The sequence below is a fragment of the Abramis brama genome (assembly GCF_963993115.1).
Source record: "Abramis brama genome assembly, chromosome: 1".
Lineage (NCBI taxonomy): Eukaryota > Metazoa > Chordata > Actinopteri > Cypriniformes > Leuciscidae > Abramis > Abramis brama.
This window is the reverse complement of record NC_139963.1, coordinates 28950915-29010549: the sequence shown is the minus strand read 5'-3', so window position 1 is coordinate 29010549 and position 59635 is coordinate 28950915. Positions and strand designations below refer to the sequence as shown.

At 37.1% G+C, this 59635-nt stretch overlaps 2 protein-coding genes across 8 annotated transcripts in view; both read left to right on the top strand.

Moving 5' to 3' along the window:
• Window positions 1–24527, top strand: part of syt3 (synaptotagmin III) — a 37108-nt gene extending 12581 nt beyond the window's left edge. For both annotated transcript variants that reach the window (XM_084117190.1, XM_084117189.1), the window contains exons 4-13: window positions 4424–4828; window positions 4974–5082; window positions 6274–6456; window positions 10058–10184; window positions 10501–10719; window positions 14164–14284; window positions 15206–15377; window positions 20673–20802; window positions 22395–22485; window positions 23722–24527. In XM_084117190.1, the coding sequence (XP_083973316.1) occupies window positions 4424–4828; window positions 4974–5082; window positions 6274–6456; window positions 10058–10184; window positions 10501–10719; window positions 14164–14284; window positions 15206–15377; window positions 20673–20802; window positions 22395–22481 (1553 nt within the window). In that variant the 3' untranslated portion in view covers window positions 22482–22485; window positions 23722–24527. The remainder of the gene's footprint in view (window positions 1–4423; window positions 4829–4973; window positions 5083–6273; window positions 6457–10057; window positions 10185–10500; window positions 10720–14163; window positions 14285–15205; window positions 15378–20672; window positions 20803–22394; window positions 22486–23721) is intronic.
• A 12129-nt stretch (window positions 24528–36656) lies between these two features.
• med25 (mediator complex subunit 25) lies at window positions 36657–56554 on the top strand. Of its 6 annotated transcripts, none has more exons than XM_084088111.1 (20): window positions 36657–36841; window positions 37323–37463; window positions 37538–37583; window positions 37672–37796; window positions 37954–38052; window positions 38278–38398; window positions 38674–38833; window positions 39453–39586; window positions 40204–40279; window positions 40388–40635; window positions 40732–40818; window positions 44696–44778; window positions 44869–44926; window positions 46837–46944; window positions 47567–47740; window positions 51785–51874; window positions 52056–52127; window positions 53608–53763; window positions 55772–55880; window positions 56042–56554. In XM_084088111.1, exons 2-20 carry the CDS (start codon window positions 37339–37341, stop codon window positions 56146–56148), a joined length of 2178 nt encoding a protein of 725 aa, XP_083944237.1. In that variant the 5' UTR covers window positions 36657–36841; window positions 37323–37338; the 3' UTR covers window positions 56149–56554. The 6 variants fall into 6 exon arrangements, with proteins under 6 accessions (XP_083944237.1, XP_083944236.1, XP_083944235.1 ...); XM_084088110.1 differs by having other exon boundaries at window positions 44693–44778; window positions 55775–55880; XM_084088109.1 differs by having other exon boundaries at window positions 44693–44778.
• The last annotated feature ends 3081 nt before the right edge of the window (window positions 56555–59635 follow it).

Below are 59635 nucleotides of genomic sequence, written 5' to 3'. Positions count from 1 at the left end.
TTCCTCACCTTCCACGTGTGGAGTGAATGCGTTATCTTGACCAGTCAGCCGATGTGTCTGCTTCAACATGTACACTAATCTGTTAGCTCCTTCTTAGCCCCTCCCTCTTTCCTCTGATTTGTCCTAGTTTTCTTTTCTTTTCATTCTCCCTCTCTGTCGGCTCCCTGCTGGAAAATCCACTTTAAGCTGGCAGCTTTGTTTTGGAACATGTTAGCTAGTTTCTTTGCTGGTCATTTGCTGGTCCAAGCTGTTCATTACCAGTTTAAAAGTGCTCATGTTTGGTTTGGGAACATGATTGCTAGTCAACCAGCTGATGACCAACTCATCGGTTAGTGACCCTATTTTTCAGCTGGTGGACCACAGTAAAACAAAATTTATGGACCACCCAACACTCCAGGTCTGGGGAAAAACAACAGCTACCTACATTTTTAAGTAGTATATGAATTATTCTCAGTTTATAGCCATGAAACTCGAGGCTGCCTTGAATAGCCTCTCTTTTAGCAATCCATAACTTTTTTCATTGTTCATATTTCATTAAAATGAGCTTCTTGTTGTCAGTGAACCTGAATACTGTGAAATGAACAATTACGTACACTGGTGTATAACAGCAGGCAGTTGTTATTGAAGTGAGACAACAGAAACGCTATCACTATATTAACATAATTAATGAATAGTTATTGTTATTATTATGAGTTGATTAATTAAATGTTGGTGAATTTAGTCTTTTATAATTATTTGAATATATTTGTAATAATCATAATTATAATTTATAATGTAATCTATTAATTTATTATTGTTTTATACATTTATTAAGCTCTTTTTTATCCTTTTTTATACACACAAGTACAGGTCGATCAGCAATCGAGAACAACCGCTTCACCACCTTTCTTCATTTTTTTTCCGCTTTATATTTTTTCATGCCTTCTCTTTCCATTTCCATCCTTCCTCCATTCATATCTCTGATCTCCTTTCCTGTCCCAGTCTCTTCCGTTTTCTCCTGCTATTTACGTTTTTCTCACTCTCTCTGTCTGCGTCTTGTTCTTCAAGCTGACAGATCAGTCCCTTCTCTCCTCCCTCTGTATCTCTCTCTGATCATATCTTTGAACAAGTAGTGATTAATGACATACAGAGACTGATGAATTATTCACCAAAGAGAGACAGAAAGTACAGAGAAAGGAAGAAGGAAAACAGCAAGAGGGAGGATAAGAAGGGTGGAAGGAGGGGGAGAGGGAAAGGATGAGGAGGAGGGCATAGGAGATGCAAGGGAGACAAATGATGAAGGTGGTGTGCGATGAGGATGGAAAGCATGATGTCTCTCCTGTAACGTACCAGAAGAGGTTGTGTGTGTGTGTGCAGTCATGCCAAGGTTTGGCAATTTCTGAAATGTACAAGGTGAAACAGAAAAAAACCCTGTTTTTAACCTTAGGTTTCTGTCTAAGCCATGGGTTAAGTTACTCAGCTAATAATTTAGATCTGGATTTGTGTATACAGAGACATGTTACCACAATAATAATGTATGTGTATTTATTAACATGATGAAACCCAAAGGTGAATTTAAGGAGGTAAAATTATATAACTAAATAATTATATTTTTAGATAATTTTATATATTACTATATATATAGTAATTGTATATTATATGTGTGTGAAAATATAAAATGTTCAATTTGAATAGAGAGAGAGAGAGAGGGAGATAAAGAATAATTCAATATATTGAAATGTAGTTTTACTGAATGAATATAATATAATTTATTAAAACAATAACTTTTTATGTATTACTAAATTAATATATATACTGCTCTCATTTTATGAACCATGGACGAAGAAATCTCAAAATATTCAAAATTGGCCAGAGGCTTTCAAAACAACATGATCCAGACCTGCCTGTTTTGTAATGTTGGATTTCTGAAATTCCTCTCTGTTATGACTGTTTGCATTCCAATGAATTCCTCTTCCTTTCATCCCAGTTTAAATTTCATTCCAACGTCCTGTGAGACGTGACCAATTCAATTAAAATTCCAAATTATAAATTGAAACGGAGCCGATTCTGAATTTTGCCCAACCCAGGCTCTTTCTTTGGAGATCTGCGATCATCGAGGAAAAGAGTGGTTGGGAGAAGAAACAAAGATGGAACAAAAACTGAGATAGACGGCATGACGGAAGATAAAATGAAGGGAGAGCGGATAGTCATACGATATAGCCTCCTTGCATAATAGAAATTACAGAGTAGCTCAAGGTAGAGCCACCCTTGGGGGTTTTAGAGCTGGTGGGTGTTGTGTCTGAGGAAGTGATGTGCGAGCAGGGTAAACTGAGGAACATTGTGGGTGTGAGATCTGAATAGAGCTCTCGAGAGTCAGACTGACAGACAGGACCTTTGTTTTTCTTGATTGGCAGGCACTTGTTTGTCCCTGCTTGTTGGAGAGGAGCGGTTCTCTTCACTCTGTTGTTGAAACCGAGTTGCCAAAGTCAACGTTTTTCAAGTGACTCACTCATGCACACTCATAGAAATTGTTATTAAAGGCTGCGTGATTGAAAGCTCACACTTGGTGAGAGACAGAGTCATAAGGCTTAATCACAGTTTAGAGGACATCTTTGTGGAAATTGTCATTGGCATAGACACTTTTTCTGCTTGGAAATAAATCCATAGTTTTCTTGGCTTTGTATTCAGATAAGGGCTTGAGAATGTTAGGAGAGCCGGTGGTAATTTACAGGCACAATGCGCCATCTCCTTTCCTTTTTCTCCTTCTGATCCTCTCTCTCTCTCTTTCTCTCTCTCTGCACTTCCCTCGGTTTCTCCCAGTCATTCCCCAAGCGCAGCATCTGTCTGCCAACGCTGCCTCATTTGCACATTTTTCTTTTCAAATATCTCTGTGTTCATCATCCTAGGTTATGCAATCAAGTTTGTTACCTAGGGTTGGGAACTGAGAACTGAGTTTCATTTGAAAAAAATACTGTAACCAAATGAATTCCATGATGTTCGTTTCCATTAACAGCACTTCTGCATTCAACTAAAACATTTAAATATTTCAGTGATGCTTTGGTTGAACAATATATAAAAGCGCCAATATATAACAGCTTTTGACAGCACCTCACATCACGAGCTCAGCATCTTGTTCGTCTGCTCACCGGAACACGCACAGCAGCGGAGAGGCGCGTTCACAATAGCAGCCTGTGATTTGGTCCGTGGAAGAGCTGAAGAGGTGCTTTTCTATGGCGAGCAACTTCTATGTTGGGCTTGTTCCAACGATGACAAGTCAACGGTCTGAAGAAGAACGATTCAGTGTAATTTCCGTTCGATGCCGCTTTATAAAGACAGATTGCTAACCGTTATTCACGCACTTGAACGCCGTTGCAACGGATGTTTTTTTTTTCTTCTTTTTTTTCTGCTGATCACAACCCCCCAGGACATTCAGACCGAATCACAGAAGATATAGGCTATGTAATTCTTTTAATATCTAGACCACTACTATTATTGATTGCTATCAGGATATGAAGAGAGTTTCCACCAGTAGGCCTATAACAAAAAGTCTGGTTTAAAAAAAAAAAAAGAAAACCTACCCTAACTTACCTTTAAGACAAAATATATGGACTAATATTGCAGGTTTTCTAATATGGCACTCAATACCTAAAAGAAGTTCTGTCATTGTTTTGGGTTCCCAGTAAGGTAGGGTTTTGACAGCAGGAGCAGGGTAGAATTAACTCACAAAACCTGTTGTTTGTAATGAACTGGTAAAAAAGAGTGAGTTGTCAGTTTGAATCAGTCTAATGACTCACTCACTCACTCACTGAATCTATCCTTGAACCACAACTCGAAATGAACCAAAAATGCTGACTATGCTGTGTGTACTTAAGGCTTGTGATACTTAAATCAGTATTTTATATGGCTGTTTTTTTAAATGACAATATTCAATTTTGAAATGGTATATTAATATTAATATAAATATTTTAATTTTACAAACTACATTAAAGGAAATGTTTCTGTTTTTTTCTGATTTAAATAGTTTTGTGTTGTTATTATGCATTTATACTTGTTTAAAATGTTGTTGTTGTTTTTATGTTAAACTGTTTGTGCTGCCATCTGGACCAGGACTTTCTTAATTAAAACAAATTAAAATGTTACCAAATATGTTTTAGTTAGGTTATCAGTTTTTTGTTTTTTTTTAGATGAATTTTGGTTGAATAACAGTGTTTTTATTTTTATTATGATTATTCGTATTATTATTTAGTATATGTATTTAGTATCTAGGTAGGACCAATTATTCTAGGTCTAAAATAACCATTAGTGGATTTGTTAAGGAACCGGAAGCGTTCAGTGGAATTGAACCAGAATCATTACATTTCTTATGATTTTTGTTACCTCTCAAGGTTGTAATAAATCATACTCTCTCTCTCTCTCTCTCTCTCTCTCTCTCTCTCTGTTTCAGAGATCTCTGTGAGTCTGCTCTCCGTCATTGTAACGTTCTGTGGCATTGTGCTGCTCTCTGTCTCTCTCTTCGTCTCCTGGAAGCTTTGCTGGTTGCCGTGGAGAGATAAGGAAGGCGGGGGTCTGAGCTTAACATCGGGGCTCCTGCCCGGCGGTGCCAGTTTGGGCGGGGTCGGAGGTGGAGGGGGCTCCTCGCTCCTTCCTCCCCTGTTGCAGAGGAAGGATACTCACTCCTCTTCCTCGCTGTATCCCTCACTCTCCCAGCATGGTCAGCATCACCCCCATTTCTCCGACCCGATGGGGGTGGAGGGCGGAGGGGGGCTGGTAGTGGGGGGTGTGGTTGGGGGTCCGCAGGAGATGCAGGAGCATTCCTACCTAGACATGGACTCTTATCCCAACAATGCTGGTGAGCAGAACTCTGCATTGTATCAAACTCAGAAGCACTACTTTACTCTTTGTGAGGCAAAGAGACAATGATCATTGTTAATCATCCTCCATTCTCTTAACTACACTCCTTTAATCTTTTCTATGGCTTATGGTTTCTCTTCCAGCAACCCTTAAGTTGAGCCAGACATCTCCCGAGTTGCCCCCAGCAACAGAAGGAGGCTCAGCTGCGAAAGACCTGCCCAATGCCCACTACCAGCAGCAGGTCACCACCAGGTCAGTGACCTTCTCTTGTTGTTCCTGTCTCTCTCTCTGTGTGTGTTGCAGGATGATGGAATGGGTGTGTAGTAGTTTGTGTCTTGCAGAATGTGTGTTTTTGCCTACTGAAAAATCTTACATACGCTACTGTTGAGATTTATAAAAATAAATTAAAAAAAAAAATATATATATATATATATATATATATATATATATTGTGTAATATCATGAAATATAATTACCAAAATAACTGTTTTCTTTATATTGTATTATACATTTTAAAGTGTAATTTATTCCTGTGATGGCAAAGCTGAATTTTCAGCATCATTACTCCAGTCTTCAGTCACTTGATCCTTCAGAAATCATTCTAATATGATGATTTGGTGCTCAGGAAACATTTCTGATTAATTTTAATGTTGAAAACAGTTGTGCTGCTTTTTTCAGGATTCTTTGGTGAATAGAAAGTTCGAAAGAACATCATTTATTTCAAATATAAATCTTTACTGTACTATACTGGGCACTTTTGATCAATTTAATGCGTCCTTGCAGAATAAAGTATTGATTAAAAAGAAAAAAAAGAAAAAAGCGCTCCAAGCGTTTGACCAGAAGTGTTTATTACTTTTTATAACAGTATATCTGCACATGTCATTACTTCAAGGACATCCTGGGGTCAAATGTCTTTAAATACCTTACTGAATCACATGAAAACATGATCACACATAAAGAAAGAAAGAAATTAATTATATTATTGCATATATTATATACTGCGTAAGAAAATATGTCAAAATGTTATGAAAAAAGTTATTAAATACAGGCTTTATTTTCTTTCTTTATATTCTCATTATATCAATACAATATTTTTTGTAGTGCTTTACAGTAAAAATAACTGTAATCATGAACAGTGTGTTCATTTAAAATGAATAATAAAATCATGCAAAACAACAAATACTGTGATAAATAAATACTTTACATATATGTGCATTCAATTTTTTCTCTACTTTTCCCCCCTCATTTGCATTAGTAGAATTTTAAAAAAAGAAAAGAATCTGCAGTGCAGAAAGCCAAAATGTTCAAATAGGCTTCCTTTTTTAAGGAATATATAATTTCCTCTTTTTATTTTTATTTTGGGGTGAAATATCCAGTGTGGTGGGATTTTGTCTATACATGTGCATGTGTGAGTTTGTTGTTCACCCTCTGGTCTCTCTCTAGGCCTAAGCCCATGACTCACCAGCTCTCCAGCCCTGATTTCCATGGTGAGGAGAAGAGTGAGCAGCTGACCAGCATTGGGCAGATCAAACCAGAACTGTACCGGCTGCGCCAGGGAGACCAGGGCGATGGCAAACAAGGCGACAACTGCGGCAAAATCAGCTTCCTTCTGCGCTACGCCTTCAAGTGAGTCTGCTCGGATCCATCCCAGCACGGCCAAGTGTCTCGTATGGAACTGTCACACAATGTGGATCCATGCTTCTAAATACATCAGTGGTTTATAAATAGATCTCATCGGCAGGGCTTACAATTGAAAAGGCGAGCTGGAGAAAGAAGCAGGGGAGTTGCAGTCAGCACAATGAGTTATAGTCAGGCCCGCTGTGGGCAGCCCGTGCACGTCAGACAGGGTCCTTTATTTTGCCGTCATGCAGAGGGACATTAGAATGGTGGAAAGTGCTGATGTTTGAGAAATGAAGGAATGAGAGGCTGTTTCACTCATGAATTATATATGACCAGCCACTTTAAACAGCACAGCCTGTCAACACATAATAACACAACACTGTGTTTCAGCCAGAATTACAGAGGAGGCTGAGAGAGAGAGAGAGAGAGAGAGAGAGAGAGAGAGAGAGAGAGAGAGAGAGATGAAGATGGGTGAGTGGAGATTGATATCTCGCTCCTTGCACATAGGGAGTAGTTCAAATAAATGATTTGACACTTCTGTTCCTGTTCATCACATTATCGGTCTATTATATTCTTCTGTGAGTTCTAAGGTGAGTATGTCACTATTGTGTGTGCGCAGGAGATGGAAAGCTTTTAAATTAAAGGGATAGTTCACCCTCAAATGAAAATTCTATCATCATTTCCTGATGTAGTTCCAAACCTTAAATTACTGGCTTTCTTTTGTGGAACAAATAAGCTGTTCTTTTCCATAAAGTGAACAGCCATGGCCACCCTTCACATTCATTGGATGGAAAAGACAGATATTCTGCTTAACATCTTTTGTGTTCCACAGAAGAAAGAGTTCGGCTAATATTATTTTTTGCTGTGATATCGAAATTGGTTTTGAGAATTGTGATATTTCAACTGAATCAAAAATGTTGGTATTGTAATATAATTTTAACAAAAATAACTATCATTATTGTGAAATAAAATGACTTATATTTTGATATAACATTGTGGTCAATTTGCCCACCCATATTGTGAGTAAATTAATAGAATTTCTATTCCTTTTAAAGCAAATGCTACCGGACATATTTCTAAGCATTTTCGTGAGAGCTAGTGGCCAAGATTGTTTCTCATCTCCGTGTGTTTAATTGACATCATCACACCTCCTGCTATGCTGTTGCGTTTGCAATACATCAATGCGAATATGTCACGGCTACAAGCATTTTGGGAATAGCGGGCAGGTTGACACTGTCAGTCAGAGTCGCATCCGGTGGGACGCAGCTTTCTATCAGCACAGCAGCAGGCCGATAACACATGCGGCGCAGAGGGAATAGCAGCTATTTCCAACCCATTGTCTACCAAGGTTTGAGCTGGATGTTGGTTTATTATTATTTTAATTTATCCATCTATTTGTCAGATTCCAGCTGAGTGCTGATCATTGTGTTTTCCACACATGCGCATTCAGGTGCATGTGTAAATGCATGACTTTTGTTTTGTGTTCTTGTTTTGGTTCGCAGTGATTTTGTAAAGGGAGGGAGGGGGTGGTTGAATGAGCCTGTCACTGAATAATGAAAAGCCATTGTGCGTTGCAATACTCAACTGGTGAGGGTGGGATTCTTTAAATGCTCGCTCTAATGTGGGCAAGACAGAGCCTGTCATTTTCAATTATAGCCCTGAGTGCTGCTGATAGCACTGTACATGTCTAAAGACCAGTCTGATTTAAAGTGTGCTGTTGTGCTGCATGCCACTTTCCGTGAGATTCATTTCTAATTCCGCCAAACTGATATAATGTGTATTAGACTGGACAGCTCAAAATGCATCTGGGAATGTTTTTTCTAACTTGAAATGTCAACAAATATCTTATTTTGCAATCTAATGTGATTTTACTATTAGCAAGAACATCTTAAGGGCAGCTCACGCTGACAGCATTTAATCGGAGGAAATTTCAGAGTTTTTGTGCCATTGGTTGCTAGTAGGTGGTCCTACTCAGCCTCTACCTAATTAATTCAGGGGATGAAGCACTGTTTGCACTTCCATTGGTGGTTGTGCTGCTCATGGTATCTGAATCATGGTTAAAATACTGCAAGTACGTTAATCTACAAAACGTATATTGTCATTTTAACACTCCTGTCCATCATTTGATTATTACTTGATGAATTTTGTTTACCACCTCCTTTCAGTGGGTATTAATAGCATGATGTTAATTATGCTAACCAAGGCTGCATTTATTTGATCAAATATACAGTATAAACAGTAATATTATTACAATTTAAAATATTTTAATATATTTTAAAATGTATTTTAGCAAAGCTGAATTTTCAGCATCATTACTCCAGTCTTCAGTGTCACATGAACCGTCAGAAATCAATCATCATTTATGAAGACCTACTTTGATGAACATCAAACAACAACTAACCTATTGCAGTAGTGATGATATATATTTAGTAATTTCACAAGAGTCCCTGCAACTGTTTTTATTTTTAAATTTACTTTTCTTTTTTTTTACTAAATTTTTTTTCCAAATGTTTTAGGCTGCAATATATATATATAAAAGCTGAATTTTCAGCATCATTACTCCAGTCTTAAGTGTCACATGATCTGTCAGAAATCATTCTAATATGCAGATTTATTGCTCAAGAAATATTTGAGCATTTATTTAAAGTCGAAATATCTTTGCTCACATTGGTGGAAATTGTCGACTGTCTTTGAAAATGAATGACTCTTCAAATCGCTGTCAGTGTAAACAGCACTTTAATCCTTGTCTTGATACGTTTCTACAATATAAGATGATTAAATTTGTCACTTACAAATTGGATGATAATATTGCATGAATAATGTATTTATTTTCATCCTGATTTGTTGAGATTTGTACCATGTCATGTCATTCTTTGTGAGCAACATGTCAGTCATTCTAAGGCCGTATTGGATTTCTGCTGGTGTTCTTCCTCCCCCAGTGTTGCTGATTTGTTTAAGTGTCTTAATGAAAGGGTGACGCATTTGTTAACGCTGAGAGACACATTCTAACAAGGCCTGATTAGAAGTTCCCCTGCCTCTCTTATTTACATCTGCGCAAACACTGGGTCAGCCTCTTGCTTAAGAAGTTCATGGTCGTACTATGCTTGGCACCAGACCGCTGCAGTCTAGCCTTGAAATGACCTATGATTTTCTTCGTAATAAGCTCTGGATTATTAATAAAGTCCGGTGTTGGAGGCCACAGTCATTGCATTACACATTAAATATTCATGTCTTTATATTCACATTAGGGATGTATTATCTCATATATTCACGTTCATACAAGATCCTTTTAGCTTGCACAGCACAAGTACGGCTCCATCCATCTGTCAATTATTTCCAAGTTGTTGAGCTGAGTTGTACCATTGGCACCTCCTCTTTTTTCCCTGTTTTCCTGAACCTTGGTGACAGCCATTGAGCTTTAGTGAACTCAGTGCAGCAATGCTCTCCTGATACTGGCCTTGATGTCAGCTTATTTCAGCATAAACCAACTCTCTTGTCTTTGCCGGTTAGATGACGCTGAAATGAACTTACGCCCAGGCTAGCGAGCGCAGACAGTTCCAGATAGTTCAAAGTGAATTATGGTGACGATGACATGTCTTTCTTACAGCACGGAGCAGCTGGTGGTTAAGATACTGAAAGCCCTGGACCTTCCGGCGAAGGATGCCAATGGTTTCTCCGATCCTTATGTCAAGATCTACTTACTGCCTGATAGGAAGAAGAAATTTCAGACCAAGGTATCTTTTTTTATCCTAGCAAGGCAGCAGTCAGCTCGCTGCTTTAACAATAATCCACTGTTCAGATGGCAGACCCTCTTAGGACTCATTAAGATTTGCGTTTCTCAGCCTGCCTGTGGATTTTTTTCCCAATGCCCTAGTTCATCTAAAAATACATCTATATCAGCCGTTGCATTTTGAATTAACTTTATGCATTTGCAGTTTTGATCTCCTGTTCGCTCCTTTCACTCACTTTTCCCTCTCAGCTCCTCCGCTTATCTAATTTCCTTCACTTTCTCTCATTTCCTCTCTGTCTCTCCGTGGCTTTGGTTCGCAGGTGCACAGAAAAACTCTCAACCCGATCTTTAATGAGACGTTCCAGTTCGGCGTGCCCCTGGCTGAGCTGCACTCGCGCAAGCTCCACTTTTCCGTCTACGACTTCGACCGTTTCTCCAGACATGACCTCATAGGTCAAGTGGTGGTGGATAACCTGCTGGACTTCAGCGAGGGAACCGGGGAAAAGCCTATTTGGAGAGACATCGTGGAAGGAACCGCGGTGAGACAGTGACACAGACACACATTAAAGGTTCATTAGACCTTAAACACAAAGGAATTCAGTGAGAAGGAGTGGTTGATAGCATTGAGTACGGTATTTGCACATGTTGTCTGTGTTGTTTTAGCACTCGATTTGCTGAAAGGTTTATGCAAATTAGGTAACGCCACAAACACACCAAAAAAAGAACGGTTCTGAGTGCTAGGTTGTGAAGAATGCAACAGACTACAACTACCAGATTTTTTAATATCATGATCTGGCGTACTATGCTGAGACTGTACAGCAAGGCTATTCAACTTCGCTCCTGGAGAGCCGCTGTCCTCTTATGAAACACACCTGCGTGTGATTTTGAAGAAATCCTTTACCAAAAAATTCACTCAACCTGTATGGTTTGCTTTCTTCTGCGGAAGGAAAACTGCAAAAAAAAAGAAGAAAAAAAAAGATGATGTGACCATTGACTTCCATTGTATGGATAAAAATCTTTTATGTTCCATAGAAGACATACAGGTTTGGGTTTTGATTATTGTTGGAGCTAAACCCTGAAGGAAATTGGACATCCAGGACCTGAGTTGAATAGCCATGATGGATAGCATTTTTTTTTTTTGTCATTAGTTGCCATACACAGTGGCAGGGAGACAGGAAGTCAAACAGGATGACCTGGGCCAGACTCGAATCCGGGTCTTCTGTGAGCTCCACAGCTCAATATGTAAAAGCACTCGCACTGAACACATTAGCCCCACACCAACACCTGAATTGGAAATGTTGGAAGTGCACTTGACTACACCAAACTTCTGGATATGTGCCAAGATATAACACTCTTCTCTTTCACTTGATCATTATTTTACTGCTGTCATCAATAAAAAGATCCACAAATGTCTCTTTTGAGCAAAATCTACCTTCCCTGCGTGGTACATGCGCAATGTTAATTATGACAGACAAATAGCAATCTCAAGTCCAATAGTATTATTTAATATAGCTGAATCAAAGTAAATGCATTAATTTATACCAACAAACCTAATTTTTAAGGAACGATTCAGGTAGAAATAACTATAAAAGGTAACAATTACAGGTTACCACATTTTACACTAGAAGTGAGGCGTATTTTTCCTGGGAAAAAAATTAAATATAGCACTATATTTATGCCTTTAGTGTCTATTAAACTGTACTGCCAGTGGTATTTTGTTTAGAGGCAAGATTTTGCACCTAAACACTCTTTAGCAAATTTCACCCAATAAATTATGCTTGGTTTCATTTTGAGGAACCTTAGCCAAGTCAGATATGATGATAATTATGGTATCTTTCATGGTATTTGCGTATCTCTCTTAAGCAGAGTTAAAAAGCTCATTTTATATTCATGAGACGTTTTTGAAATTGAAAATCATGCATGATTACATGCTAAGTCGATGATGATGTGTCCTTGGGGATGTTGGTAGGAGAGGTGTGAGGAGATCTGGTGATGCATGTACTCGCCCTTCCAGGGAAAATTGCATGAAATTAGTGAAGGTCAACTCTGCAAAGGAGTTTTTGTCAAGAGCACTTCTGAAATTGCCACAGCATCTTAATGGAGCGGTTTTTAGAAACATTTTTATCATGATCCTAGAATATTGTTATTTTAAAAGTTATTTGTACCTTTGGAGAACAGAGGGAATTAATCAAAACGAACACAAGCTGTAGTGCGTTTAAATAAGGAAGATGAAATTTTCCACAGCATGACTAGGTCAAATGAAGGAAAGAAGATAAATTTGGCACCATCTACTTTGTCTGACAAGACAAATTTAAAAATGGTTCAGTGATTCATGCTGGATTTGAGTGTGTTCCTGACATTTGTGTGTCTGACATGTGAATGGATTTCAATGAAATGTTCAGCCGCTCGGCCATTAACCGATTTACCTACTCAGCTGGTAAAAAAAAAATCACTTGAGGTATAATTTATTTTTCGAGGTGCTGGTGTATAGCAGAAAAATCTCACATCACGTACAGTAGCATTCACATCACGTGTACAGACTCAGACCCGAAGCTGGGAGCTTCTATAGGTCTTGGAGAGATGTACCTCAGATGCTTGACGTTTTTGATGGAATATTGCGGCTCTTTTTGTTTACCTCTGCTGCCCTTGTTCCTTTTTCATCATAGCTGATGATTAATTCTGTCTGGCAGAACAAGAACTTGAGAGAAAGATGAAAGTCTCAACAAAGCGTATAAGGGGGAAAACAAACCTAGCATCCAACACATGCTTTAGCTAGGAGAATCTGTCTGACATTCTTTAAACGCATGCAAGTGATGGCGTGATAAATCTAAATAGATTTTCAATCTGAATTAAACAGTATGCTTTGTAAAATCAAGGAACAGCATAATGCTTTTTTGCAGTGTGGTAAAGTTGTAAAATTCAGACAATAATTTTGCAAAAACTGTGTATACAGTAATGTACTTGCACTACAATTCAAAGATTTGGGGTCAGTAAGTTTTTTTTAACTTTACTTTGCAAAGATACATTGAGTTGAGGAATAGAAAGTACAAAACAACTGTTTTGTAACATTATAAATGTCTTAACTGTCACTTTTGCTAAAATAATCCAGAGAAATACTGAGCAGCACAACTGTTTTCTACATTGATAATATTAATAATAAGCATCTCTTGAGCAGCAAATCATCAAATTAGAATGATTTCTGAATGATCATGTGACACTGAAGATTGGAGTGATGATGCTGAAAATTCAGCTTTGCCAACACAGGAATACATTACATTTTAAAATATATTAAAATCTTTTTACTTTTAAATCTTAATAATATCTTACAATATCACTGTTTTAATGTGTTTTTGATCAAGTAAATGCAGCCTTGGTGAGCATAAGATACTTCTTTTTTTAAAAGCATTACAAATCTTACCAATCCCAAACTTTTGAACTTGTTTGTACACAGTTTCTCTGCTGTAGTATTGCTTTCTAAAAGTTACAGGGTTTAATGGATTTGCATAGCATAACAGGAGTTGAGCAGCAGGTTTGCATTAAAATCGATGAACGTGTGATCAGGTCATAAGCCTCATGGCTGTACTCCTAAAAGAGTGTGTTTTTCATGTTTTTCATGGTGCATTGCCATGGACTTCCATTGTAAGTGCATTGCTGTAAACAAATTTTCATCTTATTTGTGCAAATTCAAGGACGAGCTATCTGTGGTAATCAAAGCAGGCCATAGATGCCGTCTATAGAGCTTCATTTCAATTGAACCTGAAGTTTGATTTAATATTAAAAGCCACAGACATTCCTTCAGTTTATCCTTTCGGTTAAAGGGACAAATTAATTATTGAAGCATTTCAAGGATTTAAAGTTTAATCATTAAAATGTTTCCATGAATTGCATTATTATTATTATTTGCATTACTTTCAGCATTTGCATTACTCTCAGTAACTTCAAATTGAACATTGGACCTTTCCATATGTTTGTTATGTCTGCAGGAGAAAGCTGACCTGGGCGAGCTGAACTTCTCACTGTGTTACCTGCCAACAGCTGGCCGACTGACCGTCACCATCATTAAGGCCACCAATCTGAAAGCTATGGACCTCACTGGCTTCTCAGGTGCCTGGGCCGCTCGTTGTCCCCAGCCATTCCTCTAATTCCCTCATAATTAACAGCGATACCTCATTAGTGCCTCAGACATTGCTAACATTGAGACGTGATGAAACTGCTGCTCATTAATAACCTTGATGTAACACGTCCAGCATGTGAATAATGAAATAACATTAAAGGTCATAAAAGCATCAGTTCTGAAGTTGTGAATATCAAATAGCACCTCTAAAAAGTTGAATGTCAAAAAAACGCCTCATAAAGGCATCAACATTGCAGTCGTAAGGACAAGAGACATCTGTAATTAGTGTTGGCTAATTTAATTATCACAGCAAGGCTTAAAGTAATGTAATAAAGATTTATCTCATAGGACATGACGGTGAATTATAAAAAAGTAACATTCGGTACAGGCATCATTACGCCAATGCTAATGTTTCGTTATTGCTACGAGTATTGCTATGAGTCCACTTGTGTAAATACTTTGATTTCTCCAGTGTAATAGATACTATCGTTCCTAAGATTTTGTATAAAAGAAATTAATACAATGATGCATTAAATTGATCCAAAGTGAGAGTAAAGCCATTTATAATTTTAATTATATTTGAAATTAATGCTGTTTTTTGTACTTTCTATTAATCAAGGAATCCTGAATTGTTTTTTTTAATTATCACAGCAAGGCTTAAAGTAATGTAATAAAGATTTCTCTCATAGGACATGACGGTGAATTATAAAAAAGTAACATTCGGTAAAGGCATCATTACGCCAATGCTAATGTTTCGTTATTGCTAGCACAATAGTTGATCGATGATAAAAAAATCGATGTTATATCGTTATTAGCATAAATTTTAATGTTGTCGAAACATTATGTGCTGCTGTTGCTATTTCTTTGACAAATTGTCTCTCTCCTTTACTCTTGTGTTCTTGCTCTCTCAGATCCATACGTAAAGGCATCTCTGGTTTGTGAAGGTCGAAGGCTGAAAAAAAGGAAGACGTCCATAAAGAAGAATACTCTCAATCCTACATATAATGAGGCTCTGGTCTTTGATATCCCCAACGAGAACATCGAGAATGTGTCGCTCATCATTGCTGTCATGGACTATGACTGGTAAGATCATGACTGCCTTTTTCGTGCTGTGATGGGATCTGAGACTCATGCTGCAACATGTCAAGCTCCGTGCTGTGATATGAGGCTTGACAGGAAGTGCCCACTTGTAACTTTAGGCATGCTTACAGGCTGTGTCTCACAGAATTCATTGAATGGATGAAGCCTTTATAAGAGGTCAGAGGGAGAACTTTAAATTAGATCTCCACTTGTGGAGTGCACTTGTGTAAATACTTTAATTTCTCCAGTGTGATAGATACTAACGTTCCTAAGATTTTTTTTTTTATAAAAGAAATTAATACAATGATGCATTAAATTGATCCAAAGTGAGAGTAAAGCTATTTATAATTTTAATTCTATTTGAAATGAATGCTGTTTTCTGTACTTTCTATTAATCAAGGAATCCTGAAAAAAATGCATCATGGTTTCTACAAAAAACATTTCAACATTTTGGAACAGTAGTATGTGTGTGTGTGTGTGTGTGTGTGTGCATATATATATATATATATATATATATATATATATATATATACAGTGCAATGCATAAGTGAATACACCCATGCTAAAGTTGACTAAAAAGAGGAATAAAAAATCATATTTTGGAAATTGAACTTAATGCCTTAATTTAAAAAATTAGGAAAAATTCAACCTTTAAGGACACCAATTTTCTTTGTGAATGAATAATGTATCGTAAATAAATAAATGTTCTTCCTTAAAATACATGGTGCATAAGTCTGGACACCCCTATGTTAAATTCCCATAGAGGCAGGCAGATTTTTATTTTTAAGTATTTTTTTATATATATTTTTTAGGATACTATGCATCCTGATAAAGTTCCCTTGGCCTTTGGAATTAAAATAGCCCCACATCATCACATAGCCTTCACCATACCTAGAGATTGGCATGATTTTATTTCAGTTAGCCTAAAAGCTAGTTTGATTTGCATTGAGAGATGATCTTATGGAAAGTACCCCATGCCAATCTCTAGGTATGGTGAAGGCTATGTGATGATGTGGGGCTATTTTAATTCCAAAGGCCAAGGGAACTTTATCAGGATGCATAGTATCCTAAAAAAAAATTAAAAAAAATACTTAAAAATAAAAATCTGCCTGCCTCTATGGGAATTTAACATAGGGGTGTACTCACTTATGCACCATGTATTTTAAGGAAGAACATTTATTTATTTACGATACATTATTCATTCACAAAGAAAATTGGTGTCCTTAAAGGTTGGATTTTTCCAAATTTTTTAAATTAAGGCATTAAGTTCAATTTCCAAAATATGATTTTTTATTCCTCTTTTTAGTCAACTTTAGCATGGGTGTATTCACTTATGCATTGCACTGTATATATATATACATATATATATAATGTATATTTGAGTGAACATGCAGCACTCTAACTCAAGTACTTGAAGTAATTGAACTCAACAAGTATGATTTGAGATGATCCTAAAAGTATTTTGAGCTTCAACAAAAGCAATAACATCTGACCAGTCACATGATCAATGTCACAAAATGTACTTAATTGTTTAATGACCTAGAAACAGAATCTTAAAAATGTATTATAATGTAATATTATTACATTGAATTATGTGTAATCTATTATAGCATATTAAATGTTTATATTATATATTTTTTAAAAATCCTTATTAAATATGTAACATTTTATTGTTTACAGATTTGATTAATTGCTTTTATAGTTTCATTTATTAAAGGTTCACTCTGTAACTTTTGGCCCTCTAGAGATTAAAAATCAAAACTGTAAGCGTTTTACGGAAGAACATTGTTTTGGTTGTGCTTTGGTTCTACGTGACTCTGTGGATGAATATGGTTATCCTACTGCTCATAGGCTTAAGAGATGTAACCAGTTTAGATGGAAAGGATCTCAAGCTGACTAGCTGAAGACGTTACTGTAGCTATAAACATCAATAGACACAGTACTTCCTTGAAAATAAATTCAAGCACAGCTACAACAACCATGATTAAATGACCTTTCACAACAGATAATGCTTTACAATGCACTCTGTTAGAGAGCTACTTAAGGCAATTATCTGATCAATAAAATACCTTACTCACCTGTTGAGCTATAAACACGCCATCACCGCGTCACCTTTACAACATTTCAAATCCCTCAGTTCTCGCCATCTCCAAAAAGCCAAGCCAATGTTGGTTCCCCAGAGGTTCCTCGCTCATTGTGACAACTAACCTCTGCCACTCCCACACCATACTGTACATGTGTCAAAGTAGCCAGAGCAACTTTTCCCTATTTATGGATAAGAGTCACGAAGCACGCAGGGGCGAGTGACTTTTGTACACAAATTCCCCCGAAAATCATTCTGCCCAGTCTGACATATAAACACTTAAATATAATAGGCTTACCATAGTAAATCAGGGTAGGACAAAAACACGTTTTGGAACAAGGATTGATGATGTATTGACTCGTTTGTTAATTTTGAACAAAAAAAAAGTTACATAGTGTACCTTTAATTAAACTATTATTAATGAGATGAATTAAGTAACTTAATTAAAATGTTCAGTCTAGACCTGCTCTGTGCATTTTCTACAGTACGCTGTTTGAGAAATTAGCATTGAAAACTGAATAAATTATCTTTTCAGGCATTTGGCTAATACTGATATGATAGTTTGTTGTTTAATTGGTGAATTAGAATTCCTGTTGCACAAATTTGTATGTGTCTGCGCTCCACTGAACATAGGGCCGTATGCCCGTGTGTGTCAGACTGTTCCTGGTGGACGTCTGCACTGTTTTGCATAAAGACAGACATCTCATGAATATACATGACGGCCTAATACTAATGACAGTAATATCTGGTGGTGAGACATTCTGTAACACAGCCATTGTTTCTTGTCTGGTGGGCACCGTGTGTGTGTGTGTGTGTGTGTGTGTGTGTGTGTGTGTGTGTGTGTGTGTGTGTGTGTGTCTGTGGCTCGGCTCTTCATGCAGCACTTCAGTATGATAGACCTTCAGAGTGGCATTTATGTCCAGCTTTTATATTATTCAGTTATTATGTTTTTCACTTTTCTAAAAGAACATATACCTACTGCTAGGTGTGTATCATCTAATCCCACTTTTATGCCCATATTTTGTATGCTTTTGTGGAACAAAATATGCCTCGTGAAAATCAGGTGCATACAAATCGTGCATCAGGTTCTATTTTAAGAATCTCTTTCAGTGCTAAGGAAATCCACATCTGAGTTCCCCAAATGTGTTTGTCAATGCTCTCCGTGATTCCATCTCTCCCCAATGGCACGCGGCACACCACCAGCCCCTCCTAATGAAGCCGCTCATCTGTGAGCCACAGATAACGCCTGATGAATTGCTCTTAGCATTGCTGCATGCCATCTGTGCCAAACGCTCCATTCAGAAGCGTTATCTGTTGGATAATAGTCATTTCTTACATAGTCTATATATGATATGCTAAACATTCAATGCAAAAATCTTTTGCAATGTTTCTGTATTTAAATTAATGTTGTTCTTGGCATGCAGACGCTTCATAAAACGTTATTCATGATGTTATTCATTTGATTTCAGGATTTTTGCAACACTTTGACTTTGTTTTAAGTCTTCACAACTTGATTTAATGGCAGTAACTACTAATAATTTTAAGTAGTGCCTTTTAGAAAGTAGTTATCTACTCTACAAGCTACATTGAAGCTATTTAAGGGGTTGAATTCAAGTCAGTTGTTTAACTATCAGAGCTGTGTTTATCTGTCACAAAATGAAGATCTGAATTAGGGTGACTGCATTAAATTAGACCAATACATTTATACAAAAAAACTAAATGATTAATATAACTAACATGTATAAACATGGTGCACAGCAGCATTTAACTCAGTATTTTAGAAAATAGATTCAGGAGCTCAAGTGAATTGTTTAAACCTGTTTATTTAAACCTGTTTGTTTGAACCATCTGAACAAATCATTTTACTAAAGAAATTAATACTTTTGTTCAGCGATAAGCGACATTTATAAGGTTACAAACGTTTATTTTAACATTTTATTTTTATTTCACATAAATGCTGTTCTTATGAACTTTCTATTCATCAAAAAATCCTTAAAAATAATGTTTCACCATTTCGACAAAAAATATTAAGTAGTAATTACACTTATAATAATAAGAAATGCTGATTAAGCACCAAATCATCATTAGAATGATTTCTGAAGGATCATATGATTCAGTAATGATGCTGAAAATTCAGCTTTGACATCAGAGATTTTTTTTTTTTTTTTTTACAATATTACAGCATATATTGCAGCCTAGGTGAAAAACATATTAAAACAATTGAGTAAATGAGTAAAAAAAAAAAAAAGAGTAAATTTAAAAATAAAAACAGTTGCAGGGACTCTTGTGAAATTACTAAGTATATATCATCACTACTGCAATAGGGTTAGTTGTTGTTTGATGTTCATCAAAGAAGGTCTTCATAAAGTTATATCATATTTTCTCTATACAAATCCAGCCCTATCACGACAGATTTTTTTTCTTGAATGTATATTTAACAATAGCTTTGAAGTAAACATTATGCATTATTATAATTAATTTTGTCTCATTTGTCTCTGATCAATTGTAAATGCAAGAGGAAAGATTTATTTAAGTTCCACTTATTAAATCCATTTGTTATTCCACCTTCACTCAAGAAGCTTTTCATACTCACTTTTCGAGTAATTAAGTGATTATGACAGCTCTCTCTCTGCTCATCTTCTCTCTCTCGTTTTCTTTATTTTTGGTAATCAGTAGACCTATCATAAACGAATACCCATCTGTCCTCTGTGACAAATTTTCACTCGACTCATTCATTCCGTTCCCTGTGCTCCCGCCTCATTTTGTTTATCTCTGTAATTCAGTAATTGGAATGTACCTCTGTCTCTCTCCCCTTCTGTTCTCTGTTTATCTATGTAATTATGTGATCTCTCTGACTGTGTCTTCGTAATTAAAGGACTGCATGTGGAAACTCTCTCAGTTTGTGTGTGTGTGTGTGTCTGTGTCTGTGTCTGTGTCTGTGTGTGTGTCTTAATGTGCAGGTTGCTATATGACACAAAGGTCCTGTCTGTATCTTTCTAATTATATGATGTCGATTAGGACTGATTTTATATCTTATTACTTTGTGCTTTCTCGCTCCTTATGTTCTCCTGTGTCTCTTTTCCATCTTTCTTTCTCTCTCTCTCTCGTCCATTTGTTGTAATGGATGCACTGTGCTGTGGTTCTCTTTCATTTCTTAGCCTAACTGCATTAATTCAATCCCTCCCTCCCACTCTCTCTCTCTCTTCGTCTCTCAGTATCGGTCATAATGAGGTAATTGGGATGTGCCGTGTGGGCAGTGATGCTGATGGGCCGGGAAGGGAGCACTGGACAGCCATGCTGGCGAATCCCCGCAAGCCTATTGAACACTGGCACCAGCTGGTGGAGGTAGACAGCGTGACCGCACGGAGAGTGTGTGTGTGTTGTGAGCATGTGAAAATAGGCAGTGCCCTCTATATGCATGTCCTTCATTTTTGCACCTGATACCCATTTGTCCTTATGAGTGAACACCATTCGAGCAGGTTCACGTCTTAAAAGTATCAGTACTTAGGTTTTATTTGAATGCATGTAAATAGTGCTTGCACTTTGCAGTCAAATGCACCTTTTGGTTAAAATGCCCATTTGGCTGAGATGTTAAAGGGATACTCCACTTTAAAATGAAAATTCTGTCATCATATACTCACCCTCATGTTGTTTCAATCCTTTATGAATGTCTTTCTTCTGCTGAACAGAAAGGAAGATATTTAGAAGAATATCAGTAACCAGACAGTTTCTGGTCTCATTGACTTCCATAGTATATTTTTTTCCTACTATGGAAGTCAATGAGACCAGAAACTGTCTGGTTACTGACATTCTTCTAAATATCTTCCTTTCTGTTCAGCAGAAGAAAGAAATTCATAAAGGATTGAAACAACATGAGGGTGAGTATATGATGACAGAATTTTCATTTTAAAGTGGAGTATCCCTTGAATGTAAACACAATCAGTTATGTTTTTAGTGAATGTAAACAGATGGAACAAAAAAAAATGGATGTGTGCATTAGACCTTGCAGTGTAAATACAGTCTAATAGAGCTGCTGCTGCCTATTATGTTGACAGTATTAATCAGAAAACATTGGCATGAAAAAGAGCGGACTACTCACTCACTGACTGTATGTAAATAATGACTTAAAGTAATGCTTATTTCATTGAAAAATGCGTAAATGCTACATTCCTTTGTTTATTATTTATTTAGTTAATGTAGTACTTCTATTTCTTGAAGTTTGAATACTGTTGTGGTATTGAAATTGTGCTGTCAAAGTTTCACTGGTATTTGTATAAACTACTAAAATGTTGCTTTCACTAGATAAGACTAAAAGAAAATCTAGAAAGAAAGAAGTCAAATAAATAAATAACCTTTCCTTGAAGCCTGTATATATTATGCATTATAATAATGGTATTCATAATACATGTTAATGCATTCCTAATGCCCTATAATAGACCTTATTATCTTAATCAGTGTAATACTTATCTTTATCCTGGTTATATAAAATAAGATTTATTTGTAAGTGCTAATGTACTGCATATTAAATCCCAACAGCAGGATCAGGACCCCTGAAGCGGCTTATTTTGCGACTGATTGCACATAATTTTTCCCGTTGCATGGAGACTTGCCAAATAAATAAATAAATGGACATGAAATACTGATTTGAGTTTAAATACAATTTTGTTTGTGAGAAGGAAACAGAAAGATGTAAAAATGTACTGGTCAATCATACAGTTCAGTGGTGTTAAATGCATTAATACCTTTATTAATACCATTTGTTATGTTTGATATTCATTATAATCTTAAGTTTAATTGGTCAGTATAGAATTTATGATGTATTATAACTGTGGTTAATGAAAAGAGACAGTGAATTGTGAATTACATTTGTAATGCATTATATGTACCAAATCACCTTCTGAATAATCATGTATGTTCATTGATTTTTACCCTCCCAGGAGAAATCCATAAACGCATATGTGTCAAAGAGTGCCACAGCCTCCCCTAAGCCACACATAGTGGTGGACAGCCCTCACTCTGAGTAGAGATGTGAGTATACACACATCAACATAAACACACACACACACGCACACCGTAAATAGAATGGTACTTCCTCACATATGGGATCTGTGTGGGTGAATGCATCATAGGGTTGCACTAGAGCACTTCAGATTTTAGTCATGAACTAATAACACAGACTGAAAACATCAATGGCTAAGTTCACACAGCAACAGGATACGTTTGATATACGTTTTAGAGCGCCAAATATGGTTATGTTCACACAGTTTTCTCATTCACAACTGCATTCTATAACCAAATTGGCTGCTTGAAGTTTCAGGAATCAAATCTGAATTTTGAGATCGAGTGTGGTTAGTATGCGCAATGTAAATGGAACCGCACTGAACAACTAGTTATGTAAGGTTCTGGTAACAAAGACATGAGCTACACATGAGCTTGATTTGTTATAGTCGCAGCCTCAGATTTAAAGCCTATGGACAGTTGGCTGAACGTCTGATGCATATGGCACACAACATGGGAAACACTTCAGGAGTTTGGAAGTCGTCATTTGATTGGTTGAAGTCTACAGGATTTCCAGAAGATGTGCATGGAAACTGTGGTGATGCCAAACCCCCTCATGGAAGAAGAAAGCCATTGTGTTTACAACTGTGAATATAAGCGCTTATCAGGATAAACTAAACGCTGGTTCTAGTCTTTAAAATACGTCCAAGTGTTTTACACTCTGGTCTGTTATTGTAGGGAAATCAAATTTACATTCCCACTCTCCAAAAATATGACGTGAAACGAACTGTGATTGGTTGCTTTACATGTCAGTCAGACATCCTCTTGGGCCAATGAAAGCTGCCATGCAGTCCAGGACTTCTGCCGTCAGTGTGAAGGTCTAGCTGTGCAAGACTAGTTTTGTGACCCAAATTCTGCTGTCTAAAAATAAATAAATTAAAACAGCATTTGAAGCCACTATTGGTTAATTAAGATTTGACACATTAACTTGCTCCTCAATTAGATTCTTTTATTATTTTTTACTCATGTCTTTCTGGTATTTAAGAAGGCAATATCTTTGATATTTATTTTTTTATTTGTTCATACTGACAGAATGCACTTCTAAGCTATTTAACATTCACACCTGGTAGTAAATGCAGTTGTCAATCCAAAACACTGTGAATGCAGCCATCCGTTCACTGGAGTAGTTTGTGTTTATGTAACTTGCTGTTTGTGTTTCTATGGTTAACAATGTTTTTTCTCTTTGTTTCTTTTTCTCATCCTCAGGTCAGCATTATCTTTTTAGCAACAGAAATACATTCTTTCTTTTCACCTGTGAATAATTTTTCATCAAGAAAGAACCAGAGAAGAGAGACTGTGCTTGCATTAGTGCTGTTCCTCTAAATCAACCCTGCAGACCCAACACAATTTATAGAAAAACACCTAGACTAGATCGGACTCACACACACATCCACATCCACATCCACAACAACACAAACAGACATACACATGGAATCATAACAAATTAAATATACTTTATATACTTTATTGTCCCTGATAGGGAAATTTGTAATGGGCAAGCATTTCGCCAAAACCTGATAGCCTACATTAAAAAAATACATAAAATATACACATAAAAATAAATAAACTTCACTAATTCATGTTCAGCAGTCTAACTGATACCGGTACAAAAGAGTTTTTGAACCTGTTCTGTTTATAACGGAGAGTTCTGTACCTTCTTCCAGATGGTAAGAGTTCATAAGAGTGGTAGAGTACATGAGATGGGTCGCTTAAAATCCTTTTTGCCTCATTTAATGTGCATTGTTCATACAGAGTCTGAATACTATGATAGTCTTTCAGTCCAATCATTTTCAATGAAGTTCGAACAATATATAATATCTTTGGTTTTACAGAAAGATCACCGTACCAAGTGGACAGACCATATCTAATCACACTTTCTAGAACAGACTGATAAAAAAGGAACTTAAATCTTCGTAAAAAGTACAATCTCTGGTGATGTCTTTCACACACCCAATTAACATGCTTGTCCCACGTAAGAGATTTGTCTATATGTACTCCTAAGTACTTGTATGATTGCACCTGTGTGATTTCTTGATTATGAACGACTATGGGCATATATGATCTCCAATGCCCTTGGGATCAAAAATGATTTCCTCCGTTTTCTTAGTATTCACTATTAGAAAATTTGCATCACACCAGTCTACAAATGAATTAATCTCAGAATAAAAAATAGAAGAGGAGTCTTGTTTTTTCAGCAGACTTAAAATTACTGTATCATCTGAGTACTTCAGAATGTAGTTCTGCGAGCGCCTACTTGAGCACTCGTAAAAAGAGCTGGTGAGCTCAGTGCTACAGTGTTTTACTTGAGATAAACTATTTACTTAGACTCTCTGAGTTTTATTTGTTAAAAAGGAGTGATACTACTGTATAATTGGATGACTGCTTTCATTTTTTAATTAAGACATGTGGTTGAACAGTATTAAAAGCTGAACTAAAATCAATAAAAAGCACTCGTGCATTAGCATCGCAATCCTCAAGGTGGTTTAAAACCAAAACAACTGGCATGGATGGTTTTGCTTCAGGAATGATGTTAAAGTCAAAATATTCATGATTTATTCAGGGGAAATATGACAAACATTCCCACTTTAAATAGATAATCTTTATTTAGTTATTTAAAAAAAAGTGAGCCTACAAAAAAAAAAGAGATTTTAATTACTTAAAAAAATGATAATCAGGAGAGAGACCTGATAGATTATGGACCACGAATGTTTCTGTGTATGTGTGAGCGCATGTGCGTATGTGAGTTTGTACGGGTGTCTGTGTGTAGCTTTAGAAAATCTCTAGAAAGTGCTTTCAGTCGGACAAGTAGCTGCAAGTTCTCGGAGTGGTCTTCTCTGCCAATGCAGAATCCTTGCAACTGTTTCCTGTTTCTCTGGAGAGGAGGACTACTTTATGGCCGTTCCCATTTGGAGATGGAGAAATAAGGACGGATACGTTGGCCAAATCATGTCGTGCAGTATTGAAATATGTCCCTCTGCCTTTTACATTTTTATCACCTTCTGCTTGGAGCTCATTGAGATAAGCAGGGTTTCCTTATTCCTTTGTTTAGAGTCCAGCCATTCCTCTTGTTCTACCAGATACGGAAGGAAATGGTTTGAGAATATGTTTCCCTGACCTGGACACACTGGCAGACTGAATCCCCTTGAGAACTTTTACAAAGGGAGCTATCATTGATTTCAACTATTGCCAGAGGACCCTAACTGAAACGGACCTTGGATTTGTGTGCACTTCCTGGAAACATATCCTAGGGGGAAAAGATCTGGCCATAGTTTTTTATTTTTGTACCATGCCAGGATATTTTTTTGGGGATCTCTTAGACATTTTTAATTTCAAAAGAGGAAGCGTGTGCTCTCCATCATCCTTCTGCCAAGAGGACCGCTTCGGAAAGACGCACGCATTGATCCTCTTTTTCCTCCCATGTATGCTATGTGTTTGTGGGAGTGCGTTTTTTGTGTCGTTATACGTTGGCTTGTCGGTTTGTGTGTGCGCGTGTATGCCCGTGTGTCGGTATATGTCACCGTAACCCTGTGTACGTCTCCAATTCCCTCAACCCGTCCTTTGTCCTGCACAGAGAAAATCTCGTTTTGAACAATCAAGTGTCTCCTGTCCTGTGTCTTAGAGGAGCTATTTCTTGTGTAGGACCTGTTGCACTTGGTAGGGACAGGGACGCGCGTTTCGGTCGTTCTCAGTAGAATGTGGTAGTGACCTGTCTCCGTTGTGTTCCTAACCAGCTCGTCACTGAAACGTGTCCCTAGCCTGATCTGTGTTCTCGTGTTGGATGTGCTTTTCTTTTTTTGTAAATGTGCTCTGTGTGTACGAGGGGACAAATCTGGTGGCCACAGCTGTCGAGGAATAAAATGTTGGAAGTTTTTCATTGTCTTTAAAAGAAAAAGGGAAAAAAAACAAACTGGTTCTCTTCATATCTTTTGGCTAATGTGACTATCTTTTCTGTCTGAGCATTCCTTGCAAACAGAGACAAAGAGGGGGACATGTCTTTTATCGTTTTAGTGCCACGAGATAATTTCATTCAATTATGGACTGACTTCAGATGCAATGTTTGTTTGTTTTTCTTCTTGTATTTGTTCAATCAGGTCGCTGCTTCTCTGGTCAGAAACATAGTGACCAAGACGCTCAATTCACACACCCTTGATATCCAGGGTCACTGCCGCTATTAAAAGGATAATTCACCCAAGAATGAAAATCCTGTCGTTGTTTACTCGCCCTCATGTCATTCCAAACCTGCATGACTTTCTTCTGTGGAACAAAAAAAAAGTCAAAAAGTTAATGTTGTTTTTGGACCCTATTGGCTTTCTTCAAAATATCTTTTTGCAGATGAAAGAAAGTCATGCAGACATGACAGTGAATAACTGATAACAGAATTGAAAATTTTAGGTGTACTATCCCTTTAATATCACAGTACAACCACTGCCAATGCTACCGCACACATCCCTCAGTTGAGGAATAACTGCATTACCGATCGCTAATATTCATGTTATTGAAATGTACATCCGTATAATTAATTATTTCCCATCGAAAGCCCCTGAGCTCATATTTTCCCTGTTTCTATTATTAATCACATGCCAGGCCTCAGGACGCACACACACACGCTCTCGCGGTGTGCACTCAGTCCTTAGTCCGTTATCGTATATCAGCTCTTGTTGTTTTCTAAGAGGCCATTGATTCCGTCATACACGTGGATGTGGTATCGACCCGCAGTCTTCAGCCCTATCCAGCTCCTGTCTCCAGGCCCATCTCTTCTGCTGCCTTAGATCTTACACTGTGGAGGCACAACCCCTGTGGAGTGACCTCTGACCCCTTCATCAGCTTCCACACAGTACAAACTTTGATGATAGCCTCCTCTTCAGTTCAGCCCAGCCCATATTTTTCTCTCTATCTCTGTTCGTCTCCCCTCTTTCCTCTGTCTCTCTATGTCAGTGCAATTCTGAATGATCCTGAGGAAAAGTGTTTGCATGCTTATATTAACATGGATGATGTCAACTTGATGCAATGATAATTTAATAAGTGATGCTCAACACAAAAATCTGACAATGAGCTTGATACTAACACTACTAATGACAAACATGTTGACCTAGCAACCTTCAATATCATCAAAACACTGATGATTAATGTTGTTAATATTGTATATCCTCTTTGAAATGGTATTACAGTTTTTGGGTATATTTTTCTTTGTTTGTTTGTTTGTTTGTTTCTTTAAAAAGGTTTACTTTTTTATATGTTCAGATTACGCTGAGACTTAGAGCAAGATAAAAAAAAAAAAAAAATGCAGTCAGGGCGAGAGAACATTTCAGCTGAAAAAAAATAAATAACATTTAAAAAAATAAAAAAAAAATCCCCAAAAAAACCCCAAAAAACAGTTAGGAGGATGATTATGTGAATGATAAGGTGATGATTCTAAGGCTGGAGCGATGATGGCTGAAATAAAACATATGTATGAAAAATCATTGCGATGTGTTTGCGTGATACAGCTGTCTGTGTTCATGTAATGGGTTTTGAATCACCCTGCCTTTTCTGTCTACCTCTTTCTTTGTTTCTCACCCCTTTCCCCCTCCTGCTGTGCATTAACTTGTGTGTAATTATTTAGTTACCATCATACATTTTTATCGTGGGCCCACGTTATATAAACGCAGTGTGGAGCATTGCGTCCATGTACATGCTTCTGTTTTTCTGCATTTCCATTGGCACGTAAACACACTCACAATCATGTCGTATACATAAATCAAACCTGGCCCGAATTCCCTCCTCAGCCTCGTTCTTCACATCAGATCGCATCCTTGTGGCTTTTCCGGTCACAAAACTCCCTGGCGTTAATTGCACCCATGTGGTGTGATTCTTAGATGGTTTGTTACTGCCTAATTCATCGACCTCCATCTTGACTAGTCTAATGCACTGTTCATCCGAGCCTCACTGTACGCAGAAGAGCCGGAGTCAGCACTCTCTGACACACACACAGATACAGGACGAGAGAGGAAGGTGCAGGGAATTAGCAATGTGCTACGGAGAAAAGCAACAAGAGACAGATAAACACAGCCATAATGTGTCTTAAGACCTAATTTCTCAAATTTGACCAATCTAATTCATTTATATGCATCTGACAAAAAAAAGTTATGACCAATCTTTAAAAAATGAGATGACTAACTTGTAGTACTAGCCGCAGTTATGTAACTTGCCCCAAGGACAAACGAGAACGATAAAAGATTGAGAATAGCAAGGTTGAGAATATTAGGGGAATGGAATTAAATGAATATTACTTTATTCAGCTTCAATATAAGTTAGATTCAATCAGTGACATGTGGCATGATGTTTGTTACTACAAAAATTCATGTGGACTAGGGTTACAGTGATGCACTTACAATAAAATTAAATGGGGTCAAACATTAAGTAGGCCTACAGCAACGATAATTTTAGTGTAAAATGTACTAATGGTAACACAGTGAAGTTATTTGTAATTTTACATCTTTGTTACCATGATGATGCATCATCTAAAGGTGCGGGCACATTTACCACTGTTCGGCGAATATTCATTAGCGAAATCAACTCATTTCCATACTAATTGACCAACAGAAAGCTGCTTGGTTTGAAAGCGACTTTTGTGTGACTTCTTACATTGCTATACACTATTGATATTTTCTGCCTGCAAAAATGCTAATGTCACAACACACAATAAAAATGGTAATTGCGACTTTTTATCTCAGAATTCTGACTTTTTATCTCAGAATTGCTTGATATAAACTCGAAATTGCGAGTTCTAAAGTCAGAATTGTGAGATATAAACTTGCAATTCTGAGAAAAAAGTCAGTCTTTTTTGCCTCAGAATTGGATTTTATAACTCGCAATTGCGAGTTTATATCTCACATTTCTGAGAAAAGAAGTCAGAATTGCGAGTTATAAAGTCAGAATTGAATGAAAAAACAATTGTGAGATAAAAAGTTGCAATTATCTTTTAAAATGTTTTATTCTTTGGTGGAAAGCTTCCATATACATATGTGCTGTCACAGTGCGATTTTTCGCAGGTGAAATGTAGCCTAGTCATTTCAATAGGAATTCCACACAATCACAAATTTCTTGTGAGGGCAAAAGATTTCTCAGATTTCACATGGGTTCAAGTCGGTCACACGGATTCTCCTCCACATTTACCAATAGAAGGCTGCAGTGCTTGGTTTGATATGACTACTGTGTGAGCTGTGCTACATGCAGCGCTACACTATTAAAGTCACCAAGAAATCAAAATTGACTGTTTTTTTAATGGAATATTGCAGTATTTATTATAAATGATTTATGCACATCATTATTTTTTTAAAATACATGTGCCCTCATAATCTTTAATCAGAATAACTTCCTCTCCCTCTTGCAGCGACATCTCTTGTCTTCTCTGATGACGTGTTTACTGCGTGAGGGCGGGATCAACCTGTCACTCACATGACATCACAGCAGTAGCAAACCACAACCATCCAATCAATTTCCAATGGATAAAATCAAGTCACGCCCTATATGTTTTCTTGTTCGAGAAGCCGTTTCACTCACATCACAATAGATGTCAAAAAAGACAATTACAACTTCTGTCACGCTGACTTTAACAATAATGGACCTTTTTTGCCCATGAAATTTCGCCAAAATGTTGCTAATATGACAGCATCTCAACACTAAAATAACCATAAAAAATTACAGATTAACAATTAACATTATGCCACAAATGTTGTCGATAGCGCTTGTATTGAACCCGAAATATTCAAGGATGTCGTGCAGAGTGTGTAAGGAGAATATAGGTGAAGGAAAGAGCAATCAGAGGATAGGCCTACATGCACACCGGGACATGCATCTGCAACACGTAGGCACTGAGTGTGAGAGCAGCAAGAGAACTGCACAACCGGAGACAGTGCTGAGGTGAAGACACGATAGTTAGCACAACTACCCATTCCCCAATACACACACACACACAAGCTGAGGGGTGGGGGTCGGGGGAGCCGCAGTCTCCATGGCAACGTTCCCACAGTGCAAAAAAAATCATTTAGTCAGAAAGATATTTCACCCGGCTCACTGAGCTGAAAGAGAGATGGGGGATAGAGAGAGAGATCAGAAGAGAAAAACTTGAGGAGCGGGTGTGGTGTAGAGCTGTTTTTATCACTCTGAAAAAAAAAAAAAAAACGATAGACTGAAATTAGTAACATGGTGCAATTATCATTACTGCTAATGCTGTGAGTGTAATGGAAAATGCCATGTTCATTTTCACAGCCTCAGGGAAAGGAGACATCCATTTTGAAATTGAGATTCGTTTTTGTAATGACAACTATGAATATTCTGGGAAAATATTAGTCTAATGTAGCCGTATTTGGGTGATGTGTGTGCATGTGTACGTGATCGTGCACCTGTTTTTCCTCACCTGTGCACTGTGAAATGTACCTTGGAGATATACCATTGTAGTCCCAGTGACCCAGATAGTGGTGGTATGTATTTGGGCGTGTCTCTGGTCGCCTGTTGTGAGTTCCAGATGGCTCCTGTCTCCCAGCAGAGAGGACCAGTAAGGGCCGCGTGTTTTAATCAGTGCCACCTGGAGGACACCTCTCCCGAGAATAATGTCGGACATCCAGTAACAAGACAACATTTTGTGTGATTTTGATAAGTGGACTATGCCCAGGGTGATGCAGAAGAGTTGATTATATACATGGTGCCACCTCATGCACTATTATCAAAATACACACAAAAGCTGGCATCTCTAGGAAACAACAGCACATTTGCATGCATGTTCTTTTCTTTCTTTCTTTTTTATTGGGAGAAAATTTCAAATTTGGCAAATTAATGTGTATTTAAGGTGTTACATTTTGCTAAAACATTAATGATGCACAAGAGCATCTACATTCGGTGATTCAAATAAAAAGGAATTATGGGCCACTTCATTCATTACAATATTTCCCCCTGTTTGTTCTGGGAACAGGAGTGGTAGATTCAATCATTCAGTCATTATCAGTCATTTTTAAAGACCAACGAGAGGGAGTTTTTACGGTCAAACCTCCAAACATTTGGCATCTCTTAAAAGCCCTAGATGTTCTCTTTCTCAGGTACATCAGTATATCAGATACAGAATGGGACTACTCATTTTGCCCACATATTCTGTTAGGCTATATCTTTCATTACATACTGAGAATCATCTTCATACAAAGCATGAAAACTATATTGATTGGTGAATTAAAAAAAAACCCATTGTTTTTGCCTATAAATGTCTTTTCATGTCTTTTTATTTTCTTAAAAACTGTCCTTTTATTAGCATAAAATATGAATAAAATATATTAAAAAAACAACAAAACATTTTTGGTTCTCACACTGTAAACCCAGATTTTGTTTCTAATTAAACTTACGGGTAATCTTTACTTATTCTTTTATGTTTAGTAAAAACCTGCTATCATTACTAAACAACATTAGTTTCATTTGTAGTCACCATGATGGTGAAAGGTGTTGGCTTTAGTTGGGCTCTTGCCTTTGATATTTAAACATTATATGTTCTCTGGCTGCTTTAACTGTGAGTTTAGAAGGCACAATAATTATAGCAAAAAGCCAAGAGTATAGTGATCACTACCTATTGATGTTGTTATCAATAGAGATTGTAAGTCACTAAAGTCAGTAGCACCTCATATGATCTTTACCTTAATATCATAATGTCTGTGTTATCAATAATGAAAGTGCTGTGATTTTACAGCAGGAAATCCAACAGAACTGTATATGAATCTCAACAATGGTGACACTTGCAATGCATGCTGGGTACCCAATAGTAAACCTATTATCCTAAACCATGTAAATACAACATAACATGTTTAGTTTCAGCTTGTGTAAAAACTAAAGTGGTATAGGGCAACGGGTTTCCACGCGATTTGTGAGTAAAGTCAACTAATTCGGGTTAAGAGTGCAGGAGTATGTATGTATATATATATATATATATATATATATATATATATATACACAGTGGTGTGAAAAAGTGTTTGCCCCCTTGGTAAATATGATAAAATATGGCTGTAAAAAATAAATCTGCATTTTTGATCCTTTTGATATTTTATTTAAAAAATGTGCAAAAATCTAACCTTTCATTGAAGTAAAAGAATTGAAAGTGAGGGGAAAATCACATTATGAAATAAATGTTTTTCTCCAAAACACGTTGGGAACAATTGTTTGCCCCCTTTTATTAAATACTTTTTGCAACCTCTTTTTTCCAAGATAACAGCTCTGAGTTTTCTCCTATAATGCCTGATGAGTTTAGAGAACACCTGACAAGAGATCAGAGACCATTCCTCCATACAGAATCTCTCCATCCTGTTCTCCGTTATAAGATTTCTAGCAGAGGTTGTCAGGTTTAGTTTTTTTATCTGTTGGTATTTGATCGAATCTGTGATGCCATGTATCTGAACAAGATGTCCAGGACCTCTGGCAGAAAATTAGGCCCACAGCATTAAAGATACAGCAGAGTATTTCATTTTACACATGGGGTACCTTTTTTATCCCTGTGTGCACAAAACCCATCTTAAGTGTTTGCTGCCAAAAAAGCTCATGTTTTTGTTTCATTTGACCATTTTTTAAATAAAATATCAAAAGGATTATTATTTATTTTTTACAGCCATATTTGATCATATTTACCAAGGGGGCAAACACTTTTTCACACTACTGTATATATATATAGTACCAGTCAAAAGTTTGGAAACGTTACTATTTTTAATGTTTTTGAAAGAAGTCTCTTATGCTCATCAAGCCTGCAGTTAAAAAAAAAAAAAAAAAAAAAAAAACCAGTAATATTATGAAATATTATTACAATTTAAAATAATGGTTCTCTTTTTTAATATACTTTAAAATGTAATTTATTTTTGTGATGCAAAGCTGAATTTTCATCAGCAAGTACTCCAGTCTTTGGTGTCTTATGATCCTTCAGAAATCATTCTAATATGCTGATTTATGATCAATGTTGGAAACAGTTGTGCTGCTTAATATTTTTTTTATAACCTGAGATACTTTTTTCAGGATTATTTGATGAATAAAAAGTTAAAAAGAACTGTATTTATTTAGAATAGAAATCTTTTGTAACAATATACACTACCATTCAAAAGTTTGGGAACAATAACTATTTTTTTTTTAAAGAAATTAGTACTTTAATTCAACAAGGATGCGTTAAATTGCTAAAAGGTGATGGTAACGATTTATATTGTTAGAAATATTTTTATTTTGAATAAATGCTGTTTTTATGAATAAATGCTGTTAACGTTTTACTCATCAATGAATCCTGAAAAAAGTATTCCAAAAAAATATATTAAACAGCACAACTGTTTCCATCATTGATAATAACTGAGTATCAAATCATCATATTAGAATGATTTCTGAAGGATCATAAGACACCAAAGACTGGAGTACTTGCTGATGAAAATTCAGCTTTGCATCACAAAAATAAATTACATTTTAAAATATATAAAAAAGAGAACCATTATTTTAAATTGTAATAATATTTCATAATATTACTGTTTTTTTTTTTTGTTTGTTTTTTTAAACTGCAGGCTTGATGAGCATAAGAGACTTCTTTCAAAAACATTAAAAATAGTAATGTTTCCAAACTTTTGACTGGTACTGTATATATATATATATATATATATATATATATATATATATATACTTTTGTTCATCAAAGATGCAAATTGATCAAAAAGGCAGTAAGGCCTCTCTCTGCTCGCATCAAGTTCAAGGCATTGACGCTTGCTTACAGATCTATCACAGGCTCAGCTCCCTCCTACTTTCACTCACTCCTACGAGTCTACATCCCTACCAGAAGCCTACGATCGGCCAACGAGCGACGTCTCGTGGTTCCATCACAGAGAGCCAAAAAATCACTTTCCAGAACATTCTCATTCACAGTTCCATGCTGGTGGAATGATCTCCCCACCCGCATCCGGAATGCAGAATCCTTGACAACATTCAAAAAAGAACTGAAAACTCATCTCTTCCGTGAGCACTTAACCTCATAAAAAAAAAGAAAATAAATTCCTTTTCCTTTTCCTGTAAATTCTCGCTTATCGGGCTTATTATGCTACTCTGAATAATGCCTGAACTTCGTATTTTGAGCACTTCTTGCGTTGTTTTTGCCTCTTCACGATGACTCGCTTAATTTAGTCCCAATTTGTAAGTCGCTTTGGACAAAAGCGTCTGCTAAATGAATAAATGTAAATGTAAAATGTAAATGTAAGGACTTTTACATTATTACCACAACATTTTTTTAATAAAAATTGTGTTCTTTTGAATTCTTTTCTATTTTTCAACACTGATAATAAGAAATGTTTCTTGAGCAGCAAATCATCATATTAGAATGATTTCTGAAGGATCATGTGACAAGGATCTGGAGTAATGATGCTGAAAATTGATCACTTTGACATCACAGTGAAAACATTTATTTTAAACTGTAACAATATTTAACAACTTATAATATATATATTTTTTTACTAACCCCAAACCTGAACTGTTTCTTTTTTTCATGCAGTGCGTTTTTTTGTCCTGTAAATCATATAGCCTATTATTATAATGGGCAGAAACATGTTTTAGGTAACATATAGGCAACCTTTATAATAAGTAATAATTAAATAGGATATATTCATGTTTTACTGTATTGGAAATTCAGTCAATATTTGGGCTGTGTGATGCTGTCAATCAGTATATGAAGTAAAGATTATCAGTGGATTTGTCTTTTCTGCTGTTTACTTTGTTCATCTGCTAAATCTAATGCCACCCTAGATCAGCTGAGCTAAAGCCTCCAAATTGTGCCACTCCACAAAAGAAAACTCCCTGGAGATGAATGTGGAATAGAGCACAGTAAATGCATCTCTAAAAAAATCTCATATTTGGACACAGGACACTGGCCCTAAGTTCCGGACAATCATAACTAACCCTAGGGACTCTCTTCTGTTTACTGACCGTGAAAAGCGAAGAAAGTCAGCCAGGGGGTGTAAGAGAATAGCTTCAAATGGGTTAAACTGATTCAGAGCATTGTTTGCATGGGATGTTTTAAATCTGATGAACTTGATGCTCTTCGTTGCTCGCTGGAGAATAGATTCTATTGTTGGAATAAGAGTGAACATGAGAGCCTCAGGGCCACTTAGCTCGCGGCTCGCTGTTCTCGTTTGACAGCAGGTTGGGTCACTCGGGGCCGTCTGAGTAATTATGCACATTCTTGCAGTAAAGAGCAACGGGGACAGGAAACAGTTTGCACACCGACCTAAAAACATGATTCGTTCTCCAATTACTTGTTACCTGTGCCCTCCTTTCTGATATTCAGCGGAGACTGGACTGACTTGTGTAGGTAACAGGATAGTAATTCAGAGTCCACGTGTCGTGCAATGTTATTGGTCAAAAAACAAACAAACAAACAAACAGTTAGCCTATACAGTAGCTTAGCCTATAGCCTATTATCCAGTTGTAAACAGTTCCAAACTGTTTGTAATTTATTTTTGGATGCTTGACTTTGGTGACATCTACTGTTTACTTAGTTGATTGCTCTTAAATTTAGAAACTGTTGTATGCCCCCTATAATAATGATGATGATGATGATGATGATGATGATGATAATAATAATAATAATAATAGTAGTATACGTTTGTGAGATTTAAGATTTAAAAAAATATATAATTTCTTATTAAAGTAAAATAATGTAAAGTCCAGTTGCAATGCCCATTAGAAACTCTTTATATACTACTATTAATAATTAGCTCAGCTCTGTGATCTTGGCAGGTGGCCAGATTAGACATAGCAGGTGAATATAATAGCATATAGGCCTACTTTAGACCTGTCATAAAATAAATGCATCTTTAAGTGCATTACAATGAAAACGCATTACAAAAAGCATCAAGTCGGCTATACATCACATAAAAAATAGATAAAATATCATAATTTAACGTAAGATTGAACAAAATTGGTTTAGGTAGGCTAAGTAAAACTAAGTAACTAAGTAGGTTGCTAATAAAGACATATATAGAACAAATAATTAATGGATGGATATTTTTGATGGATGACTAGTTAAGTTTGAGGTGGGTTTGAAATTTACATACTTTTGGTAGAAAAATCGATCACTCATAAATCGATTCACCAACCCAGTCATTTTCCGGATCTAAGGCCAGACCGGATTGTCGATTGCCGAGCGTAAATCACGATATTTGTTGTCATTACGAACCACATGAACGTTCAGATGAAGCTTTCATAATACAACTAAAGGCGGCTGGTGTACATATAATCAATGTCAATGACTGTATCAGTCCGTTTTATTCTTATTAAAAGTCAGATCTACTTATACTAGCAGGTAAGACACATGAGCTAAATTAGCATTTGAGGATAACGGCTAACTAACATGCTAAGACTTGTATGTGTAAGACTTAAATGTGTTCACATTGTATGTTTTATTTGATTTGTATTTGCATTATCCTTATACGAATTTACTGTTTAATTGGATGAGAAGAGAAAAAATATTTATTAGCCAAAATGAGGCTGTCAGATCTTTTTTTGACACGGACTGAATCATTGAATCATACAAAAAAATGTCTTTGTAGGCGTTTGACTAGGTTTGAGACACAGCCAAATGTGTATGTCATGGTTCGGTACCCTAGGTTTTAGAATAGACATGATAATAAAATAACAATTAAATACAAAATAACAATACATAACACCGCTTTAGAGTCAATAGTCACATTAAACATTAAGTGCAAGTGCACTACAATAATGTTATTTAATGCTTACAGCAAATGTTCTGTATGAAATTGATCTAATGTCTGTCTTGGTTGCAGACCCAAGGTGACCCATATGGACCCCACCTCCAAGTCTGGGTTGAATCAGGTGTCAGATGTAGTGTTTGTCATAGAGGGAACTGCAAACCTTGGTCCATATTTTGAATCACTTCGGAAGAATTACATACTACCGACTATAGAGTAAGAGTCATCACCTGTTTATTCATTCTAACATTTGTTAGACTTCTTTACCAACCTACGTTGTATGATCACAGGTATTTTAATGGAGGACCACCTGCTGAAACTGATTTTGGAGGAGATGTGAGTTGGATGAAGCCGTTTACACTTTCTCTTTTCATTACTGCTATCATTTCAGATATCCCATCTAATGATCTTTTTTCTTTATCAGTATGGTGGCACTCAGTATGGACTGGTGGTCTTCAACACAGTGGATTGTGCTCCAGAATCCTACGTCCAGTGCCACGCTCCAACCAGCTCAGCTTTCGAGTTTGTCTCTTGGATTGACAGCATCCAGTAAGGGCTTCATCACATTTGCATTTTACAATTGGAATACTGAGATAAAATTGTGCTCTTGGATGTTTAGATGATCTGTTAGTTATGAGTGTATGTCTGCTTTAAAGATTTTCATGTTTTAAATGCTGCAGCTTTTACGATGATGCTTTTTGCACAGATTCATGGGAGGCGGAGCAGAGAGCTGCAGTCTCATAGCTGAGGGTCTTTCTGTGGCCCTGCAGCTCTTTGACGACTTCAAAAAGATGAGGGAGCAAATGTGAGTTCTTGACCTCCTTCTGTGGAATCAAAATTCTGCTGTCTTATTTCTCCATTTTACTAAGATTTGGGATGTGAAAGATGCAATATAATTTGTGTTGCAGACAAAATTATGTATGGAAACAGCTCAAGGGCAGGGGACATTGTTTTAAAGCATTTTCTCTTTGTCGATAACTGAATAGCACAAAAAGGTGGATGGAAACTTAACTATTGTTTCTCTCTTTAGTGGTCAGACCCACAAGGTTTGTGTGCTGCTGTGTAATTCTCCTCCATACTTACTACCGGCTGTGGAGAGCGTCAGCTATACAGGCTGCACTGCAGACAGCCTGGTCCAGATCATACGTGACGTGAGTCTGCATTGCATCTGCCTGTTTGTTCAGTTGTTTATTTCCTATATTTGATGTGATGATAGATTCTATAATGTAATGTATTTGCCTTGATACTGTTCATACTGGTTGATGCTATCATAGTCTACAATATGATGTGTTATAATGTTATTTTTTCCACTGTCTTAACAAATTTTAAGCTGAGCCATTTATTTATAGAAGGTGGTGTCTGTTTCTCATATGTAGTTAATGAATTTATAATCATTTTTATTTTTTTATTTTTTTTTTGGCTGTAGCGGGGGATCCATTTTTCTGTAATTGCCCCAAGGAAACTTCCAGCGCTTCGCTCTCTTTTTGAACGAGCATCTTCGGTAGCAGGTGCACCAGAATCCTCACACCCAGACTACTGTCAAGACCCCTTTCACATGGTGTTAGTCAGGGGCATTGCACTTCCTGGTAAGAAAGACACTTGCCTTGATGTGTTTATGAATGTGCTGTGATATATCCTCCACAGTTTTTGTCAGCAGGTGGACAGCCCTCTTTTGGCACATGGGAGAATATGAGATAAAATAGTATTATATTGTATTATTTAGGGGTGTAACGAGACTCATGTCACGATTTAATACAATTCACTGTATTGAACTCACAATACAATTGCAATACTTTAAGCCACATTTTTTTACTACTTTAAACCATTTACTTATTACTTCTAAGACGTATGATAAAAAGTTAGCAAAAATGTACTGCTGATTAAAATGCTAAATGGTGACACTAGAATAAAAATATTCATGATTCTGAAGCTGAAAAGACAGAATTATGTTAGACACGTATGCCTACACTGTCACTGATTCAGATGATCAGTACAACCAATCACTGTTCTAATCGCAAAGTGTATCAAAATGACTGTTCCCAAACTTTAAAGGGTTAATTCATCCAAAAATTCAAATGCTGTCTTTATTTACTCACCCTCATCGTTCACATCACCGATACATATCGCCACATTATCACAAACCTTTAGACCTCTAGTAGTGTAAGATTTGCTCTGGTTAATGTTTTGTTACGTGTGTGTGTCCAGTTGCTCCTGGAGGAGGTTCTGGTCCAGTCTCCCTTAAACCTGTCTTGCCACCTCAGTCTCTGCCTGTGTCCCATTCTCCTCTGGGCACTGTAGCCCAGACTCCTCCTCAGATGAGCACAGCCCTTCCATACCAGGTGTGTGTCAGTTAATGGAAATTAATAGAATTATTCATTTCCATTCAATTAAATTAAAGGTCTAATTAAAAACTGTGTGTGTAACAAAATCATGGTAGATCTCAGTCGTTTAGATCCAAGAAATTTATATGATGCTGTGAGTGAGATGCCAGTCTGCACTGTTTGCCATAGGGAAAATAGGGACAGCAAAAATATATGCCGTTTTAATAAGCGATTAATTGTCTCAGTTCACTTACCATTGGCAGGTGAAGTAAAAGGTTAATTTTTGGCTCTGTCTCATTGCTTCAGTGATGTAGAGCAGTCTACTCACTCTGAACCTTTCTGTGCCTAATTGGAAGCACATTATTGGTAATACACAGCCTCATTTTGATTCTTAAGATTAAGACTAACAGCTGTTATAATCTCATTTGAATAGATCTAAGTGGTAGATAAGATGTGCATGAATGCATTTGTGTTCTGTGGAAAGATCTGGCTTTGTTTTCAAATGAGGCTGTGCACACTAATGATGAGGCCTCATGACTGTTGTCCTTCTGTTACACACACACACACACACACACACACACACACAAAACACTCTCACACACACACAAAAACACTCTCACACTCTCTTCCCATAGAATCCCTCTTTAAACGCTGCCCATGATGCAGCACAGAAGGCGTTAGAAGCTGCAAATCAGCAGCAGAAGAGTCGATGTGAGTCAAATTTTATTTCTGCTTCTTGGGTCTTCTGCTGTGTTCCTGCTTTACCTATTGTCTGTATTTGAAACACCATTTACTGAGTTGTTTTTGTTTTGTTTGCAGTTCCTCAAATGCCAACTCCTCCTTTCAGCCAGCCACCAGTTCTCCCATCAGGAGGTAAACCCAGCCTATCTACAGTTACCACAGTGTCACCGCCAGTGTTAACGCAGCAACAAGTTCCACCTCAGCAGCCCCAACAGCAACCACAAGTCCCACCACCAGGCCCGCCCGCACCCAACCAGCAACCTCCTCAGGCCCCTCAGCAGCAGCCCAACAATCAGCAGACACCTCCACCAACTCAGCCTGGCATGGTCAGACTTGAGAAATGTATTTCTGTGGATACTGTTTCATTTGGATTCTTCCTCTTTATCATGCTCTTGCCCTTTCAATATATTCTTATTTTCCAGACTGCTGTACCTGCGCCTTCGGCTGGGGCACAGCAGGGTGTTGCCAACAAGATTGTGGCGTGGAGTGGAGTTCTAGAATGGCAGGAGGTGAGAAGCTTATACTAGTGATTTCATGGTAATTCTTGCATACTGAATGGTGATTAGTAGGGCGGCCCCTAATAATTGACCAAACGTTAGTCGATGAGAAGACTAACTAGAGTTGACCAAATTTGAATTTGTTTAAAAAAAAAAATCTACTGGAAGTGGCAAAGTCACGTAGTCCATGACGGACAGATCGTAACAAAGCTGGTCCATATGGTGATTGCAGTACGTTAAGCAGGAAATCAATCAGCATTCATCAACCTAACTGTGGCTTATCATTTGAAACCTTGTAGTAGCCTAACATTTGCACACTTTACATGGTCGCTCACTCCAACGTTAACCTGGATAAATGTTCTATTATTGGCACATATCCAAGTGTTCTTGGAGGAGCAAGCGCAGTCATTTTTTCCTGATAACAGCGGAAAGAACTTAAAATACTCTTTGGCCATATAAGAGTAAAGAGTAAAACAACATTCAAAACTGTAAAGGGTCTACTTTTATTTGTGTCACTGACAATAACAACAAAACGTTGTGCTTTTGTAAAACTAGTGCAAAATGCCCGTGCAAAATCAGTTTTTGTGTGTGTTTTTAGTAATGGTTGGTTTGGTGCCCGTGAAAGAGACTGTGAACGCATTGAATTCAGGGAGCAGGCTAGGTTGCTACAAATGATGGCTGTGAATAAACTATAATATTCAGAAGTAAACAGTATAGCTGACTGAGTGTTTATGTATACCACAACCTTCTAAGTGCTAGTGCAAAATGCCCGTGCAAAATCAGTTTTTGAGTGTGTTTTTAGTAATTGTTGGTTTGGTGTGTTTGAGTGGTCATTGTTACAATTACACAGCAAAAATTCAGTGACATTTTTATTTGTGCATGGTAGAAAGCACACAGTGAACTCCGAGAAAACGCTATGCTTGAGGAAACAGTTTGTGAATAGGCTACTACAAATGATGCCCGTGAAAGAGACTGTGAACGCATTGAATAGGATATGTTTAGTTGGTGAATAGCATAGGCTACTATTACACAGTAGCGATAACTTTAAGCGCACCAGAATGAAATATAATATTCAGAAGTAAACAGCATAGCTGACTTACAGATTCAGTTAACATCCACAAATGAATAAGCGCGTCGATTCAGGGAGCAGTGCAAAGTGCCCGTGCAAAATCAGTTTTTGTGAGCTGATCGCCGTCAAAAAAGTTCAGGAGATATTTCTTAGTGATGGCTGATTTCAACAGTTTCAATATGATAAAAAATAACTTTTATATTGATTCAATGGATTAATTGCATTTTGAAAAAAAAAAAAAGTGTCATGAATTTATTCCATTTTTGGGGAAAAATAATCCGTTTTTATAATAGATCTTTGAAAATCAAAATCTGGATTTGAATTTTTTATGTTATTATAACCTAAAGATGCTATGTGAAAGTTTGAAACAGAAAATAGTCGTTTTCATCTTGCCACTTTCTTGGTAAAGAAAACACATTTTTACTCAAATTAATCAAAATGGATCACGTTCTGGAACCAAACTATAATATTCAGAAGTAAACAGTGTAGCTGACAGAGTGTTTATGTCAGAATGTTTATTTTTAAACCACAACCTTCTTGGGGCTTCTTTGACCGATACAACCCTCTAATGTCAGAATGTTTATTTTTAAACCACAACCTTTTAAAAATGATATATTTAACGATATCTTTAGCATTTCTCATCCAAACAACGTCAAACTTGGCACTGCACTTACTCGTGCCCGTAGCGAGACACCTGTCAAGTTTGAAATCCATCGGACTAACGGTTCGAGAGATATGTGGTTAACAGACACACACACACACACACACACACACACACACACAGACAGACAGACAGACGTTTCTGTAATTTATAGATTAATAAATAAAAGAAAACAACCAGAGGGCTCTTTCTGCCATCTTGTGTCACAAAAATGAAACTCAGCGTATACTTGCCTCACAGACATTAGAAATATGTCTAGACATTTTGAAATGTCTACTATTAAATGAACCAATTCAAATCGAAAACAAATACTCTTTGATTATGTAATCTGTATGAAACGTCCTTTTCTCTCTAAAGGCGCGGAGGAGGTGACGAGTCAGCATTTTCAACTACATCTTTGCAGCTGACACTGACAAAAAAACTAGTTTATTAATAAATTATCAAAATGTTCAGACAGTCTCCTTTCGGTTGATTTATAATCATTACTTTTGGCAAGCTTTATGCGAGCGATTGTGTCACATTTTTTTTACGCAATATACCACAATTTGCAAAATAAATATATGGATGGGAACCTAGCTACTGTAATATTTCTATACTGAACTGTGATTAGTCTATATGGTTTAGTACAAGTAAGAACAGAAAATGCCCCAAAATTATAAATAACCTTTCTTAACGTTGCTAATAACAAGCCAGTGTTGTTATTTTTAACAATAGCTAAAACTATTACAAATTATTTTCTTTATTGAAATAAAGCTGGAATAAAATAAAATAAAATAAATATTAGATGAAAAAAAAAAAACTGAACTAAAACTGAAATAAAAATAAATTGAAGCTAAATATATAAGAAATTAAAAAAGGACAAAGCACATAAACAAACTAAAACGTAAACTAAAATTTAAATGAAGTAGTATTAAATAAAAAAAGTATATAAATAATACTTAAATAACACTGTTGCAAGATACGACAGCGTGTGGGGTTTTTTTCTATTCTTTCTGTTGTATGAATTGTGTCCTAAACAACTGCCTGCACCAACCAGGTATGCAAGGGGTGTTTTGTTTGTGGTTTCCTACTGGATATTGAGACATAATTAGTGTCTCAATTAATCTCTCTGAAAGACTCCCATAACTTGCCTATAAAATGTAGGCTTTTCTCGATGTGTGAAAAAGATTGATTTGCTCACTGAGACTGAAACTGTTAAAGCTATCTAGTCGCATTTCACTGATGTATTGTTAGGTGACCCTTGGGCATTGTGCCTGTAATGGAATCAATGATGTTTCTTGATTTCTGTTTGATTTATGGGAGACGCCCTCTCTTTAGATTAATGAAGCTCTATTGACCATACCGCAATGGCCACGAGATCATCTCAGGGGGCGTCTTAGCAATGGATGTTCTCAAACACACAGTCGACTATTGAAATGTTTTGTTTTGACAAAGGGTCAACACAAATGATCAGGAAACAAAAACACAGACGCACACGTCGTGGTCATTATCACCATCTGGTCAGTAACATGCCAGCAAACCAATGCGTGCTTATCAAGCATGGCGGCACGCGCCGTTGCTGAGGCCTGTCGCGGAGTCACCATCTGGATGATGAGTTCACACAGCTCATCGCACACTATTCGCAAACACAAACACTGCCAAGCTGCGCTGTGTAAATTTAATCAAATCAGCAGATGAGTCCTGCTTTTCATCCACACTGTCCTTTTGCAGCGATACTGTAGGGTGGTTTGTAGTAAGGATGTGCAAATCTGGTATATTTTCAAAATCGAATAGCTGTTTGCTTGAGTCAACAAGTCTGTCTAAACGGAGCCCTGAAAAATTAGGTTGCATCAGACATGTTTCCTTGGGGGAAATATTCTTGTGTTCAAAAACTGCAGGGCTCTTGAGGCAAATGTATGTATGTAATGCTCATTGCTTGCACTGTTTTGATTGACATAATAATGTAGCAGCTGTTCCGTTGCCAGCGCGATCTCTCTTGTTGTGGAAGTTGCACACACGGGTTGTTTATTTCACCGAGACCTCCTGCCTTGAGTCCCACCATCCATCTCTGCCAGCAAAGTCTTTTTACTCTGTATGTTAACCTCTTCATCTTATTCTGCCTCTCCTTTTTTCCCTCCCCCTGTCACCTTTCCCTCTGTCTCCATCAATCACCGCAGAAGCCCAAGGCTTCCTCCATGGACTCCAACACAAAACTTACACGCTCCCTGCCCTGCCAGGTCCAAGTGAGCCAAGGGGAGAATCTGTGAGTGACTCCCGTTTGGCCCAGATTTGCATAATGTAGGATAAATGGTAGAGATGCACAGAGAGAATGACGTGGTGTATTTTGTTTCAGAAATACAGACCAGTGGCCACAGAAGCTGATCATGCAGCTCATCCCTCAGCAGCTCCTGGTAAATGTGAACATTGTCATTCCCTGCAGGATACATTACTCTGCTTGCAAAGGAAGCAAGGATTTCTTTTCATTCTTCTTTTTCTTGTTCTCCTTATTGTTGATATTCTACTTCTTGTTCTCCTTTATTATCTCCTCCATTATCTTTCAGTGTTTTCTTCATCTTTTTCTTTCCTCCATTTTTTCTCTGTCATCTCCTATTTCCTCATCATTGTCCTCTCTTCCTTTATCTTTTTCGTCTTGTTCCTGCATGATCTTCTAATTTTTGTTCTTCTCCTTTTCAATCCTTTCTTCCTTCTTTTTTCCTCTCCATCATTTCCTCCTCTTCATAATCGTCATCTCCTCCATTTTATTCGTATATATTTTTTCCTCCTCTTCCACATTTCTTTTTCTGCACCTTTTATTTTCCTCCTCCAAATATTTTCCTCTTCCTTTTTTCTACTCCTTCATTTCCTCCCCTACCTTAAAGTGATAGTTCACCCAAAATTGAAAATTGTCATAATTTGCTCAACCTCATGTTTTTCTAAACCTGTATGAGTTTATTTTTTCTGTTGAACACAAAATAAGATATTTTAAAGAATGTTGGTAACCAGACAGTTGATGGTTCCCATTGACTTCCATAGAATTTTTTTTCTACTATGGAAGTCAATGCTACCGTCAACTGTTTGATTACCAACATTCTTTAACATATCTTCTTTTGTGTTCAACAGAAAAGAAATTCAAACAGGTTTAGAACAACTTTAAAGGGATTGTTCACCCAAAAATGAAAATTAGCCCATGATTTACTCACCCTCAAGTTATCCTAGGTGTTTATGACATTCTTCTTTCAGACGAATACAATCAGAGTTATATGAAAAAATCTCCTGGCTCTTTCAAGCTTTATAATGGCAGTGAATTGCTGTTTCTGTTTTGAAATCCATTAAAAGTGCATCTATCCATCATAAAAGTGCTCCACACGGCTCTGGGGGGTTAATAAAGGCCTTCTGAAGCGAAGCGATGCGTTTGTGTAAGAAAAATATTCATATTTAAACCTTTATAAAGTAAAATAACTAGCTTCCGGCCAAACAAACATACAGATTCCACTTAAGTCTAAAGCGCAACTTATGCGAGTAATGTGGCGTACTGCTGATATTTACGCTATGCCATGACGCGCTACTTCCGACGTCACAAGTTGCGTAAGTAACTTTTATGGACTTCAAAACAGAAACAGCAATTCACTGCCATTATAAAGCTTGAAAGAGCCAGGACATTTTTTAATATAACTCAGATTGTATTCGTCTGAAAGATGTCATATACACCTAGGATAACTTGAGGGTGAGTAAACCATGGGCTAATTTTCATTTTTAGGTGGACTATCCTCTTAATCATCACCTCATTTTCTCCTTTTTCTTCTCCTCTTCCTTTTTCTACTCTATCATCATCATCTCCTCCTCTTCCTTAATTATCATCTCTTGATTAATTGATCATCTGTTACCTCTGTTACCATCTGTATCTGTTACCTAATCTCATAATTACCTTTCTCCCCCTTTATCTTCTCCTCCTCCTTGTCCTCCTTTCTCCACCATCTTCTTCTCCTGCTCTTCTATCATTTTGTCCTTCTACTTTTGTCCACTCCCTGCGTCTGACTATGCATACTTCCTTGCTACACACAGTAAGCTAAATACAGTAAATACAGAATGTTAAAGACTATTCATTGTACAAATTAATACCTTTAAAAAATAATTTGACTTATACTATACATGTATTTAAATTAGATCAAGATCATTTTTAAAATCTCCTATTGACTTTAAACTGGCATTCAAACTGCTTTTGTTAATTTCATCCTAATACACATGCTGAAGTGTTGGTCAAATGTCTGGGTCACATGGGTTATTAATACAATGATCCATATGTCGTCTTTTCTTTCTATAGACTACTCTGGGCCCTCTGTTCAGGAACTCTCGTATGGTGCAGTTTCTCTTCACTAATAAAGATATGGAGTCTTTGAAGGGACTGTATCGCATTATGACAAATGGATTTGTGAGTACATGAACAGCATCTTATTTATAACCTCCTCCTGTAAGATACATCAGTCAGTTCAAGAATGAATAATCAGGCTAATAACTCCTCATATAGAACAGGTTTTTTATGTTGCCTATGCCTATATCTCTGTTTTAGTGTATTTCTCATTGCAGACTACTAAAGAGAATGTGATAGTGTGTAATAATGCTCTTCAGCCTCTTGGGGGAGTTCTTCCTCTGCTTTTAAGCGTCACTGCAGCAAAATAAAAAGATTTTCACATTTAGTTATGAAAAAAAAAAAAGTCTCATGAAAAAAAAATCAGCAAATTCACACAGGCCAGCATTTCCTCTGAAAATGAAAGGGTCTGAAATGAACCTTTACCCTGGAGCTAGATCCCTTGACGCAGACTAAGAGATCTGTCAGTAGTGAATCACCATTAACACTGATTAAATTCAGTTTTAGGTTCAATCTGTGTCTGGAAAACAGCTGCTTAGTTCATTTTAATCCTGTCTTCAAATATAATCATGCTGGCTCAGGCAGCTCTCCAGTCACTCTAGTTGTGTGTGCTGTCTAGATGTGTGGATTGGCACATAGTTTGATGTATATGTGTATCTATATGTGTGTGTGTGTGTGTGTGTAGGCTGGCTGTGTGCACTTCCCCCACAGTGCTCCATGTGAGGTGCGTGTGCTGATGCTGCTGTACTCGTCTAGGAAGAGGATCTTCATGGGACTCATCCCTAATGACCAAAGCGGATTCGTCAATGGTATTCGACAGGTCATCACTAACCACAAACAAGTGCAGCAGCACCGATCGGTGAGTCACACAAAATGGTGTTGTTTTCAGTACAAATAAACACAGTTACTGATATGATGCAAACTAAGTAGCATAAAAAATTTAAATTGTTAATATAATACACAAAAAAGATGCACAGATGTAATCCACATCTAAACTAACACAATAATTTTGTCTCTGTAAAATGTTTATTTAAAAATGAAATCAATCCAGTTATGTGTGATGCGTCTTGTGAGTAACTGTATCTGGTTTTGCATTTGTTGCCCACATAATGCACACAGCATCTAAAATTAACACTTTCTAAGTGCTAATTGTGAGTTAAATGTAGCTTTGGCAATTTAAAACAAAGGTCCACAAGGTTAAAGACAACATTGCAAAATTGTATCCATGTGTCACTGGCGCATGTCCTGAGGGTTGTTCCATAAAACAAGATTAGAATACAAGCCAGGCTTATTTTGGTAAGTCAGACTTATTGTCGGTGGATTCTGTTTCATAAAGCAAACTTAAAATAGTTCAAACTCAGTTACCCTGGCAACTTATGCTGGGAAACTAGCCTGGTCCAGGGCAGGCTAACTGTCAGGCTAAGCCTCAGTTGTTACACGGATCCTCTAACACTGACCAATAGGAACACAATGATATTACCACTGACACTCTCTCATGCCATTATTGGACTTTATTAACCACTATTAGTCCAAAAATAAATACACAGTATACAGAAAACCAACTTAAATAAGGCTACAATGATAAATTAGACAATATAGACATATATATATATATATATATACTGTATATATATATATATATATATATATATATATATATATATATATACTGTATATATATAGATATAGATATATAGATAGATAGGCCTAAATACAATATATATACTACAGGTTTTCTTTTTTTCCTGGCTGAATGTTTTGTGCCCAAGATTTAATTAGATTTTGATTTATGAATACATTTCTCTCTGGTTTTGTTTGGCAGCTGTAGTACATGTTTATGATTAGAAGAACATTAGAACACAATCTAAAAAAAAAGCTTTGTAAAGCAGAAGTTAAAATCACAAAATTAAAAATAATAATTACAAAAGCACAGTATAAATTTTAACTGGTAAGATGAATCTGAGCTTAGTAATTGACAGTATATTAGCCTACATTTGATTTACCCCATTACAATAGTCCCTTTACAGTTATTGCTATCATAAAAATACACTTGTAGGTTTAAAATTCTAAATAAGGCACATCTAATGTCCAAATAACAAATATTTATATATATATTTATTTATTTATTTATTATGTACTTTATTATGTCTTTCAATTCAAACACATTTAACACAATTATACAAATTGACAGTTCCTTTAAAGACATCATATTTTCCCCCAATAAATATTCCTTATTTTTCCTTCTACTTTTTTTCTTTTGTGATAATACCCACCAACACATAGCCTAAAAAACACATGATTAGAACAATAACCAAAAAGTACATAGTTAGACACATTTACATATGATTTAAGGGGGAAAAGACAAAAAACAATAAATAAATATTAAGAAAAATTTAACATTCACATATTTATATCAAACTCTTATAATGACACACAATTCCTAATAGTTATTCAAGTAATATTATTTGAATATCAAATATTCAATATTAAATAAGTAAATAAATAAAATAACAAATAACTAGAAATAAAAGGGAGGGAGGGTTATATAAAAATGTAGTTAATGTAGGCTAATATATATTCCTTTATTTTATGGAATATTCTTTGATTTTAGAGTTGCACATATCTTTTCAAAATGTATACATTTGCTCTTAATTTCATGTTATCCTCTCCATAATGTAGCCTACTTTAGAAATTATTATAAATCATTATAATTAGAAGATATTTCTAGTGTTATAAAATATCGCATATTAATTTTCCAAGCAAAATGTATATTTTAGTCAGAATTATTGCGCTCCTATTTGGCGCGCATGCACGCAGCAGCGCTCGTTCAATATGAAGATTAGCAGCAAAATGGATACATTTGCATGACTTTCTAACATTTACAGATGCAGAATATAACTGTAAAATGTAAGTTTTGCACTGAGGGGGGAAAAAAACATCTCACAAACGCATAAAACAGCACAAAATATACGCTGTTTGATGGTGGATCGATTTGATCCACGATCGACCTCTAGGGCTGCTTCAGAAACGCGTGCACACGCAATTATCTAGACTAGATAAACCTGGATCAAATTAGTGAGATTGCGTGAACTTCAATTACCTTTTATGGAACCACTTTAGCCCCAACTTATTTGTTAGGCTCATTCAAGTCCGGTTTTGGAGTTTAATCCCCGCTTTTCTAAGCGTCTTTTATGGAACAACCCTCTGGTTGGCATCAACATGCCAGCTAAACAGCTAACGGTTTCAATGATCACTAATTGAAAGGGGAGAAAAATCGAGGATCATTCCAGCCATTCTAAAGGTAACCTGAGACAAAAGGCCCTGATTTACCATGACATTGTTGGAAAAAATGCTTGAATTTCACTCTTAAGGAATATTCTGAGTAAAGAGCCAGTAAAATGGAAGAGCCAGTGAGACTTACTAAGTATATGTGGAATTTGGAGATTATTCTTTCGCATTAAATTCCCAATGAAGCTTTTCCTCAGATCTGTCTCACCTTTTTTGCATCCCTGGACATTGTTGATATATAAAAAAAAAAAATAATTTCAACTTGTCCCTCTTTTTAAAAATAAATGAATAAATGTCTGGGTTACAGTGAGACACATACAGTGTAAGGGAATGAGGCCAAATCGTAAATGTTAAAATTACATGATTTTAATGAGAAAAAATCACTTACCTTTTCTGTGTAAAGTTCTTTGTTTTTTCAACTTCATTGCAATGACAATGGAATGCCTTAAACCCTAAAATGGCGATAAAAATGACAAACTGACCCTTTTTACTTCTATTGTAATCATCTCACCATTACATTGATTCGGCACCTTAAAGGTAGGGTATGGGATTTGCAAAACGGCCGGCAGATTTTGAAAATACACAACTCAAATGGTCCTACCTTCTTTCCTCCAACGCTGGCCCTGACTCCACCCATTCGAATGGGGGGAGGGGGTACGACCGTTTGATTGACGAACTTACTGTCCAATGATTCTAGGAGGTCTTGGAAATGATTGGCTGGAGTTTTTCGAGTCCTGCCTGTTCCACAGATGATTAAATTGCTTAATTTTCATTTCAGTGCTTCTAACGCAGTGGCTGTAAGTGGGTTAGGAATAGGATTTCAAGTGATTTTGAAAAAATGGACAAAAAAGAGAATCACATACCCCACCTTTAACATTATGCCACAAATGCTGTTGATTGAGCATAACTTGGATTGAACCCTACATTTGAAAACTGCTTTTTCGTTTTAAAACGCTTTCCATCCAAAGTTTCATGGCCACACTAAAAAGTCAAATGAACCTTATTGTGCATGCGAAAAGCCTCATAAACGCTTGCTTGGATTATGCCGACTGAACAGACATAATCAAGTCCTCATGGTATGCCAGGATCATTTTATTTAGCAAAATATCTCACCATTTACTGATGCGTTCAATTCGCACACACACACCATTATATGTTTGGTCTAAACACAACTGCCCTCATGTTTTGCCGCAGAACAGCAATTGGGAGTATATTTTCTGTCATCTTTGCAGGACTGTGATATGAAGAGTGTACAAACTGAAACATATCTTTAGCAACAGGCACAATACCGGTATAAACATAGGTATCTATCAGCACAATATGATTCACATGACTAAGAATGTGTCATTGTTTTCGAAAAAGCTTTTCAAATGAAAACGTAGTAGTGTGAACAAGGCCACAGTCACACACTTGAAAATGTGCATGTACATGAACTCTAGCGTAATAACGTACAATAATGAAAACGCATACACCATCATGAAAAGAACTGCATTTTTGGACACTTCAGAGAAACCAAAAAGCTATTTTGCTTGAGAAGTGTGCATATGCTACATTTGTTTTAATTCTGTCAGTAATTCATTGTATGTCCTTTTCTCGGATGAATAATGCTGGTCAGATGCAACCTGGACAGGTCCCGTCCAATCAGAACTTCCTCAACAGACCGCCGGGCCCCATCCCTGTTACGCATGGCAACGTGCAACAGCAGGTAAACCAGCAGTGCTTCTTCCCCTCTCTTCTCTCCCCTGCCCTGCTCTCTCTCTCTCTCTCTGTCTCTCTTGCCCTGTGCACTCACCCGGTTTGTATTTCTCCTCGGCCTGAGATGGAATGTGCATGCTGTTCTAAACCCTCCTCGTCTCCTGCTCTCTGTCCCTCTCTTTCTGCCTCAGTCTGTGGTGGTGGGCTTGCCCTCCGTCAGTCAGGTCACACTGATGGAGGACCAGCAGAGACAAAACAACATGGTGAGAATCAGAAACGCAATTATACACGCATGCATGCACACACGCTGGACCACGATTCCTGCAAACACAGGTTTTCACCACTTGATTTTCTGCCATTTCAGCACCAATCTTGTGAACAGCGCCATGTGTTAAAGGGGACATTGCTGAAACAAGTCTCTTATGCTCTCCAAGGCAGCATCTATTTGATCAAAAATACAGTAAAACAGTAATATAAAGAAACACTACTTATTATTATCAATTTTAAAAACAGTTGTGCTGTTTAATATCTTTGTGGAAACCTGGATACATTTTTCTGGATTCAGAAATATCTTTACTGTCCCATTTGATTTAATACATCTTTGCTAAATGAAAGTAATAATTTCTTTAAAATAAAATAAAAAATACTTACCCCAAACTTTAGAACGGTAGTGTAAGTCTAGTCCATTTATGAAACTAAGCTGCAAAAGCGTGCCATTAAAAATGTGCCATAGTCACCTACATTTCATTTACATATCAACACCTTTTCAGTATTCAGCATCTAGACAGTGGAGCTGTTACTCATTTCAAATGTTAAGAGGTTAGCCAAACATAACAGAAGTCATTTACATATAGATGTCTTAAAGATACAGCCTGATTAAAGGTCAGAAAGAGGATAGTGTCACATTGACATGAAGTCTGGTCTGCTTTGCAGCTTATTCTGTCCAAGAAACTCCCAGTTAGACATAAACCATACAGCACAACCAGTGCAGTGCAGTCCATCCCATTCTCGAAGAAATTACTCTCATGAGTCGGTTCTTTTAACCCTCTATGGCATGACTTTTTATTATTGAATACAAATCATACTGCGAGACCAATGTATTCCAATTCCTGAATGAATGACTGTCGAGTTGGTTATTTTTAATGAATCAAAAACATTCAGCGCTAGCAGCGTGTCTCATGTTTTACATAAGGCTGTTGAGCCTTCAGTCAGTTTAGTTTCTGTTCTTATGACAACGCTTAGTTTGAAGAAGATGAAATTTGTCGTAGTATTAGTATTTTATTTATACAAGTCAATAAAGAATGCATGAAATATGCTACTACGTTGTTTTGTATTATGTAATATTGAATCGCATTTATTCCGCCCCTGGAATCATTCAATTTTCCTATGGTTTCCATCCCTAGAAGAAACAATTCTGCTTGTGAATATCCAGTTTACTAACTGTGTCAAACAAAACTCTATATAAAATTATATTAAATTCTATATAATAGAGTGAAAATGGTTATGTAAGTAAAACAAATAAGTTACAACTGTATTTGATGCAGGAAGCCTTGCCTTGTATTATAAGTGGACTTCTGGGAAAAAATGTCCCCTTTAATACCATTAACACAGTTACAGTGGTCTGTATTCATAGCTCTCTCACACAGAACTACCACTTATGTAATATAGTGTTTTACAGCAGTGCCTTCTAATGTTCACTTACTTTCTTTTTTCATCGCTGTGTGTGATTTTGGTTTCCATTAGCTGAGAGCAGCCGCAACAGGCAATCAACAGCCGCCAGTCACTGGTGCTCCGCCCAATCAGGGCCAAGCTCAAGCCCAGGCTCCTGCTGGCATGCTCCGGCTCCCAAACCCAGGCGCAAACCCCCAGCTCCGCAGTCTCCTCCTCAGCCAACAACCTGTAAGTGTGTGCAGTGAATAGCACATGATGCCCTTCCACACCACTTCCTTAAGCCACTGTCACACTAGATTTTGAGCATGCAAAATTTCAACAGACGCTGCAATGGTCGTAATATGACGTCACAATCGGACGGGTCTTTTTTTTTAAAACATGATTTAAAATACAATACATCCAAAATATAAAAATATTTAGTCTGAAATATTCAGTAACCCCAGGCTATTAAAAGTGCTGTGTTTTTTCACTGTACAAAAGCATGAAAATACCATAATATTTTTGCAGATATTTAGGAAAAATGCTAAGTTCACACACTCGTTTCTCTGAAAACCAATGCTACAGCCAGTTATTCTACTTTGAAATGTGCGTTTTTGTTTTGGTCTGTGCGATACCGCACATTGCCAATTTACCCAATAGTATTTCGACACCCGAGTTGCCAGTTGGCGGAAAACACAGCGTATTGCAGCCATGGAAACCAGCAAACAAACTCAGAGATCACAGATTCTACCCGACATAAAAAGCCTTGGCATCCATCTAAAAATCTCTATGAACGGGAGCATATCAAAACGGGGATAAATCAACTCATAAACTTACAAGTCTCCTCGCCTTCCATTGTCAGTTGCGCTCGGTTCTGTTGCATGTCCTCAATCTGGCAACCCACGTGAGCATTGAGTCTGAGGAGGAGGGGGCGGGGGAAACAACTCTCTCCAATATTTCGAATTTGGACTGCAGTACCCATTTCAACCAATAGCTGTCAATATTACATACTGCTCCTTTAATTACAATAACAATTATTATTAATAATTATTCTTTAGAATTAGGCTCTTAATACATTGCTTATTCTTAGCTTTTATACGCGCTAAGTTCCCGTCCAAACTGAAGCCCTGTTTATTTATTTTGTGCTTTCGCGGCGTGCGAATCACCTTATACTGTTCACAAGCAAGCTCCAAGATTTGCGCGAGCTGTTCCTATTGTGATGCTGGCAATAAAATGTGGGACTCTTTTAAATTCTATGGAGAATTTACAACTTTAAAACGGTATAGAGAAAGCCAAACATGATCTAAAACAGCCATATAAATTAAAGACATAAATTAGAAACTTTTTAAACTACTCATGACCACCCATACTAGAATTTATCACGTTTTATTGTATTTGTGATAAATTTGGACTAACTTGTAGAATTTATAATAGATGATCTGTTAATTAAATATATTTTTGATTATAGATTTTTATTACAACTGTGGAATGTTGTAGCTATAGTTTCTATTTTTCATAACAAATGCTATAGATCTATAAAAAAAAGAAAGACGTCAACATTGGCCTAAGCATAGTAATGAGTCATCATCAATGGCCTTACCTGTAATTATAGCCTTATTGTAACAAATGCTACAATTGAAAGATTACAAGAACTATGGTACATTGTCATAAGGGCAAGTACTTTAAAGTCTGGACAAAACAATCAGTTTTTCCCCATGTGTAAGTAAAATGTGTTTTGTTCTAATGATGACTGACAGGAAAAACCTGGCGTTCAGACATAGCCAAAATCATTAAGAGCCTTATGAACTGTTAGGAGTAGGAAATAAACACTTTCAGTGTAAAAAAATGTTAAGTAAATTCACGCTGACTTCCCATGGGACTTTGAAGTACATAATTATGTCAAACTGATAAGGTTCCAGATGCCTCAGTAATCTAGAATACACCAAATATCCTAAGTCATTGTTAACTAGGCTATTACCTAATTGCAGTTATGTTATCAACCAGCTTTGCATGTGTAGATGATTTGCACAAATGCACAAGATTTGCACAAATAAATAAATAAACAATCAAACAAATAAATCTCAAGGGGGAGCATGCCCGGGGATCCCGCTAAAATGGTTCACTTCAACCCTCCCAATGTTCAAACCAAAACAACGCCCTTGAATGTGACTGACCCCTTCATACCTGTGAAATCATCTCTCCAGTCACAGTTCGGCTTGCACTGATATGCCGTCATCTCATCTCTCTCTCTCTTAAGCAGGGTGGGATGCAGGGCATGCAGGGAATGCATCCCATCCAGCAGATGGTCCATCCAGCACCAGGAGGGGGCGCTCAGATGCAGGCTCAGTGGAGGCAGCCTCACCAAGGTAACACTTCATTTCCAGTACGGGTATCATTAGCACAATTTATTTTTATCACATCTGTGACCTTGTTAATTGTGTAAGAGATTTCATTTATTTGCTGTGGTTTGTACAACTATTTATGTTTCATTTGATACATTTATTTAATAAGTTTCACATTCCCACAGGTCCACTGATGATCCCTACAGGTCCACGTGGGCCAGTCGCACAGAATCCCGGGATGCCTTCAGTTTCGAGCGTCATGGAGGATGAAATTCTTATGGACCTTATCTAAGGACCGCTTTACCCATCATTCTTTGCTTCAGAGGTTTCATTATGGAATACGAGAGTCATCTAAGCTGTTCTTTTTACTTTTTAGTTTACGTAGGGGAAGAATATCGGTGTTTAGAGATCAGGACATTATTTTGATACTCATGTATTCGTTGATGCATTTAAACACAAGCCTATCACCGGATCATGCGAGCGGTAACACGATTTTTCACACAGATGGGACCGAAGAGCAAGACATTTAAAAAAACAGGCTCTTTCGTCATTCTACACCTCTTCTCGCCTCGAGATGAATCGATCGAATCTGGTTACTGTTGTATTTTTATGAAAGTTTTACTTTTTCTTAATTTGTCTTTTGAAATCAAGTAATGTTGTTTTATGAAAATGAAAATAAACTTAATTTTCTCAAGCAATTTTTGTATTCAAGGTCTTCCTTAAAGTGATAGTTCACCCCAAAAATGAAAATTGTATCATCATTTACTCGCCTTCATGTTCCAAACCTGTATGCATTTCTCTCTTTTTTCCTTCTTAGCAAAAAAGACGATATTTTGAACGCTGACAAGCAATATCCATACAATGGAAGTCAAAGGGAACCGAGACTTAGTTACCAACATTCTTCTCTTCTCTCTACAGAAGAAAGAGAGTCCTACAGGTTTGGAATGACATGAGGGCGGGTAAATGAACTATATCTTTAAGGCAAAGTATTTGTGTGTTAACCTGGTAGTGGTGTGATGGGGGCGGACGAGCGACTTAAATAGACTGAATGATAGGTTGCAAAATGCTCGATTCTGCCAAATGGTGTCACAGCGTTAAAATTAACCACTCCAATATGTCATGGAACTATACAGTGGACCCCTGTGCCAAGTAGTTCTACCAGATGGCAGCACTTGGCCACGCTTTCCTTGGCATAACACATAATCAGGCTGGACACAGACACAATGTACGACTACAATCCACACATATACGGAGATATCTTGGATCAGTGTGAACTGTATATGCATGATCTGACACTGAACAATCCTGATTAACCGTTTTGTGTGATCAGCAAACAGTTTTTATGGCCATCACTAAATGTGACTGTCCCATCATGCTTATTCTTTCAGTGCACCCTGAAGCATTAATTATGAAGCTTTGTGTGCGACATTACTATATATCTGTCACATTAGGAATGCATGTTCTGAATCTATCGCACCAGTAATGGGAACACGGGAGCACAATGTGAGTTACCAACCGCTGACATTCAGGAGAATTACACAGCCTCCGGTCAGAGAGCAGTCAAGCGTTTGCACTAGCATGCATGTTTTTGTGTGCTTTTTCACGTGCAGACCTCTTAGTACACAGACACACATTCTCACACAGACAGGAAGTGATGTTAGTCCCTGTCACCTGGGAGATGGAGACGGTTGCTAAGATACGCTGACACTGGGATCTGATTCTAAGCTTTCTCTCCATCCCTCTTTCACACACATGCCGCATACACTCACAGATAGAGGCTCTTCTGTCTCGCAGTGGCGGCTGCTCATCCCTTTCGCTGCCATCCAGGTCACGTCAACCGCTGAACAACTGTGCTCTACGCGCTCTTGCTGTCTTCCTTCTCTGCTTTCTTAACTTTCACACTTTTCAGTCTGCGGATTTGCCTATTTAATGCCAGCTCGGTTTAGATGGCACTCTTTGGTACACGCAGACTGTTTGCACTTATCACAGTTTAATGTGTGTTGATGCACATTTTCTGGCTCGTTATTGTCTATATAAAGCATTGGAGTAGCATCACAGTGAGTAAATCGCTGCAGCGCAGACAGTGATGACTGGTGTCTCTGCTTCAGTACATTAAACGTGAGGAGTTAGGCCATTCTGCTCACTCATCTGGAAGAGCGAGTATTGTTGCAGTTCCAGTGGCCGTATGGCTGCATTTAATCTTGCAGCGTCTGCTCGAACGACGTTGAGCCGTGTGGCCGAGGGAATAAGTGGGTCACGGAGCCACACAGAGTTTGTTTTAGGGAGCGATCACTTTGACTGACCTTAATAGATGCGCATTGATGGAGGCTCAGCGTGCAGGTGTTTTCTTGTGATTTTCGACGGCCTTCGACATGCAAAACACAAGGGTCTGGGTGAAGATTGAGGGTTTCAGGTTTTCGTGCCCATGAGGGATCATTTGAATATGGTTTGTATTCTGACAGTGGAGATGTGTATTGGGTGTAATTGCAGTGCTGTGGGGAAGCTGATCTCTTTCTTGTATGACACGTATCATGGTTCAGTGAGGCAAAAGCAGCTGAGCTCCAATGGCGAGGTGGGGCAAAAGCTCTGGTCGTATCACACAGGAGCACCATGCTGGCCTTCTCTCTGAATGGGTCAGATCAAGCGAGGAGGGAAAAAAATGACAAAGAAAGATGTAATGCATTTCATTCACAGCAAGACTAAGCCTGAGCTGACGTGGTACGGCGACTGACTAAGAACAGGAAGCGCAACTGAGAGGTCTGATAGAAAATTGTATTAACCAATGGCACAGCCCATTGAGAAACAGTGTGCAGACAGGCAACACTAGAGCTTATCAAAACGGGTTCACTGCAGTGGCACTTTCGTGATGCTCGTATTGGTCAAGGGACATCGCCGCAGAGTCCTCACTGTGTTTTCATGGGTTCAGTCCACTTACTTTTTAATCTCACCATTCCACTCAATGTTGTCATGTACCTTTTGTTTTGAAGGAGCACCAGAGGCAGTTCTGGCTCACTTGTCGTGCCCCAGGCAAGACAAGACATGAAAAAAAAAACTGTATATACAAATCTATATCAGGTCGGAATTTAAACCCAGGTTCCTTTGCTTTCCATGCATTTTATAATGTAAAAGAGCAGCTTTGATATTTTGATAACTCATTGTGTTCAACATGAAAAAATCAAATGAGTTTCAAGCAGGGCCGGATTTATGCATAGGCATTCTAGGCACGTCCAGGGGAGCCCAATTATAGTAATGAAGAATAATATTTGATTATTATTATCTCACTTTAATGCTAAATCATTGTAAGCCAATTACTATAGGCTATACATTAATTAAATTTGAAATATATAGTTTAGTATGTAAACCACCGGGTGGGGGCCGGGGCCAGAAAATTATTTTGCTTATGTCATAATATGAGATAAATCTAGCTATAAATACTTTTTTTTTTTGGTAAAAAACAAATATATTTATGCCCATTTATATATATTTCATTCCATTAAAAAAAAAACACTTGGCAGTTTGAATGGGCATGATGCTGCTGATTCCACAGGTATTCTATATGATTCATAAAACCGTGTTAAATAAACTCTTTACCATTTTAAATCTAGAACCAAAAGCCCAAAGAGAGCATTATTGTTTTCTTGTGATCTTGGACATCCAGAATGCATACTGCATATATTTAGAAATGGCTTTTGATACCCCTGGACCAAGGAAAAAAAATTTCAAGGAAAGAGATTTTTTTAAATTGAGATTTCAACAATTTAAAACTTTTGTTGAGATCC

Bases quoted from the DNA above. Each gene is read 5' to 3' on its own strand.
- med25 (XM_084088109.1), top strand. From the start codon at position 37,339: ATGGACCCCACCTCCAAGTCTGGGTTGAATCAGGTGTCAGATGTAGTG. The intron at 40,636-40,731 runs GTCAGACTTGAG...CTTATTTTCCAG, and splicing joins CACCAACTCAGCCTGGCATG to ACTGCTGTACCTGCGCCTTC. The intron at 40,819-44,692 runs GTGAGAAGCTTA...CAATCACCGCAG, and splicing joins GAGTTCTAGAATGGCAGGAG to AAGCCCAAGGCTTCCTCCAT.